The sequence below is a fragment of the Mixophyes fleayi genome, chromosome 10, assembly GCF_038048845.1.
Source record: "Mixophyes fleayi isolate aMixFle1 chromosome 10, aMixFle1.hap1, whole genome shotgun sequence".
NCBI classification, from domain to species: Eukaryota; Metazoa; Chordata; class Amphibia; order Anura; family Limnodynastidae; genus Mixophyes; species Mixophyes fleayi.
The window spans coordinates 67,072,130-67,144,218 of record NC_134411.1 but is presented as its reverse complement, the minus strand read 5'-3'; positions in this window follow the sequence as shown (position 1 = coordinate 67,144,218).

Here is a 72,089-nt window from a genome sequence, read left to right as displayed (position 1 = left end):
GGTCCTGTGCCGTGTCCTGTTCAGTCCAGTGGTGCTGTGTCCTGTGCTCTGTGCTTCTAAGGGCATAGTTTTTTCCCCACTATTCCCAAGTTTTTTAAAAATTAAAAAAAAGTAAAAAAAAATAAAAAATTTTAAAAAAAAAAAATATATAATAATTATAACCAAATTTGCAAAACCAATCCAGCAGTATAAGTCCATTGGTACTGCAATATTACCAAGTTCACACATTCTGCAGTATCTTGTGCTACATATAATGGAGACCAAAAATTTGGAGGATAAAGTAGGGAAAGATCAAGACCCACTTCCTCCTAATGCTGAAGCTGCTGCCACTAGTCATGACATAGACGATGAAATGCCATCAACGTTGTCTTCCAAGCCCGATGCCCAATCTCGTAGTACCGGGCATGTAAAATCCAAAAAGCCCAAGTTAAGAAAAAGTAGCAAAAAGAGAAACTTTAAATCATCTGAGGAGAAACGTAAAGTTGCCAATATGCCATTTACGACACGGAGTGGCAAGGAACGGCTTAGGCCCTGGCCCGTGTTCATGACTAGTGGTTCAGCTTCACCCACGGATCTTAGCCCTCCTCCTCCTCCCCCCCCTACAAAAAATTGAAGAGAGTTATGCTGTCAGCAACAAAACAGCAAACAACTCTGCCTTCTAAAGAGAAATTATCACAAATCCCCAAGGCGAGTCCAAGGGTGTTGGTGGTTGTCAAGCCTGACCTTCCCATCACTGTACGGGAAGAGGTGGCTCGGGAGGAGGCTATTGATGATGTAGCTGGCGCTGTGGAGGAACTTGATGATGAGGATGGTGATGTGGTTATTGTAAATGAGGCACCAGGGGGGGAAAAAGCTGATGTCCATGGGATGAAAAAGCCCATCGTCATGCCTGGTCAGAAGACCAAAAAATGCACCTCTTCGGTCTGGAGTTATTTTTATCCAAATCCAGACAACCAATGTATGGCCATATGTAGCTTATGTAAAGCTCAAATAAGCAGGGGTAAGGATCTTGCCCACCTAGGAACATCCTCCCTTATACGTCACCTGAATAACCTTCATAGTTCAGTGGTTAGTTCAGGAACTGGGGCTAGGACCCTCATCGGTACAGGGACACCTAAATCCCGTGGTCCAGTTGGATACACACCAGCAACACCCTCCTCGTCAACTTCCTCCACAATCTCCATCAGATTCAGTCCTGCAGCCCAAGTCAGCAGCCAGACTGAGTCCTCCTCAATACGGGATTCATCCGAGGAATCCTGCAGCGGTACGCCTACTACTGCCACTGCTGCTGTTGCTGCTGTTAGTCGGTCATCTTCCCAGAGGGGAAGTCGTAAGACCGCTAAGTCTTTCACAAAACAATTGACCGTCCAACAGTCGTTTGCCATGACCACAAAATACGATAGTAGTCACCCTATTGCAAAGCGTATAACTGCGGCTGTAACTGCAATGTTGGTGTTAGACGTGCGCCCGGTGTCCGCCATCAGTGGAGTGGGATTTAGAGGGTTGATGGAGGTATTGTGTCCCCGGTACCAAATCCCCTCGAGATTCCACTTCACTAGGCAGGCGATACCAAAAATGTACAGAGAAGTACGATCAAGTGTCCTCAGTGCTCTTAAAAATGCGGTTGTACCCACTGTCCACTTAACCACGGACATGTGGACAAGTGGTTCTGGGCAAACGAAGGACTATATGACTGTGACAGCCCACTGGGTAGATGCATCCCCTTCCGCAGCAACAGCAACAGCTGCATCAGTAGCAGCATCTACAAAATGTCTGCTCATGCAAAGGCAGGCAACATTGTGCATTACAGGCTTTAATAAGAGGCACAACGCTGACAACATATTAGAGAAAATGAGGGAAATTATCTCCCAGTGGCTTACCCCACTTAGACTCTCATGGGGATTTGTGGTGTCAGACAATGCCAGTAACATTGTGCGGGCATTAAATATGGGCAATTTCCAGCACGTCCCATGTTTTGCCCACACCATTAATTTGGTGGTGCAGCATTACCTCAAGAGTGACAGGGGTGTGCAGGAGATGCTTGCGGTGGCGCGCAGAATTGCTGGACACTTTCGGCATTCAGCCAGTGCCTACCGCAGACTAGAGGCACATCAAAAAAGCATGAACCTGCCCTGCCATCACCTCAAACAAGAGGTTGTGACGCGCTGGAACTCCACCCTCTATATGCTGCAGAGGATGGAGGAGCAGCAAAAGGCCATTCAGGCCTACACAGCCACCTACGACATAGGCAAAGGAGTGGGGATGCGCCTCAGTCAAGCGCAGGGGAGACTGATTTCCGTGTTGTGCAAGGTTCTGCAGCCATTTGAACTTGCCACACGAGAAGTCAGTTCCGACACTGCCAGCTTGAGTCAGGTCATTCCCCTGATCAGGCTGTTGCAGAAGCAGCTGGAGAAAGTGAGGGAGGAGCTGGTAAGCCATTGCGATTACACCAAGCATGTAGCTCTTGTGGATGTAGCCCTTCGTACGCTTTGCCAGGATCCGAGGGTGGTCACTCTTTTAAAGTCAGAGGAATACATTCTGGCCACCGTGCTCGATCCTCGGTTTAAAGCGTATGTTGTGTCTCTGTTTCCGGCGGACACAAGTCTACAGCGGTGCAAAGACCTGCTGGTCAGGAGATTGTCCTCTGAAGAGGACCGTGACATGCCAACAGCTCCACCCTCATTTTCTTCCACATCTATGGCTGCGAGGAAAAAGCTCAGTTTTCCCAAAAGAGGCACTGGCGGGGATGCTGATAACATCTGGTCCGGACTGAAGGACCTGCCAACCATTGCAGACATGTCTACTCTCGCTGCATTGGATGCTGTCACAATAGAAAAAATTGTGGATGATTACTTTGCTGACACCATCCAAGTAGACATGTCAGACAGTCCATATTGTTACTGGCAGGAAAAAAAGGCAGTTTGGAAGCCCCTGTACAAACTGGCTCTATTTTACCTGAGTTGTCCCCCCTCCAGTGTGTACTCGGAAAGAGTTTTTAGTGCAGCGGGGAACCTGGTCAGTGAGCGGCGAAGGAGGTTGCTTCCTCACAACGTTGAAAAAATGATGTTTATAAAAATGAATAATCAATTCCTCAATGAAGTACAGCACTGCCCTCCAGATACTACAGAGGGACCTGTGGTTGTGGAGTCCAGCGGGGACGAATTGATAATGTGTGATGAGGAGGAAGTACACACTGTAGGGGGAGAGGAATCAGAGGTTGAGGATGAGGACGACATCTTGCCTCAGTAGAGCCTGTTTAGTCTGTACAGGGAGAGATGAATAGCTTTTTTGGTGTGGGGGCCCAAACAAACCAATCATTTCAGCCAAAGTTGTTTGGTAGGCCCTGTCGCTGAAATGATTGGTTTGTTAAAGTGTGCATGTCCTATTTCAACAACATAAGGGTGGGTGTGAGGGCCCAAGGACAATTCCATCTTGGAACTTTTTTTTTTGCATTATATGACCAATCAACAGTCGTTTGCCATGTTCAAAAAGTAAAACCAAATTTAAAAAAATTCAAGAAATTAAACCAAAAGTAAAATGCCGTGTCATAATTTAAAACAAGAGGTATTGACGTGCTCTAAAACTACTGTATTGTTGTTTATATTTTATAAACACTACACTTGAAAGTTTGAGTCTTTCAATAAAAAAGTAACTGTCCATTGCACGAATATTTGCAACAGGGACAATTTTAGGGTTAAGAAAGTCAACTAATAACACTTCGACGCTGTCTGTCTTTATAAACACTACACTTGGAAGTTGGAGGAGGTATTGTGGCCCCGGCACCAAATTTACTACCGGGGCCACTCCACTGTGCAGTCCATATTTAGGTGTATCAGATATTAAACAACGGTGACAGTTGATGCCCAATTTTTTAATTATATTGTGGCCTCGGTACCAAATTGTGTACCGGGGCCACCACACTACGCAGTCCAGATACTTGTTTGGTGAAATTCAGACCAGTTGAGGGTTTTATTATTATATTGTGTGGACCACTCTATCTATACCACACTACAACTCTATACCACTCTATTTCATACTTTAATTCTATTTCATACTTTAATTCTATTTAATACTTTAATTCTATTTCATACTTTAATTCTATTTCATACTTTAATTCTATTACTAATTACCATAAAGAGGAACAAAATAAACCAATTTTACCAAAAGTATAATATGACTTAGACTTACAAACACTACACTTGAAAGATCGTGCCTTTAAATGAAAAAGTCAGTCTTCATTGCACGACTATGTGCAACAGGGACAGTTTTTTGGGTTTACAAAGTCAAACAATAACACTTTGACCCTGTCTGTCTGGGATCTCAATGACGAATTGTCTGTACCATGTTTGGAGGAGGTATTGTGGCCCCGGTATAAAATTGGGTACCGGGGCCACCCCACTATGCAGTCCAGATACTTGTTTGGTGGAATTCTGACACGTGGAGGGTTTTTTAATTATATTGTGGCCTCGGTACCAAATTGTGTACCGGGGCCACCACACTACGCAGTCAAGATAGATAGATGCGTATTGCGTATCATAGATAAAGTACATTCAGTGGTGTGGGGCAAATTGAAAAATATTCAAAATGCACTGACATTATCAAAAACAAGAGGTTGTCACACGCTAAAACTCCAACATGTATATGATGGAGAGGATGGAGGAGCAGCCGTATGTGTAGTGTAATGCAGATCTGTTGAAGGTTTTTTATATATTTTATTGTGGTGCCCAGTGCCCACTCCTCTACGCAGTCCAGGTACATTTATTGGTGCGAATCATAAAAGTTCAGGGTTTTTAATATATATTGTGGTGACCCACTCCTCTACGCAGTCCAGGTACAATTATTGGTGCGAATCATAAAAGTTCAGGGTTTTTAATATATTGTGGTGACCCACTCCTCTAGGCAGTCCAGGTACATTTATTGGTGCGAATCATAAAAGTTCAGGGTTTTTAATATATTGTGGTGACCCACTCCTCTACGCAGTCCAGGTACATTTATTGGTGCGAATCATACAAGTTGATGGTTTTCTTATTATATATATTGTGGTGACCCACTCCTCTAGGCAGTCCAGGTACATTTATTGGTGCGAATCATAAAAGTTCAGGGTTTTTAATATATTGTGGTGACCCACTCCTCTACGCAGTCCAGGTACATTTATTGGTGCGAATCATAAAAGTTCAGGGTTTTTAAGATATTGTGGTGACCCACTCCTCTAGGCAGTCCAGGTACATTTATTGGTGCGAATCATAAAAGTTCAGGGTTTTTAAGATATTGTGGTGACCCACTCCTCTAGGCAGTCCAGGTACATTTATTGGTGCGAATCATAAAAGTTCAGGGTTTTTAATATATATTGTGGTGACCCACTCCTCTACGCAGTCCAGGTACAATTATTGGTGCGAATCATAAAAGTTCAGGGTTTTTAATATATTGTGGTGACCCACTCCTCTACGCAGTCCAGGTACAATTATTGGTGCGAATCATAAAAGTTCAGGGTTTTTAATATATTGTGGTGACCCACTCCTCTACGCAGTCCAGGTACAATTATTGGTGCGAATCATAAAAGTTCAGGGTTTTTAATATATATTGTGGTGACCCACTCCTCTACGCAGTCCAGGTACATTTATTGGTGCGATTCATAAAAGTTCAGGGTTTTTAATATATTGTGGTGACCCACTCCTCTACGCAGTCCAGGTACATTTATTGGTGCGAATCATAAAAGTTCAGGGTTTTTAATATATTGTGGTGACCCACTCCTCTACGCAGTCCAGGTACATTTATTGGTGCGAATCATAAAAGTTCAGGGTTTTTAATATATTGTGGTGACCCACTCCTCTACGCAGTCCAGGTACATTTATTGGTGCGAATCATAAAAGTTCAGGGTTTTTAATATATTGTGGTGACCCACTCCTCTACGCAGTCCAGGTACATTTATTGGTGCGAATCATACAAGTTGATGGTTTTCTTATTATATATATTGTGGTGACCCACTCCTCTAGGCAGTCCAGGTACATTTATTGGTGCGAATCATAAAAGTTCAGGGTTTTTACTTTTTAATATATATTGTGGTGACCCACTCCTCTACGCAGTCCAGGTACATTTATTGGTGCGAATCATACAAGTTGATGGTTTTCTTATTATATATATTGTGGTGACCCACTCCTCTAGGCAGTCCAGGTACATTTATTGGTGCGATTCATAAAAGTTCAGGGTTTTTAATATATATTGTGGTGACCCACTCCTCTACGCAGTCCAGGTACATTTATTGGTGCGATTCATAAAAGTTCAGGGTTTTTAATATATATTGTGGTGACCCACTCCTCTACGCAGTCCAGGTACATTTATTGGTGCGAATCATAAAAGTTCAGGGTTTTTAATATATATTGTGGTGACCCACTCCTCTACGCAGTCCAGAAAGATACCTTGTTGCAACGTTTTGGACTAATAACTATATTGTGAATTGTTCAGAATACACTGTAAATTAGTGGAAATGCTTGTTTTTGAATGTTATTGAGGTTAATAATAGCCTAGGAGTGAAAATAAGCCCAAAAACTTGATTTTTAAACTTTTTATGTTTTTTTCAAAAAAAATCCGAATCCAAAACCTTAAATCCGAACCGAGACCTTTCGTCAAGTGTTTTGCGAGACAAATCCGAACCTCAAAAATAACGAAAATCCGGATCCAAAACACAAAACACGAGACCTCAAAAGTCGCCGGTGCACATCCCTAATATATATATATATATATATATATATATAGCCTTAAAGTAAATATACATAAACACCAGAAATGTTTGAGGGATTTTTAAAAAATAGGCTATTGATGCAAACACAATCCAAACCCCATGTGCAATAAATTAAACAAACACAACAATATATATTTTCCTGGGCCTCTTGGCATTTGGTCCTAATGTTGATGTTGCTTTGGGCCATACCTGGTTGCTGGTTTTCTTTTGTAGAGCCATGTAAGGCAGCAATGTGGAAGAACCAGAGGCCAGTAGGACAGCAGAGAGTGGAGGTGCAGCAGATGACAGTTGTGTCACAGAAGTGGCAAGGGTGGCAGAGATGACAGAAGTGGCAAGGGTGTGAAGTTGGCTGAGGTGGTTAGTGGGGCTGTGGTTTGTTAGACAAAAGAAATGCGTTAGTTAAAAGTGAGTTGTTGGGGAAAAAATGGGTTTTGACCCAAATAAGGTTTTTGGGGGAAAAAAAATTTTGTTCGGCCAAAAAAGGGTTTTAGGAAACAGAGTGCATTTAGACTGGAGAGTGTAGTGGGGACACATGTTGATGATGATAAGCCTGGTAAAAGGATTATGTGTCAAACAGTCTTGTGTGGGGAAGTTTTGACAATGGACAGGACTGAGGAATTGTTCTAACGTGGATGGAGAGGATATATGTGAAATTGATGCAGTAGGATTATTAGTGACATATTGCCCAATAAGGTTGGTGAGACAAGTCAGCATAGTTTTCATTATGGTGAAGGAAGTCTCCGGGTGAGTGTAGTGCTAATTTCCTTGGTTGTGTACTTGAGTGGGACTTTGAATTTGTACAGTTTCTACTAAAATTCGCAAAGTATGGCCCAAATATATGAGACTCTCATTGTTTACAGTTAGGACCTCCCTATTAGCAAAAGCACCCTGGAGTGGCGATTGACTTTAACATACATTTGCAAATGTGTGCAACTAAGACTTTTGCATTTTTACTTACAGTAGAAATGGCAGGTCTTTTGCTGGCTATAGCAGTGTTCTGGGGGATTTTTCTGTGTGTTTGTTCCTTTTAGGATAACCCCACCCTTTCAAGCACCTGCTATGAGAATTTAAATTGATTGAGCTACTTCAACTTCTGTATTTGTCTGAGAGGCATGTTGGTGTCAGTAGCTGAAAGGGAGTGCTGGCGCTGGATTGCTGTTTGGAGGCTTCTGCAGTACCTCTTGGTAAGTTAGCTCTCAATTTAAAAACACATATATGTATGGCCCAAATATAGGGGACTCTCATTGTTTAGAGTTAGGACCACCCTATTAGCAAAAGTGCCGTGGAGTGGCGGGTGGCTTTAGCATACATTTGCAAATGTGTGCAACTAAGACTATTGCATTTTCATTTACAGTAGAAATGGCAGGTTGTTTTGCTGGCTATAGCAATGTGCTGGGGGATTTTTCTGTGTGTTTGTTCCTTTTAGGATAACCCCACCCTTTCAAGCACCTGCTATGAGCCTATAAATTGATTGAGCAACTTCCACTTCTGAATAACATTTGCTGACCACTGCTTCCTCTTCCATCTGATCCTCTTCCATATCACGGACCTCCTCCACCAGTTTCTCCTGCGTGACGCCAGTATGTGCATCATGACTTTTCAAAAGTTTACAAATTAAAAAAAAAGGCTACTCATCAAGAACTTCAAGGAGAGAGGTTCAATAGTTGTGAAGAAGGCTTCAGTGCACCCAAGAACGTCCAGCAAGCGCCAGGACCATCTCCTAAAGTTGATTCAGCTGCAGGATCCGGGCAACACTAGTGCATCTGCACGCACAGTGAGGCGAAGACTTTTGGAGGATGGACTGGTGTCAAGAAAGCCAGCAAAGAAGACACTTCTCTCCAGGAAAAACATCAGGCACAGACTGTCATTCTGCAAAAGGTACAGGGATTGGACTGCTGAGGACAGGGGTAAAGTAATTTTCTCTGATGAATCCCCTTTCAGATTATTTGGGACATCTGGAAAAATGCTTGTCCGGAGAAGGAAAGGTGAGTGCTACCATAAGTCCTGTGTCATGCCAACAGCAAAGCATCCTCAGACCATTCATGTGTGGGGTTGCTTCTCATCCAAGGGAGTGGGCTCACTCACAATTTTGCCTAAGAACACAGCCATGAATAAAGAATGCTACCAAAACATCCTTCAAGAGGAACTTCTCCCAGCTCCAATTATAGTTTGGTGACAAGCAATGCCTTTTCCAGCATGATGGAGCACCTTGAAATAAGGTAAAAGTGATAACTAAGTGGCTCGGGGATCAAAACATCGAAATTTTGGGTCCATGGCTAGGAAACTCCCCAGTCCATAATCCCATTGAGAACTTGTGATCAAACCTCAAGAGGCGGGTGAACAAATAAAAACCCACAAATTCTGACAAACTCCAAGCATTGATTGGGCAAGAATGCACGGCCATCAGTCAGTATGTGGCTCAGAAGTTGATTGACAGCATTCCAGGGCGAAATGCAGACGTCTTCAAAAAGAAGGGTCAACACTGCAAATATTGACTCTGCATAAACTTAATGTAATTGTCAATAAAAGCCTTTAACACTCATGAAATGCTGTAATTTTTCTTCAGAGTACCATAGCAACATCTGATAAAAAGGTCTAAAAACACTGAAGCAGCAAACATTGTGAAAACCAATACTTGTGTCATTCTCAAAACTTTTGGCCATGACTGTATGTGATGTGAAATATTTTCTCAATAATTTGTAGAAAGTTTATTTATCACTGTATCAACCAGCAGGTGGGGTACGTTATGATGAAAATATATTCTTACCTTCACAGCGACGGCATTGATTTCCGAAGAGTCTGGTATGCAACGGTTGGTGCGACTTGATCACTTCTAAGTAACTTATGGTATAAATGTACTTAAGGGAAATAGCGCAAGGCGCTTATTTATATAATTGCACATGCACTTATGTTTGATATTGTGTATATTTTGGCATAGGAAATCTTTATTTCAGAGACCAGTGGAGAAAATTCATTTTTTTCTGCATTAACCATGCTAGAGGAAATGCATTATTTCTGTATGTATATACCTGATACAATAAGCCTTTGTTTAGAAAGTCTTTTGTATATCTTGTTGTAAGGAAATGCCTTGTTTGTGGTTTGCAACTTTTCTTGGGGAATTCTTTTCTTTGGAGGAAATGTATATTCTGCAACTCTTGGAAGAAAGCACCCATGCTAATCTCATGTTAATTAGACCTTTTGATGTGAGTGTCCAATGCCCTTTAAGGAAAAGTAAGGGGTAATTAGACTTGCTGTCAGATGTCCTCTGTGTCCAAAATAAGAAGCAGGAAATCACAGCAAGGTTTTAGGATATCACAGATAAGCGTAAATATTGTTAGCTTTGCATTGCATGAAAATCCATGCTTGGGTAAACAAATTGCATCCCGATTCTAAAAATAGCCTGTGAGGCTGTGTCTAAAACTGTATAAAAAGAGAGCCCTTGTACACTGAAATGTATCATTCTGATGTTCCATCTGACCTGACCACTGATACCTTTAATCAGTGGAACTGTCCTTGTCAGGACACTTCAGTGAAATAAACATCACTCTCTGCTTCATGCCCCTGCTTGACAGGGGTGGATCCAGACTTTTGCTATACCCCGGGCGATTTTAGGGGGGGGGGCGAATTAGGCCACGTCCCCTTTCTAATTTCTAAGGCTGCCAGCGGCTGCACAGTATGTGCAGGTCCGCTCGGCAGTGACTGTGTGCTGCCCCGCTGCTCTGATTGTGTTTAAAACACAATCAGAGCAGCCGGGCAGCACACTGTCACTGCTGAACGGACCTGCACAGTGTGCAGCCGCCGGCAGTAAGCCCCTGCCCCGATCGCCCCCCCCCCTGGATCCGCCACTGCTGCTTGACAACTTCTTAAATATTGCTGTAATCCTGTGACCTACAGATTAGACCCTAAATCTAATCCGTCCTCCAGCTGTTCAGAAGTTTGGACCCAGCTCCTAGTACCGCCGCTCTGCCCGCTACCCAGCAGCTCTGGCCAGTGTGATAGGCCAGGGGGGATCCATCTACAGCACCCTGATCCATAGTAAGTGGTCAGAGGTACCAGCCAAATTGTACTAGCACAGGAGTACATTAGCAGCGACAGTTACCCAGAAGGAATGTGGTTCTGGAGGCAATATAGGAGCCCAGTGGTGGAAGCAAGTTTCTCATACTCCAGCAGGAAGGGCGTATTTGGAATAACGAAAGGGGTCAATGGCAAAGTAAGCTTAGTCAGTTCCCAGCAACAACAGACAGGGTAGCATAGGCGGTCAATCGTGTCACAACTGGTAATTCCGAAGATGCTGCATGCCGGCACTGATTTGTGACATCAGGTATGTATTGGACGTTTGCAGGCCACCCTAAATCTAATGGTATGATTAGCATACCTCTTTAAATGTGTTCGGTGATGTCATAGTCCAGTGCCAGCATGCAGCATCTTCGGAATTACCATCCGTCGCATACCAGACTCTTCGGACATCAAAGCCATCGCTGTGAAGGTAAGTGTATATTTTCATCATGTTATTTTTTTAACTATTTGTTTTTTTTGGTAGGAATAGTGGTTGTCGGTATACCAAGAATCGGGATACCGATTAGCACCGCAAAAAGCATATATAATGTGTGATGGGTGGGCTGTTACTATGCATCACTGTTTAATCTTAAATTGTTCTTGGCAGAAAATCATTAATCTTGAACACCATGGTTTGATTTTACACTAGGATGACTATGCTGCAGGATAAGTGCCAATGATTTTTTATTTGTACTACAATTGACAATTGCTAAGTATATGAAGATACTAAATTTTAAACTAAGTCAGCTAATGTGGTGTGTTTTTTTCTAGTTATGTAAAGTCAAAAGATTTAATTTTGGTAATCAATGTATTGTTCTTTCTAATGTGACTCTTGAGGATAGAGGTTCTAATAGGGATGGACTTGCTCTAGTGTCTATTCTGCTCCCCCCTTGCACAATCTATACAGGTCAATTCCGTAGTCTCCATGGAACTGGTGTCTAATTTGGCTGGGGGACCACTGTCAGTCACCTGAGCATGCCTGAGGTGGTCCTTCAAATTGTCCTTTAGGTGACACTCATAGTCTTGCCATCTGTGTAAAATGTTCAGAGATAAGAATGTTACAATTTATGCAATCCTAATAGATTTGAAAATACTTGTGGAGAAAGATATATAGATATATTAATGTCTTGGCCCTACGGGTGGTTTACACAGTGCCTTGCATTGCTTGGCACTAAGGGTTGTTATTATTATATATGTCTGCACTATATGTGTATTATAGTTGATTATAGTTATAGTTGATTTCATGTGCAATTGCTCCCTAGATATTTTTATAGGGTTGTCTTTAATATATCTATGCAGCCCTAATTGTACTCTGATTTAAAACACACTGACGATTGAAATCAAAACTTTTCAATTAGCTGGATGATGTCACGTGATACATACGGACCGGCCTTAAATGACATGTGGACACGCTGGTAACATCATTCCTCTGATGAAACCGTGCTTGTCACGGAGAAACGCATCAGGACAATTCGATTTGGTTTACTATCTACAGCTATTCAGGACACTTTCCTCCTATACCCCGGGGTATTCAGTTGGATCCAAGTAAGTGAAGTAGGCCGAATTTACGTTATATTGCCTCCGCTGTACAACCTGCACCAGCCACGCAAAGTGGAGTGATAACTGGTTTAAGACTCTTTGTCAATATTGCTGCAGTTGTCTGCATGCTAATTCCAACCCACTCGGCTGCTGCTTGTTTGTGAAGATCAGGAGAGCTTTACATTCCTACATTCTAAACTGCATGTTGTCCGTCTACAACTAAGGATTTCCACTGTTCATATGTTGCAGTGAATATCTGCACACTTCAAAATTACAAGAGAACCATTAGCGCTACCATTCAAGATGATATGGACTCTTAGATGACTTCATCAACTAAGTAACGTTTATATATACATTGTTCCATCTGTTTGAATGATCAATTCTAATTATTGAAACATTTATTCCGATTGTATACTTGGATATATTGAATTTCCAGCTGTCTTTAATCTCAGGATTATAAGAGTGTTATATTTGAATTTAGCAATATATGGTACCACTAGGTTTTAATACTGCACGCATGTTGCAGTGATATTTGCTGTGTGATATATGTAATTCTTTCAAATTTTATTTTATGATATATTAAATACGGTGTATACAGCGCCCCTTTTCTATTTTTTGATACTTGTATGTTTCTGACAGGTTGATATCTGTCATAGGGAGCTGCGTTCCATTACCACATGACATTATTTTATGATTCATAGCGCCTGATTTATTTTTTGTATTTATTTGATTATTTGACTGCTATATTAGGATTTCAGCACTCAGAAATTCTGCTCTTTTATAAGGGTGTATATCAGACCCTACACTTTGTAGTGCAAATTAAGAAAAATACAGTGCAATGATTGCTATATGAGAATTTCAGCACTCATAAATTCAGAACTTTTCTAATGGTGTATATCAGACCCTATACTTTGTAGTGCAAATTTAGAAAAATACAGTGCAATGACTGCTATATTAGGATTTCAGCACTCCTACTTCTATTCAATGACTTTGTCTGCTCAATACTCTGACCTAACCCTTCTCTGTCCCTCTCTCAAATGATGCTAGATCACCGTGGAGGCGGGTATTTATTGAATCAAAAACTCGAAAGATCCGAGATCCGACAACATCACAATAACGTTTTGCCTAGTTTTGGAATCCGGATAGGCGCGAGAGTACCGAGCCGACTTGGCTCGGTACTCAGAACCCCAAAGTTCAGGTGGGTTCGATTTTCAGGAAACCGAGCCCACCCATCTCTAGTTTATTTATTCAATGGAGGGCCATGTGTGGTATTAGATATTTCACATTGCAACCTAACATTAGCTGGATGTAAATGTATGTTTGAAACTAAGATAACATTTCCAAAGAATCTAATGGGTCATATTTATTCCAACAGAACACTTCAGCATCCACCGCCACCGACAGGAGGAGAAACCCCAGGATGAAGACCAGGCGGAGCAAGCCCATGAAATTGAAGGGAAGGAGGAGGAGACAGCACATGAAGTTGAGGATCAGGAGGAGGAGCCCCAGCAGGAGGATGAACAAAATGAGGAGCTTTAAATCTTTTCTTTTTCCCCTTTCCTATTTGCTCCACCAAATGAACAGGCAGAGAAGGATACACAAGTGCTTGTGGAAGAAACTAAGGGCTAGATTTACTAAGCTGCGGGTTTGAAAAAGTGGGGATGTTGCCTATAGCAACCAATCAGATTTTAGCTGTCATTTTGTGAAATGTACTAATTAAATGATAGCTAGAATCTAATTGGTTTCTATAGGCAACATCCCCACTTTTTCAAACCCGCAGCTTAGTAAATCTAGCCCTAAGTATCTGGATATTTGAATGTAGTATAACTGGTAAATTTTAGTTAGCCAGCATAAAAGTGTTGTCCTCTGAAATACTTTCTTTCCAAAATGTGATTTACCCTAGACTTGGTCCAAATTTTCCTTTCCTGAGATGTCTGACAGCAGGGGCATAACATTTTTTTTGAGGAAAACAAACTCCCCGTTCACACAATATTTAAGTACACGTACCTCCAAAAACTCATATTGCTCTGGCTACTACTGTGTTTAGCATAGCATGAACCTTTGCCCATATTTTCACTTAAGGTACCACTTGCGAACTCTACTGAGCTTGCAAAATGTGTGAAAGTTCAGCCATAGAGCTAGCATATCTTTTATCAATGTAATAAGAGTGGATTAATTTAAATGTTTTTTTTTTTTATTACCAGAAAACGAAGAGTTGCTCCTGCCTTCTACAAACTGGGCTCCAGTTCAACATCCTCGTTCTGTAAGATCCCCCGCTCCCAATTCAATTTCTCTGCCCACAGTTATACTCCAGCACATTAAAATTGAAGAGCAAAATCTAAAAAATATATCTAAAAAACGAGTTACTTATTAAATGTGTTTAGTTTAAATTATTAATTTATCTGATCTTCAAGATGTTTAAAAGTTAAATAAAAAATGTGTTTATTCTTTTGAAAAATTTGTGTGCGTGTTTGAGCAATGTTGGATGTATGTGCCCCTTTCCCCCCAAACAGGTTAACCAACCCTAGTGTTGCCAGCCTAGGCTGGTACTAGCAAAATCAAGGCCACAAGAAGAATGGGTACTACCCTAATTTTAATATTACCAGCACTAGAATTTGCCAGCCTGGGCTGGTGGGTCTATAGTAGGGAAATCCTAGTATGTGCCTGGATTCCCTAGGGAGATGGTGACCATCAAAACAAAATGCAGATAGCCCCTTCCCTCCCTAGGTGTACCAATCTCCACACCCATGGGTGGTTGTTGTGGGGTAATTTTAGTGTAAAATTGAATTTTGTACCTGGTGCACTACAGGTGTCAGAATGGCCAGACTGCAGTTAGGTGTCTGGGCATGCTAGCACTTATGCACTACAAGCAGCAGAATACCCATGGCTGCTAGTGGATGCTGATAGTTGGGATACCAATGGGATCTGTAGTGCACCAAAGAAAAATGTACAAAAAACATAAACATGAGTTTTACTTCTTTTTTATTTACATAAAAACACCCCTGCACAACCCTCCTTTTCCATCGTTATTGCTACTGACCTACATTAAGGTTATTTCAGCTTTCATAAAAAGATAGGGTGGACGATGCTAAACTAGGTCCAAGAGGTCAGCTGCAAATTGAGCTGAAGCATCAATGGTTCTATTAATAACAGGCTGGCAATGCAAATGCATAGCTCACTCCAACGAAGACCGTAAAATGCACAGTGTGGAAGTTCTTAGTGTTTACCATAATACCATGAGGAAAACCAATAAAGACACGGACACCAAATTAACGTTGGAATAAAATATTATTTATTAAATGGCTAATATTAAAACTAAAGGGGCTGAAAGGCGGACGAGAGCAGGGCAGTTAGCAAACACAAAACCAATAACGGTGGAAAGGTCAGACCATTGTACCACCAACCCAGGATCATACCTTATCTATTGGCCGGTGCGAAATATCTGTCCAACGGCAAGACTACACCCCCCTTATAACCGCCAGTAAAATCTTCAACATACCGGCCCAGAGTCCCATTCACTGGACCCAACATACGTGATGACAACACAATCCAAAAGGGGGAGTAGTGACCTATGACGAGATAACCCAAGCACCATATGCAAACTTACCGACTGCACTGCTCTCCCACCCACGCCGCAGAATAACTATAAATGCGGCCAGCCAACCACAGCCCTAAAAACAACTCTGAGCTTCCAAAATAGCTGATCTATAAAAAAGATGATACCAACATCGGACAAATGTACCCCATAATCTCTAAACAAATGTACAAATTCAGCCTTCAATAATGGATGGGAAATGGAAAAGTCCCCCGACTGGCGGAAAATCTTATTAGTCACCTGATTAACTTTTCTGACTACCGATGCGATCGCCATGGCGGGCAAATCAGACCTCCATCTTCTACGAGGAACAATATAAGACCAGCACAGTTTTATAGCCGGCCATTTAACAGAGACCGACAAAATGTCATCACAAATTTTTATAATAAAGTCCAAGGATTTAACTTGACCAACGTCAATGCCACCCAAGTGGACCACGAAAATATCGGGGACTCAACGTACAGCAATCTCCCCCATAAGAACCGACATGAACTCCATCCATCTCATACCCCGCCGGCCTATCCATATGACCTCCGCTTCCACAGGAAACCACGGACACCTCCGAACAAAAGCATGTCTACTCGCCCCGTAGACATGGGAGTGTCCCAAAAACCACACCGAAATTTTTCTGGTATCCACCCCTAAAAGAAATTAACGAATTGTAACTAACAAAAAGAATCAATTAACACATATTAAACAAACTAAAGCCTAAAAACTAATGAACTTGCTAACCACCAACACAATGGAGAAATACCTGACGTAACTGACATAACGAAGGAGTGAATTTTACTTCCAACATTAAATAGAACGGGAAAAAGAAAGGCAGCGACCCAGGAGAAGGTGGGAAAAAGCCCTTCACGCACCCGCAAAAAGCGGCGAGCAGCTAACCCCTGGGTCTACCACCTACGAAGAGAAAGCAAAGAAAAGGAAGAACTGCGCAAAAAGGAAGCAAAACAAAATTGTTTAAACATCAGGCCTAATGTATCGCTTATAGCTACTGGATTTTCATCTACCTAAAGCCTATATAGCTGAACTTGATGCCCCATCTCCCGCTGCCGCTGTTGCTGCACCAATACAAAAGGAGTGAGTACCAAATTCAGCTGAAGGTAAAACCAAAACCCCCAAAGCTTTGCACATAATGGCATGGAATTGAAATTTAGTAACTGGGGAACTGTCTCTGTGAACCAACCAGGCTTCCGCTTGCTGCGGGCGTGCTTCTGCTAACTCATGGCAAAGCCTGACCGGACAAATCATACCGTCCAGCTGCCTTGCTAGTGTTAACCAATGACCAACTCCCAATTGATCTGTTTTAGACCGGGCAATCTTAATTTGAATAGTATCTGGATTTGAAATGAAATTTTTAGCTAAAATGGCCGACCCTAACTGATTCTTGGACTGCGCAACCGACTCCCCTACTCTCAAAGCCCCGTGAAATGCCATGGAGAACGCCGCACTAAACAGAGAAGCCTCAAAAACATCAACAGTTATATCTGGCAAAACTCTCATCAAGCGGGCCAACAAAAACGTATCGCCTGTGATCTCTGGGTATAGGGTGTAATCTAGACCAACCCTTCAGGGTTTTCCTAACCAGAAATGATTTTGTTGGTTCAGTAAGCCCCTGAACCTTTGCCATAAAAGATATACCTGCTATTGTAGATGACATGGATGCTTTACTAAGGCCTTCCTGATAGCACCCCAACATAAAATCTTCCATGTCCGAACCATCGCCTGTTAACCGCCTGTCCGAAGATAACAAAAAACTCTCCCACGCCAACCGGTAAGCCTTTTATGTAGAGGGAGCTAAGGCAGCTTCAGCCAAAAACCTTATGCCGGACCGATCATCTGCCAAATATAAGATGGACAAGCCATACCTACGGAATTAGCCCCCGAAGCCAATGATCTAAACCACTCCCAATCAAAACGGGAAAGAGAATCCGCAATGCAATTTTCTATCCCCGGGACATGTTTGGCACGAAAATTTATGTCATAGTCCAAGCAACGAAGCACCAGTACACGCAATAAGTTCACCACTGGTCTGGAAGCCGCACTCTGGCGATTGATTGCCTGAACTACTCCCAAATTATCGCACCAAAAGGAAACATTATGACCCTTAAGCTGAGGAACCCACAACTCTAAGGCCACAACAATGGGAAATAACTCTAATACAAGTAAATGTTTTATCAAAACTCCCTCAACCCACTCCTGCGGCCATGGAGATGCGCACCACTCATCCTGAAAGTATGCTCCGAAACCCTTGGACCCTGCTGCGTCTGTGAACAATTCTAAATTCCTTGTGGAAATAGGGGGAGAAAGGCCAAATTCTAACCCCGTTAAATCTCCCCAGGAAATATGTCCACACCATCAAATCCTGTTTGATCTCATCCTTCAGTTTAATCAGCGCATGAGGCCTATTCCTACCCGCTGTGGAAAGCTGTAGCTTTCTACAAAAAATCCTTCCCATCGGAATAACCCTGTATGCAAAATTAAAAAGTCCTAACAGCGCCTGAACTTGTTTCAATTTAAGGGAGGGAGCAGACATAGCATCAGATATCATCACCCCTAGCTTCGCGATTTTATCTGCTGGCAACTGACAGCAACCCGCCACCGTGTCTATCTCTATCCCTAGAAAGGACAAACATGTAGTCGGACCCTCCGTCTTGTCCCGCGCTACCGGAACCCCCATGATCGAAAAAAGAGCCTGCGTGGAAAACAAAGTGTCCGAACACGACGAGGACTCAGCCGGACCCACAAACAAAAAATCATCAAGATAATGAGCGATGCCTTGATGCCCTGTCCCCACTTGAACCGCCCAGTGAAGGAAAGAACTTAAGGATTCGAAGTACGCACAGGACAGAGAGCAACCCATGGGCAGACATCTATCTATGTAATATTCTCCTTTAATTTGGAACCCCATGTACTTGAATGAATCAGGGTGTAGGGGAAGTAATCGAAACGCGGATTCTATATCCAATTTTGCCATGAGGGCACCCGCGCCAAAGTGTCTCACCAACATCAGGGCCTCCTCAAATGACTGATATACTACCGAACTGATGTCCTGATCAATAGCGTCATTGACTGAACTGCCTACAGGGTGCGACAGATGTTGAATTAGACGAAATTTACCGGGGACCTTTTTGGGGACTATCCCCACTGGGGAGATAACTAAATCCGCTCTGGGGGGTGAGCTGAAAGGGCCAATCATGCGCCCTAGGCATATTTATCCACGAATCTTACCGTCAAGGACTTCCGGAAAAATATATGCCGATTTCAAATTTCTAGCAGCCCTGGCGTTAACCGTTGGCCCCAATCAGCAGCCGAAACCCGTGACGAAAAACTTCCCGGAGAAAAGAAGCCTGTTCTGCATCTGGGTATAGTCTAAGCCATCATTCTAAAACATCAATACGAATAGGGGAGTGAGCTATAACCAACATTACCGTCGCCGCCGCGACCTCTGCCAAGACCGGGGGTGCTCCGCGGACACTCTTTGGCAGAATGCGGTCCGTGGCAATACGCACAATTGTGCCTGTAACGACACGCTTCACCCCTTCCGCACGAGGAATTGTTAAACGCGAAGCATCTGTTTTTTACACACTGGGGAGCTCCACTACTCCCCCCTTGCTGAAACCGATTCCCCTGGGCCCCTGAACCGAAAACTAAGCTAGCCCGACTACTGCCTCTACTGGCCCACCCCACCGCTAGCCCCCGGAATGGCACATAGATTGGGCCCAAACAAACCAACACCCCTCCCCCCAGAGCTCATGTTAATCAGCTGATGACCAGGACCTACCTCCGGCACAATAGGATCCCAAATAATAGGCCCCAACCCTCTATACGGGGGTACAACCCTCTGCTCTGTCCCTACTGTTGGAAAACTGCAGGCCTGAGACTCCCAGGCCCTAAAGATGCTCCCACCCTCCGGGACCGAACGAGGGGGATTAGCTGCTGCCAAGAGGGGGGAGAACCTAACCAAGGGCAACCCCGGTACCCCACCGCCCGCCCAACCCCCCATGGCGGCCTCCTTACCAGCCGCTGTCAACGTTACCCCTGCAGCCTTAGCACCCGCAGCGGTGCTCTTACCGCGTCTGTCCCTTGATGCAGCTGAAGCGCAAGGACCCAGGGACAGTGACGCGCTGCGGATTCCCCCAGTGTGCACACCACTGGCATGCGAGGACTGTGCAGGCGCTGAAGTGGGAGAAGAATCAGCCGGACCAGCTAGCCCTTCCACGACCGCCTCCCTGTATCTGGCCGGAGCGCTCCGTACACGGCTAGGCCTTTGACATCCGGCTAGCACAGGTAAGAAATCACCGAGAAAGGATAAAGGAGGGAAAACAGGTGGAAGAGGAAGTAGGGAGGAAGGGGGGGTGGGAAGCACAGAGGTCGCACCGGGAAGGAGAAAAAAGGGGAGGACAAACGGAGCAGGGGAGAGGAGAAAAATGAATGGGAAACACACAAAAAGATAAAGAACGGTAAAACAAACAGAAAAAAGGGGCACACAATATAGCAACACTTTACAGATCACACTGGTATATACTCAGCCTACTCCCAAGGAATCCGGAAGCAGAGAGAGGGGGAAGCTGGAGAACTTCTCCTATATAAAACTAGACCACCCCTCTCCTCTGTCTATTGGTTAACAAATTTAAAGCAGCCCATAGGCTAAACACCTAATCACTCACCCACGTGATTTTACCTTCGTTTAGGCTGATGGCCACACTTCCCTTAACCACAAAAAGCACAAAAACAATACACAAGTTGTGACATGAAATGCCTGCACCCTAATGTGCTGCTAGCACTTACAAGATTATCATGTTATAATGTTCTTATCAAACAGTGAAGCAGAGACATCCACCTGTTTTCTTCCACATGTCCAGCTTTTCACTGACTCTCACCATAATGAAGAAAGAAAACATAGCAGGCATGGCCATTACCCATCACAAAATCACATTTATTTCTCAAAAAAAGGCTACTCACAGAAAATGAATATTATAAAACTCATATACATGTTCCCTCCCATGGTCTGGTAATTGCTCCTACTGGATATCTTCAATGTTTACAGTCAGGGGCGGATCTAGAGAATACTTCTACCCGGGCCAATTTAGGGGGGGGGGGGTGATTTAGGCCCCGCCCCCTTTTTGACATCTGAGGCTGCCGGCGGCTGCACACTATGGACAGGTCCGTTCGGCAGTGACAGGTAGGGACAGTGTGCTGCCCGGATGCTCTGATTGTGTTTAAAACACAATCAGAGCATCCGGGCAGCACACTGTCCCTACCTGTCACTGCCAAACGGACCTGCCCATAGTGTGCAGTCGCCAGCAGCAAGCCCCTGCTAGGGGGGGCAATCACCCCGATCGCCCCCCCCCCCCTGGATCTGCAACTGTTTACAGTGTGGAATAGCGTTCTTAATTTTCAAGGTCTGAGGATTCTTAAACCATTGAAGATCTTTCACCTACATAATTCAGAATATCAACCCATCGATTAATGGATCACCTGCTAATGCATTTCAACCATTGTGCTCTTTATCGAGATTCCTTGTATTGCAATAAACTCTTTGATGGGAGAATAAATGCCACATTACTATTTTACTGTTAGCACTTTTACTGTTTTTCATGTTGCCTACATAACATATCTGTGAATTCCCTTTATTTTTATCTCTTTTTTTACCTCTTTTTGTCTCTTGGTTGGGAACATCTTACAAAGGTTGTCTTTTATATTAGAAGCCTTCCTGTAAATAAACCTTAGGTGTGTCTTGATTACATTGGCCAAAACAAGATCATTAGTCAGAAGTTTCCTGTTTTTCTTAAAGATATTTTCACCTGTTTAAATTTCACACTAAATTTTGTGCTCAATGCCAAATCTTGGTGTTTTTTACTTGCAATATTTTTTTTCTGCTTTGGTGCCTTCGGTTATCTTCAGTATGCATTCTAAATTAAATGGGTATGCTAGCCAGCAGACACCTATCTCCATCTACTTAAGCTAGGTATACACTACAGAATTTTCCACCAACTTTTTATGCCTAGCGATTTTACATGCAATCGATGGTCCGATCACTCGGTCCATGGACTGCATACACACTAGCCTTGTTTAGGACAATAAAGGGAAGAGTGGACATCCCTTTAGCGACTTTTTACAGCCATGTTGTCGTGAGCAATGATTGCAATTTTGTACACACTGAAGCAACATTTGCGGGGCATGTAACGAGATATCAAAGACATTAGCATAAAGGGGCAGAGCTTTTGCTATAGTTAACTCCCAAAACAGCATAAAAACAGAAGGCTACACTGTCTCTTCATTCATTCCTGTTTGTAAACCTACAATGGCTACAGTAGTACAAGAACAAGCAACTGCACTTTTTTTGATTGCTGTGGCAAGAAGACTGCTAGTACGGAATCGAGGAGAAAGAAGGAGAAAGAGTAGATCTTGTTGGAGCAAAGATTGGTTCAAGAGGAGAGACACGTTCTCTCATATGCCCCTGATACAGGAGATACGGGACAACAACCCAGATGACTTTAAGAATTTTCTTCGTATGAATGATTCCACTTTTCAGGAATTGCTTCAACTAGTAACCCCTCTCATCCAGAGGGAGAACACCCATTTAAGGAGACCCATACTGCCAGAGCAAAGACTGGTGGCAACACTAAGATTTTTGGCACAAGGGAGAACACTGGCAGATCTTAAATACAGCACGACTATTTCACCTCAAGCTCTTGGCATGATAATACCTGACACCTGTGATGCTATCATCGAAGTTCTCAGTGATCAGTATATGAAGGTTGGTGAAAAGCAATAGTATTTATTTTAAAAATAGCGGTTTATTAACATAAATATTACCATATATAAAATTGTAAAAATACATTTAACTTGTAACGTGCAATGCATTATTTGGACCAGAGCAACAGTTTATAATTGTTGGTAGTGCAAAATTTCGCTTGTGTCCATTCCAGATGTGTCCCCAGCGTAATGTGGCTTCCTTACTGATGCTATTGGTGTAGATGTCATACAGGGTTGAGACATTACGCTTTGTCCGCCCATGGTAGCATGCTGCAACTGTGCTGTGTGAAATGTGTATGATTGTTTGTGTCTGCGGTTAGATGGGGAAATAACTGTGTCCGGCCACAAATCTTCAGCGGTAGCCCTACACATGAGGTCACACAGCAGCTGCTCCATTTCATCTTGTATGCGCTTGCTACTACTTCTCATTTTGCTAGCTATTGTTGCTCCCAGGAAATCAAATGTGCCGTGTTGTTATTATTATCTTTTATTTGTTAGGCGCCACAAGGTTTCCGCAGCGCCGCACATAGTACAAACAGTAGACTATACAGGGTATAACAGTACAGAACAATAAACAAAAAGTACCAATACTTCAGAAACTCCAGGCAGGCAGATGCAATAGACACGGAGCAGAAGAACGGGTAAGGAGACAGGAGGGAAGAGGGCCCTGCTCATACGAGCTTACATCCTAAGGGAGGGTAAAACAGACCAGACACAAGAGGAGCCAGTTGAGGGAATGGGAGAGAGGGGAGAATGAGCGGAGGAGATGGGGGTTAAGTGGATGGTTGGTAGGCTTTGAGAAAGAGGTGAGTTTTGAGTGCACGTTTGAAGGAGCACAGAGTAGGAAAGAGGCGGATGGAGCGAGGGAGGTCGTTCCAGTGAAGGGGGGCTGCACGAGAAAAGTCCTAAATTCTGGAATGGGAAAAGGTGATCAGAGTGGAGGAGAGGCGGCGGTTATTGGCCGAGCGCAGGGAGCGGGCAGGAGTGTGAATGGAGAGGAGGGTAGAGATATAAGGGGCAGTAGAGTGGGAGAGAGCCTTGTAAGTGGTGGTAAGGAGTTTGAAAAGAATTCTGTAGGGGAAGGGGAGCCAGTGTAGGACAAGGCAGAGAGGGGAGGCAGAGGAGGAGCGGCGTGAGAGGTAGATGAGTCTTGCGGCCGCATTGAGTATAGAGCGGAGGGGAGAGAGACGGGAGTGGGGGAGGCCGGTGAGGAGGAGGTTGCAGTAATCCAGGCGGGAGATGATGAGTGCGTGTATGATGGTTTTGGTGTTCCTTTGTTTTTGTTATCAAAGTGTTAGCGCAATCAAGCATCTTTTCTGTTAGTGCATCAGTTTCTTGTATTTCCTTTATTCTGCGTCTCTTTCGCTTCTGATTGTTTTTTGCTAGTGTACCAGCTTGGGTCATGTCCTGGCTGTCAGCAATTACCTGGCTTTCACGTGCAGTGCTAATAATTGTTGTAGCTTCCTGGCCTTCAACATCCAGCAAGAGCCCATCAGACAGTAGTGCAGGCTGAAAAAGCGCAAACGAATGAGGGAATGCAATTGCATGCATGTTCAAATGTAAACTTTTTACACATCTTTATGTTTCAGTTTCCATCGACAGAGGAAGACTGGAAAGTGATAGCGGAAGACTTTGAGAGACTATGGAATTTCCCAAATTGCGCTAGTGCCATCGATGACAAACATGTCCGAATTATGCCACCATCAAACAGTGGATCTTTCTACTATAATTACAAAGGATTTTTTAGCATTATTTTAATGGCCATATTGGATGCGAACTATGAATTCCTATTTGTGGACATTGGTAAAAATGGAAGAGTCTCAGATGGAGGTTCATTGGAGAATACTACATTCCATAACAAGCTACAAAACAATGACCTTAACCTTCCATCATGGAGTAGCACAAAATATGGACTAAACTTTGTGTTTGTGGCAGATGACGCCTTTGCATTGCACAACAATGTTTTAAAACCATACCCACAAAGAAATCTGAGCATTGAAAGGCGTATATTTAATTACAGACTGTCACGTGCTCGGCGTGTAGTTGAAAATGCCTTTGGGATTCTAAGTAACAGGTTCCGAGTTTTTCATTCTGCAATAAACCTGCGTTTGGACAAAGTCGACAAAGTATTGATGGCCTGTTGTGTTCTGCATAACTTTCTACGGCGTAAAAGCAACAGTGGACTTACCACTCAGGCCAATGTGGAAAGTAATGCCGAGGACATGGAGGTGTGGGCTTGACACCATTAGAGTGTGGACACTCTAAAAATAGTAGTACATTGGCAAAATTAAATCGGGAAGCGTAACTTACGTATCTCAACGGAGATGGTGTCGTGCCATGGCAGAATGATTGCTTATAACAACTGTTTTTATACATGTTATGTATTGTTATTGTGTTGTTGATTCTTTGAACATGAATAAATCAGTTACATGGCAACATCATAATGTACTGTACTTACTTTGCCGCTTACAGGTATATCATATGCTTGCTCTACCTCTGTGGATGAACTGCTGTCTGTGGGCATGCTGCTAGTGGACGTATGTGGTGTTTCTTGGTCCATCACAAAGTGTAACAGATCAAAGTACCATAGCTTTGGCACATACTCGTCTTCAGCTGCAGCTCCTGATTTTTTGGCTGCTTCAACTTTATTTAATTCTTTTTTATACACAGTCCTAAGGTTCTGGATCTTGCTTTTTGCCCATTCAACAGTTGCTCCAGGGTGATATGGCAGACATGCTTTTACAAGCTCTTGCATCGTCATGTTTCGCATCATTCTGTTAGAATAATCTTTGGATTTGGCTTTCCACAAACATGGGTGAGCCCTGTAGGTCTCAATAAAATCCTTCATTAGGTTAGCATTTCTTTCGTAAGCCATTGTGTTCTGTTTGGGTATAATAAAAATAAACATATGTCCCATCATTGCTGTACAATAATGCACCAATCAGAAAGAACTTACCATATATGTGAACGAATGTACAGCTCAGAAAAATCGTAAAATCCCTTCGTATGTAATGGTCATGAACGGGTTAAAGTTATAGAAAAACGAATCCATACACAAGGTTATTATACACAAATAGACATCACCCACAATGCTCCATTCTCTGCGGGCATCATCGCTGATTGGTATACAGCATAAACTAACGCCCATGTCTGAGTGTATAAAATTATAGAGGAGCCTGTCTGCGCCTAGGAACGTGAGAAGATGGCGAGTAAAGAGAAGGTGTTAGTGGGGGTTGAAGCAATGGAGACGGAGACGCAGTCAGAAATAGTGCTGGAACGGCCAACAAATGTTGGAAAAGTTAAGGTGGGGGATGGAGATGTTCAAGAAGAATGTACTGCAGTTAAAAGAGCAAAGTCAATGAGCCCAAGAGAGATGGAGATGATGGTAAAAGTACTGGACCAGTACGACTACGACTGTCAAAATCAAAAGCACAGAAAAGTTAATAATAGAAAGGAATTGATAATGCAAAAACTACTGCCATTACTGAAGGAAAAACTTGGAAAGAAAATAAATAAATTCCAAGTCCAGAAGAGGTGGTCGGACCTTAAAAATAAAGAGGCAAGGAGACTGGAGCGAATCCGTAGAAACATTAAAAAAAGTGAGTAGCACGTGTAATCGTGTAGTGTACCTGTTTGAAGGACTTTATCTATTTCATTCTACTGTCACATGAACCAATGCAAACGCATGATTATTGTTTTGTCAGAAGAATTAACAGTGAGAAGGCCAATGTAGATACCACTCATGTAATAACACCTGTAATCAAAGAAGAAAAAATAAATGTGCCAGAGGGACCACAAGACAAACTGATCTCGAGTAGTGTGCAAGGTGAGCACATTTCAGGTGTTGGATTAAAACTTTTATTAACTTTATTACAGATATAGAAGTGTAATGGTAAACATTTTTTATTTTCTTGCTTCATAGATACCATCGTCATATCCAATGAAAGTTCGGAGGAAGAAAAAAATGTTGCCAAGCGCAACGAATATTTTAAAGAAATGAAAGGAAATATTGCCAACATCAAGAAAAAAATTAAAAACCTAGATAATACTTTTGATGACATGTATATGCTGTTTGCAACTGTTGTGCCACAAACCAGTAGCACCCTTTCAGTGTAATACTATTTTTTTTTCACGTGTCATATTGTACTATACAAATTTTATATATTTTTTTTTTACCTGCAATAAAACTGTTGCATGAACACTGTGTGGTTTATTCAGAGTATTTTACAAATATTAGTTAATAAAGGTTAATATGACTTTATAACTTTAATAGTTTATAAAGTTTATAAAGGTTAAATGTGAATTGATTGCCAACATAGATGCAAAGGGTAATAACACACGTGCTTTATACATGTGTAATGGTCTGCAGCCAGACAGGTGCAATACACATCGATACAAAACACAAGCCTGTGATGTGCGGATACCGCACCACCTGGGACTGGAACAGACATCAAAAATTTACAAACACACGCCCCCCCCAGGTCGAGGAAGTATCGGAGGATTGTCGTGGATCGGTCGGAAGTTTATACACACTACACAATGGAAACGAGATTGGAACGAAAATATTAAACGGTACAACCAACCAAATGAGGCGACAATCGTCCATTTGGGCAGATTTTCAACCATCGTGTCACTACACACACTGACCCGACTTTTGAACGAGCGGTCGTATGTCGGCTGATTGAGACGATTATTGGATGAAAACCCTGTAGTGTGTACCTAGCTTTAGTCTTCTCTTGTTATCCTACACCCTTGGCATTTGCATGTTTGTAAAACCTTTAGAAAGTCAAGTAAAACATGCAGGACTCCTTGTATGCTAAAAACTCACAACTTGGATGCTTTTGGAAATGTTGTGAGAGAATCTATATCCTAGCGAATGAGTTTGGGCAGATTTTTGTGGTGTAAGATTGCCAGCATCATCAGTTTTTGACCCTGGCTCTAGTGCAAATTCAGCTGGCAGGGCTCTTTTGCCAACAAACACTTTATTTTTATTTTAATTTCCATTCATTGATTGTAGGCTTAACAGATAGGATATCACCTCAGGAGCCAATTGCTCAACTGAGATTAGCTATAGAGTAGGTTTAGTCAAGTTTTCCCAGGATCTCCTGCGAGTTTGATAGTAAGACTTATGGAGAACAAAAAATTCATGTAATGATCAGCAGGTTATAGTTGGTCAGTAGCTGAGGGATAATGTAATCCTAGGACAGGGACTAACATAAATGGGCAAGATAGGTAGGTTGGGACAGTATGCAGTGAGGGCATATGATTTATGGATATAGCACAGCAGATATAGTAGCCAAGGAAAGGAGTTACAGCAAAAGAAAATAATTATGCAAGGAGCGGGAGTCTGGAGACAATAACAGGCAGACAATAACCAGAAATGAATGACACAAGGGAAAATATATGGTACCCAACCAATACTGGAGACATGAGTTCCCAATCTCAGTATACTCATGTGCATATAACAGATGACTTTCTCCTCAGTTCCTCTTCCTTCCTATTCCCTATGGTATTTAGATACCTCAAGGACATAGAATAGAATAAGGAACATCATCAGTACAGCGAGTCATTCTGAGGATGACAGTACATGGAGAAAAGGGAAGGTAGTAACCTTAACAGATCAAAGCATGCAAATGCTAAGCTACTGGAAAGATTCTCTAGACATAGACGAATATAAAACTGTAGGCACATGGACACAGGCTAGAACACAAAACAAGGACTGAGGCTAAACCAATGATACAGCATGCTTAGATCCAAAGATAAATAGGACAGGAAACAGGCACAGAGCACAAAATGCTCCTGCAATCTCCAATGTACCAACAGGCTTTACATACTCTTTAAGTTTGATGGAACCCATTATTAGGGCAGAGAAGACAGACACACAATAGAATGACAATGCACAAAACAAAGTACATGGAGAGAGAGATATTACAGCTACAAGTTAAGGGACAGGCACTGAAGTGCAGAGGACCTGGGTTCAAACCACAGCAGACATCAACATCATCTCCCTGCTTTCCATGAACCGAAACATGAATTACAACTTCTTTTTTCAATTATAATGCCTCCTTTTGAAAATGGCTGGATGAGTTGCAGTCACAGATGATCAAAATTGCTGCTGTTATCAACTATAGTATCATAGAAGCATTTTTTAGGTTCTACTGAGGCACACACAGAATGCCAATAGGGTCTTCTGTGATGCCCAGAAGGCCAATGGGCATTACTTATGTACACTGAAGTCCACCATAACCTAGGCTAACTCAGAATACACTAGTATCAAGTAGGGGTGAGCGGGTTCTGATTTTTGAAATCCGAACACCCCCGAACAGTGCCGATCCGAGCCTGGATCCCAGCACTGTTCGGGGATTACCGCCCGATGCAAAACTCAGAACGAGGCAAAACATCATCATCCCGCCGTCGGATCTCGCAAAATCCGGATTCATATTATTCCCCGCTTCCCGCCGCCATCTTCACTTGGGCATTGGAGAGGGAAGAGGGAGGGTGTGTGGTGGTGTCCTCTGTTCTGCTCAGTCCAGTGGTGCTGTCCGGTGCTCTGTCCTGCTCAGTCCAGTGGTGCTGTCCTGCTCAGTCAAGTGGTGCTGTCCTGTGCTCTGTCCTGCTCAGTCCAGTGGTGGTGCTGCCATTATTCCAGTGGTGCTGTCATGTGTTGTCCTGTGCTGCTTAAGTCCAGTCCAGTGGCACTGCCATATAAGTCCAGTCCAGTAGTGCTGTCCTGTGTCCAGTCCAGTGGTACAGCCATTTAAATCCAGTGGTGCTGTCCTGTGCTGCTTAAGTCCAGTCCAGTAATACTGCCATATAAGTCCAGTCCAGTGGTACAGCCATATAAATTTAATGGTGCTGTCCTGTGTGTCACAGCCAAGGATATTATTGGATCCCCAACCTCTACATAGGTGGTAAAGCAGAGGGTGGTGGAGACAGAACACGCTGGGATAAGTTCAGATGAGAGTCACAATGAAGAAATACACAGACGATGGAGTAGTGTTGCAACTTTAGTATATTGTTCAACGGTGCAACAGCAGTAATAAGTATTGTACAACTCAGCTATGCTGAGTACACAGAAACTCATAAATAAAATAATCACAGCAGTACTTCAGGTAGTAACCATAGGCAACAGCATGCAAACAAATAATACAGTTCAACGCTGAGATGATGATGATCCAGAACAATTGACACCTTGTAACACCAATATCAATAGAGAAGAATCACTGACACAGCTTGAAAGTCCGCTGAAGATAGTATAGAGACTTTGCTGATCCAGATGGAATGTGATTCACTTAAGCAGGTAGTTGCAGGTAATATAATGGTTCTTTATCAGCGGAACAACAGATGTATATAGTCCAAGTACTGGAGACATGCAAGGAATGTTGCTAGAAGTACAGCGTGACAATAGGAATCCAATACACGGAGAAACATAGGTTCATCATTTGATAGAATAGCAGCTGATATCGCACAGAACTTGATTAACAGAGCGGCTCCTAGCTCGGCAATAATACTTAATAATAGTCCATCAATACTAACAGCAGAATGACAATAATAGCCGTGTCGGACCAGAACCACAGATGACCACAACTTGATTGTAGTTCAATAAGAATTACAGACTGCCGAGCAGAGAGGTAATAGAGCCAATCAGTATGCACAGATTGTAATAGGCAACTCACAGAACAGTTCAATGTGCAGATAAAGTTCAAGTAATGATTTCAGCTAGAGATGAACAATGGACTGGTATTCAGCGGAGCCAGATAGATATCAGCGCTAACAGGCGATCTCGGCAACCGATAACATCCAGAAGACGCTCAGAGGATAAGGTATACAGCCAGAACCCACGGCAGGGTAAGTAACATGAAGATCAGGCAATGAGTCCCTGATCACAAGAGGTTGAAATAGTCTTCAGTAACCAATAAGCTTCAGAAGGAAGTTCCAATTAGGAAAATAGAAAACAGCCATGAACAGGTAGAGACTCTGAAACAAGAGACAAGCACCAGCATAGTTCCTTAAAGGGCAAGTCACACAGCAGCACCTAGTTATGGGAGCGGTGTGTGACACTGTGTTGCAAAAGTCCAGTGGTGTTGTCCTGTACTGCATAAGTCCAGTGGTTCTGTCCTGTGCGGCTTAAGTCCAGTCCAGTGGTACTGCCGTATAAGTCCAGTGGTACTGCCGTATAAGTCCACTGATCCTGCCGTATAAGTCCAGTGGTACTGCTGTATAAGTCTACTGATCCTGCCGTATAAGTCCAGTGGTACAGCCGTATAACTCCAGTCCAGTAGTACTCTCCTGTGCCGCATATAATTTTTAAAGGCTTTGCCGAGTGTGTGTGGTTTAGGGGTACACTCTCTTGTGCTGCATATAATGGAGAACAAAAATTAGGGAGGATAAAGTAGGGAAAGATCAAGAACCACTTCCTCCTAATGCTGAAGCTGCTGCCACTAGTCATGACATAGACGATGAAATGCCATCAACGTCGTCTGCCAAGGCCGATGCCCAATGTCATAGTAGAGGGCATGTGAAATCCAAAAAGCCAAAGTTCACTAAAATGATCAAAAAAAAAGAAATTAAAATCATCTGAGGAGAAACGTAAACTTGCCAATATGCCATTTACGACACGAAGTGGCAAGGAACGGCTTAGGCCCTGGCCCGTGTTTATGACTAGTGGTTCAGCTTCACACAACGATCTAAGCCCTCCTCATCCCCCCCTCTAGAAAATTTAAGAGAGTTAAGCTTTCATCAAAAACACAGCAAACAACTCTGCCTTCTAAAGACATGGCATCACAAATCCCCAAGGAGAGTCCAAGGGTGCTGGTGGTTGCGATGGCTGACCTTCCCATCACTGTATGGGAAGAGGTGGCTCGTTCCACCATTTGCAGCACGCGCTCTGCATATGCTGGAAGGATCACCCACAGTGCAGTTCCAGTGAAACCATGCCATTAATTAATACTTGGTTGTCAGAGGAAGAAGTCCAAAGGCGACTGAAGAATATTAAGATAAATAAAGCTCCAGGTCCAGATGGTATACACCCAAGGGTCCTTATGGAGTTAAACTCGGAAAAAGCTAGACCGCTATTCTTAATTTTCAGAGATTCAATCTCATCAGGCTCGGTACCAAGGGATTGGCGAATAGCAGATGTGGTGCCGTTGTTTAAAAAGGGGACGAGATCACAACCAGAGAATTATAGACCTGTAAGCCTGACATCAATAGTGGGGAAACTACTGGAAGGTATTTTAAGGGACAGTATTCAGGATTACTTGGTACGCAATAAAATTATTAGTGGGAATCAACATGGATTTGTGAGGGATAGGTCATGTCAAACTAATCTAATTAGTTTCTACGAGGAAGTTAGTGGGAACTTAGACCAGGGCAGGACAGTAGATGTGGTCTACTTAAATTTTGCAAAGGCCTTTGATACAGTGCCACACAAGAGGTTGGTTTACAAAATAAGGGAACTGGGTCTAGGAATCAAAATTTGTACTTGGATCGAAAACTGGTTAGAGAATAGGGAACAGAGAGTTGTGATAAATGGAACATTTTCTAATTGGTCAAAAGTCTTAAGTGGAGTACCTCAAGGTTCCATGCTGAGACCACTCCTTTTTAATATATTTATTAATGACCTTGGTGATGGTTTAGAGAGTAAAGTTTCTATTTTTGCAGATGACACTAAACTCTGTAAGGTAATAAAATCAGAGCAAGATGTAGCTTCTCTACAGAGGGACTTAAATAAACTGGAGGATTGGGCGTCCAAATGGAATATGAGGTTTAACACAGATAAATGTAAGGTTATGCATTCAGGGATCAAAAACAAGAACGCAATCTATAAATTAAATGGAATTAATTTAGGAGAATCTATAATGGAAAAGGATTTGGGAGTACTCGTAAACAGTAGACTTAGCAATAGTGCTCAATGTCAAGCAGCAGCTGCAAGGGCAAACAAAGTATTGGCATGCATAAAAAGGGGCATAGATGCAAGGGAAGACAGTGTAATTTTGCCACTGTATAAATTGTTGGTAAGACCTCATCTTGAATATGCAGTACAGTTCTGGGCACCACTCTATAAAAAAGATAATTTGGAACTAGAGAGGGGCGACAAAATTGATAAAGGGTATGGAGTCATTAAGTTATGAGGAAAGGTTAGCCAGTTTAGGCATGTTTACTTTAGAAAAGAGGCGTCTAAGGGGAGATATGATTACTATGTACAAATACATTAGGTGTCAATACGGAGAGCTTTCATGGGAACTTTTTACCCCAAGGACCATACACAGGACACGTGGTCATCCCCTAAGGTTAGAGGAGAGAAAATTTCACAACCAGCAAAGGAAGGGGTTCTTTACAGTAAGGGCAGTCAAGATATGGAATTCATTGCCAGGGAAGGTTGTGATGGCAGATTCAATAGATATGTTTAAGAAAGGGTTAGACAAATTTTTAGCGGAAAGGTGTATCCAGGGATACGACCGTTAATTTAAAATAAAGGATAGTAGTGGATATAGGGTAAAAATTGGACTGCAATATTGAGTCTGGGGGGATTTTCAAAATTGAAACAGATTGGCGGTTGCTTACTCTGGATTAATTTCAAATATAAGTGCAGGATCGCAGGAGATCCAAAATAGGTTGAACTTGATGGACTGGTGTCTTTTTTCAACCTCATCAACTATGTAAAAAAGCAAAGAGAACCACTGGAGTGGAGGTCTGAACAGCAGACAGAAATTCTGGATAGGAGAGCAGGGTTGCCACTAGAGAGGAGTTATGACTTGAAAATTGGACTTAAAATTCATCCTCAATATCATCACAGCTAAAAAGGAGTCTCACATTTGTCTTAGGCCCTTCAAATGCACACCAAAAATAAAGAAAAACATCTGGATTAGGGAGTGTTTGAATACCTTAACTCTTCTTTCATTGTGATGTTTTTACAAAAAAAAAAATGGTAAGGATTTTTACATAAATCCAACTCAGACTATAACATAAATGAATTTGTTTATGCATTTGTGCAATTGGTTTTTAGACTTATTTTATTGGTAAGTGTTGTGCAGTGGCATGGCCCAATTCCTGTAGACAAATGTGTTTACATATAGAGAAAAGTATGTTGGTGTGCGTCTGCATACATTATCATAATTATTATTATTATTGATTTATAAGATGCCACAATTCTCCGCAGCACTGGACTGTGGGGAAACCAGTACTTACTTAAAAACAGGGAAATACAAGATAATTTCATACATGAAAACAAAGAGAAGGGAGGTTCTTGTTCACGAGAGAGCTTGTATTCTAATTGAAGAGGGCTCATCTGCAATCTGAAGGAATGAATGTGGCTCAGAGTAGAGATTAGGACAGTTGTGACGGTGCTTTAGTGTGGGTAGTACAGGTGAGAGTAGGGTGAGCTCTATTAAAGAGATGGGATTTTTAGAGAGTGTTTAAACATTTGTAGACCGTGGGATAGTCTGATTGGGCCTGGTAGGGAATTCCATAAGTGAATAGCCACACATGAGAAGTCTTGTAGGTGGGTGTAAAAGGTTAGACTAGACGAGGAGCAGGTCAAAGGTATATAAAAGAAGGAGAGAAGGAGAGTATTTTGAGATGAGATTTGTAAGTAAGTAGTTTGAAATGGATTCTGGAGGACATAGGAAGCCAAAGTAAGGATTTGCATAGTGGTGCTGCAGATGTGGAACAGTGAGAGAGGAATATCAGTTTGATGGGTCATTTAAGGTGGATTGGATTACCCTTTCCAATCTATCATACAGGTAGATTGGAGAGGGGAATACCTGATGGGGGGAGATTGCAGTATTTAGGGATGTAGATGATGAGAGAATAAATAAGTTTTCATAGTATCTTGGATATGAAAATGATCTATGTATGCATGTTTGAGAATTTGTCTAAGGTGATGGTTAAAGGGCTGGGAGAAAGACTATATGTGAGGAATAAAGTAGAGGGCAATGTCAAGTGTGACCCCAAGTGTCACACTTGGGACACTGAGAAATTAGTAACCACAAACAACAATAAATGAGGGTCGCGCTGCTATAAGTCAGATTGGTATTTGCTAAATAAAAACCTCAATTAGCGGGAGATCTCCTATCGTGCAGAGTAAGACATTCGACAATATGCCAGATAAGTATCACATTACGTTTAATATATATGTGTCATTGATCCACAGTCAATTGGACTGAAGATAAAGATCCTGGAAAATCCAGGTAAACCCTATATTTGAGTGAACCTAATTTAAAACACTAAATTAAAAAACACACATATAAGTAGAAAACGCACGTATAAAAAAACACAACCGCGGCTGTAGAAAAAAGTGGGTGAACACTGAAAAAACATCCAGATATTTTTATTTAGCAAATACCAATCTGACTTATAGCAGCGCGACCCTCATTTATTGTTGTTTGTGGTTTCTACTATCATTAGTGGGATTGAGCTGCCCACTGTGGTTCTGCAGCAGCAAATAAGTCTGTTTATTGTTAGGTGTCTCCATTTCACATTTCCCTCATATTTACAACGGTTTAACCCCTAATTCTGCTTTAATGTGCGCCCTAACCCTATTGGGAATTTCTGTTACTGAGAAATTAGTGGTGTTATTGTAATGCAACTAACTAGGAGGAAGATATAAGGGAAATTGGAGACTCTGGGAGGAAGGAAAATGATAAACTCTATTTTGGATATGTTAAGCTTTATCTAGCATTGGGACATCCATGTGGAGATAGCATAGAGACAACTGGCTATGCAAGAATAAGACAGAAAGGGACAGGTCAGGTATTAGGAATTCCTTTGGATATGAAGTGATGTTTAGTAAAAATATAATGGAGTTTATTGCAGTTCAGTGCATATCATTATGGTTAGAATACAAGCACACTGGATATTGCAGTGATCTAGATAAGCCAGTTGGAAACACAGACTCTGAGTTAGTGCCGGGATGAATCATGGCCAAAAGACAATGCATGAATGTAACACAATCTTTATGGTAATGCAGGCACATCTCAGTCTTTTTAACAATGCAGACATATCCACAGTCTTTAAGGAAAATATCCAGCAGAGACAGCAATGATAATTACTGCTGTCTGTGCCTGAGGATACTGTGAGGAGCTAATGTATATGAATAGCATTCAGATGCAAAGCCAGCTATCAGGAACCAAGAGGCTGTTAGGATTTAAATCAGCATTCTGTACTCAGATCTGCCATGCACTTCCGCTACACAGGAATGTCTCTCTCTGTAAGAGCTGTTCTCTGCATTTCTGCTACAATTAGTGCTGAGCTGCAGTGTATGTGTGCCTTCCCCCGTGAGTTTATTGAAACACTGCACTATTTAAACCTTCACTTGCCATGAACTGATTACCAGTGATAGTATTTGATAGCTCTTGACACTCATGCTCTTGGTTCCTGTATCCTCACCTATTTGTTCCCGTCCTTGGCATTCTGACCATGCATTGGTTCATGTACAACATTTAACTGTATCCTGGTTTCTTGTACCATACAGTTTTGCTGCAGCTGGTTTTGCTCATTTTGGACAATTGAAACCCAGTTGCTTCATTAGGCTTGTTTCTTTCTGGCATTGCTTCTGTTGTCTCCTGTCTTCAGCTCTGCATCAGCTCAGACATGGACTGCAGTAATTATTCTTTGCTCTCCAGTAGTGTTTTGCAGTTACTATGTAAACATTTGCACTAGCCTTGCAACAAGAGACATTATTTTCTACATTTCATTACCTAAGACTATGTTACTTTCACCAGAAATATCTTCAATGTTCTAGATCATGTTCTGGATTGCCTCAAACTGTCATATTCCTGAGTTACATTTTGCCTATTCATCTTGGCAGCAAAACTTCAGAAACCATGCTCATTTCTATCTACTTGTGAACACTTGAATAAACTCCATATTGTATGTAACTGCAACACAGCTCATTAATCCTCTGATTTACCTAAAAGAAACAATGGATTGCACAGCCAAGTAGCAGGAACCAGGAGATTGCTGAATGCAGATCCAGGAACTGCTTGATGAAAGGTCAGAATCACATAGTATACATATACAAGATGCTATTTTGTGATGCTATCACTGGCAATGAGTGCAGGACAGGCAGAGCCGTAACGAGGGTGGTGCGGCCGGTGCGACCGCCCAGGGCGCAAAGCCAAGGGGGCGCAAAGCCAATGGGGCGCAATGGCCGCCCGCAATTTGCATTGTGCTAGAAATGTTCCCTTAGCAAAATCGCCCCCTCTCCCCCATATCTCTATACAATTGGCCGCATGCTGCCCTTTCCTGCATAGAGGCAGCATGCGACCACTCTGATTATACAGGGGGTGTGGCCTCTTCATGTGCACAATGCACAGGCTCGCCCCCTGTCCTCTCTGCTCCTCATCACATGATGTACAGTTCCTGCTGCCTGCACTGCACAGATTCCCCTGACTTTCTGCTGTCGGTAAGTAAACTTATACCCCTCCCCCCTCACTCCCACCGTGTTTCTGTCTGCCTGTCTCTTCTCCCCTCTTGTGTTATCCTCTATGTCTGATATTTTGTATGTGTGGCTCTGCTTCCCCCCCTCCTTTCTGTGTCTGTGCATCTTTGTGTCTGTCTCTTTTTTACCCCCACTTTGTGACTGTCTTTAATTAATGTTGTTGATCTCTGTGTGTCCCCCACCCTGTCTCTTCTCCCCTCTTGTGTTTTCCTCTATGTTTCCTATTTTGTATGTGTGGTTCTGCTCCCCCCTATCTGTGTCTGTGCATCTCTGTATCAGTCTGTCTCATTTTCACCCCCACTTTGTGTCTGTGTTTAATTTTGTTCAACTCATAAGGAGGAAGGGGGGGGCGCCAGTGCTCTTTTTCGCCCAGGGCACTAAAATTTCTAGTTACGGCTCTGAGGACAGGTGAGAGCTTATAATGTGAAGCCTTCCAAACAACAGTCAGAGGGATACACACCTGATCTACATAGCATATCTGGGTAGCATGCACAAAGCAGAGCAGATGAAAACCTAACATCAGGAGAGGAGAGGTAGTTTTCTGTGTTGTCAGCATAGAGGTGAACAGTAAGCGACTCCCAACAGAGAGAGAAAGTGGAGGGGAGAATGTGCCAAATGTAGAGACACTGAAGGAGCGGTTTGATAGGTAGGAAGTGAACGTGCAAAGAACAATGACACTAAGGTCATACTTGCCAACTCTCCCGGAATATCCGGGAGACTCCCGAAATCTCCCGAAATCTGGGCAATTCTCCCGATTCCTGGGCAGCGGTGGTAAGTGAATGGAGGAGGCGGGGCTTAACGGCATCACGGCCGCATCATTGTGGCCCCGCCCCCTTGTTTTATTGGATGAAAAGGTGGTGACAGCTTTGGGGGCGGGGCTAACGGCGTGATTCTTTGAGCCCCGCCCCCACACACCCATCTGACCCCCGGACCTCCCGGAACTTAACCTGCCAATGTTGGCAACTATGACTAAGGTTAAAGAATGAAAATTCTACATGGTATGAAGAGGACGATCACGGGTGTTGAAAAAAAAGCAGATCCAGGAAGTTGAGTATGGAGTCAAGAATGAGAAGGGAGTGAGAGGAAAAATAGTGAAATAAGCTGCTATACACAAGTCACTCAAGTGGTTTGGAAGCAAAAGGGAGGAGAAAAATATGGTGGTAGTTGGAGAGAAACTGGGTTGGTAGACTTTTTTTCAGGATTGGTGAGATCAGAGCATGTTTAAAGGAGGAGTGATAATTACTAATGGAGAGAGATAGGATCTTTTTGTGCATGCTCACATCTTTATGTGAGCATGCAATGGGTGAGAAGGAGAGGATCATTTTGGAGGAGATAGGGTCAACAGGGCAGGTTATAGGTTGAGCTGATGAGATGAGTGCAGACATCTCTGTATTCAATTACTGTAAAGAATAAACTGAAGGTGGATAGAAGAGTGTAGGAGGTGTTTCTACATCTGTATTTTGTGTTGCCTACTTTTCAAGATACGTCCAGCCTTTATTCTAGTTTCTAGATGTGTGGTAAACGAACATGCAACAGTAATCATCATCAACTCCAAAACATGCAGCTATTTGTGCAAAATTTACGTCTCATATCTAATATATTTCAAGATCCATTTAGCTAAAAATAAAACAAAATCTATATAGGTGTATCCGCGCTGACAGGTTAAAGCAGCCCACCACTAACCCACATACCATCCATCCAAGTATGTAAAAGAATAATGATACGCAATATGGTAAGTAGATATGGCGCTAACTAACTTAAAGATACTGAAAATGAAGGGAGTTCTGGATAGTCCTTATACAATTGAAACAAACATAATAAAATAATATAAGTTCAAAGTCTGTATATCCAGAATGATAGTAAAATTTCAATAATCTTTGACCTTCAAACGGAAAAGCGATGTATCCTCCAAATAGTGAATATGTTCAAAGTAGAAGAGGACACTTTCGAATCAGCGAGGCTCAAAGGGCACAATAAAGAACTTCTCCTGATAAATCGGGTCAGTTTCTGGTTTGAGATCCCATTTAGGATGAAAATAAGCATGTAGAAAAAACCTCTGATCCCTTTCAATAGATTGGGTAGCCAGGCTGGTTAAATCCACAGACTTCTCTAATTGGGACTAGGTCCAAACGATCCGGTGTGTGTGTACCTCCTTGTCACCGCTCCTTGCCGAAGTGTTTCAATTAAAGAAATCTTTATCAAGGCAATCTTGCTAAAGATTTCCTTAATTGAAACACCGGCTACCCGATCTATTGAAAGGGTCATATTCACTATTACGCATTGCTTTTGCGTTTGAAGTTCAAAATTGTTGAAATTTTACTATCATTCTGGCTATACAGACTTTGAACTTATATTATTTTTTTATGTTTGTTTCAATTGTATAAGGACTATCCAGAACTCCCTTCATTTTCAGTATTTGTAAGGAAGTTAGCACCATATCTACTTACCATATTGTGTATCATAAAAATAAGACAAATTTGTCTCGTCTTGCTATGCACACCTGTATACCTCTGATTAAACATTTCCAGCACAAGATACATGCAAATCTAAATACAGATGCAAATGTTGCGCATGCACAATGTATCGGTTTTGCTCCAAGGAGCATATTTACTTTGGGCTTATGTGCATGGAACTAGAGGCACAGAGACTTCACCAGGGATCCCGCAAGGAGGTTTGGATTTGGCTGCGGGGGACACGCAGGTCGCAGTTCTCCATTACAGCTGCCAGCGAGGCAGAAGCAGAATGGTCAAGCAATCCGAGTCAGAATCAGGCAGACAAAGAAGGTACCATATTGTGATCCAAAGAAGATTCAGGAAACAAGACAAGGTCAGAATCTACAAGGAAAGGGCAGGCAGGGATCAAGCAGAGAGGAGTCAGGAACAAATCAATTACCAGGAGTCAATGAGATACACAGAAAACGCTGGAGTAGAGGTGGGATCTGATACTATGGCACCCAAAGGGTGTTAGAGGTCTTATTAAATAGATCTAGCCTGGCCCTAACTACCGGCAGCGGTGATTGCACCAGCTGCCGGATCTAAGATCACGTTACGTTGTCTAGCAATGGGGTGCATGCGCTGTTTTGCCGGCCGAGTGGCCAGAAGCATGGCTGGGCAGGAGGAACTGAGACAGGTAAGCATCCCGGAGCAGACTCGGAGGGCCGGTGCCTGACACAAGGCGTGAAAATTTGATTATTTTGCACATAAAGAAAATACTGGCTTTTTTTTTATCATGTAGCACACACAATACTCAATAACTTTATTTTTACACTGAAATTTAAAGTTGATCTAGAACATGCCCTATCCCAACTGTAAATCTGTCCTCACATTTTAAATTTACCTCCCCCTCCAATACAGCATGGTTTTACCAAGGTGCAAAGTTACTCCTTTTTTTTTTTGCTTTGCTCTCCTTAATAAATCTGGCCCAATGTGTTTCAATTATGGCTAAGCATATTCCTGCTGTTAAAATATTATATAGCAATCTCTAGCATTGGACTGGGCATGAAGGGCGGCGGAGGTCACTCCAGCGCCTTTGTAGCTGTACCACTGACCTGCGCCTGTTGAATCGCAGGTGCTTGTATCTGCGGACCCTTTGATAGGCCCGCAATTTAAGTTCATTTGAGATGTATCTGCTCGAGGGCATGCTGTCCATGCCCTCAGTCAGAACGCGCAGCTCTCTTCTGCTAAACACTGCCAACCTCATTTTACTTCACCTCAATCGCATACTCTGCAATACTCTGTGCTCTGATTGGTTCTCTGAGCAAGTATGGGCGAGCTCACATTGCACGCGTATCTTTCCTACACCTAGGTGTAAAATGGCTGCCTGTCAATCCAAAAATATGGAGAACGGAGCGATGAGACGAGTACTCTGTGCTTTGCAATGAGGATGACACTCATGTACACCTGGCCTAGCAATAAAATCTGCATTTAAATGCATCTGGCCTCTTCCTTTACTGCTACTCATTTCCGATTTTTGGCTGGCAGACTCTGGATGGTAGTAGATAGTTCATGCAATTTTTTGGCGTGATTTCTAAAACATTATTACAGAAAGTACTATTTGATGAGATATGCTTTAATAGATAGAACCTTTTTGCTTCAGAATAGGAGCCAAACTTGTTAGGCATAAAGCACTGTTACTGTGCTGGCAGGCAACTTTCACATAGTGTGGTTTTGCTCTATATGCACAGGAAAAGTGTCAGATTTATAGCAACACTCAGCTAATGGGTTTCCAAAAACAAACACAAGAGTAAGCAGACTATAGCATTGTTGGTCTGATGAATTGAAATGTATATAGCCACTATCTTTGGTGTCCAAAAAGCATGTATGTACAATATTGTCTTCACTCTCAATCATCCTTATGCCTCTCTTTTGCCCTCTCCTTAGATTTCTAACCAATTTGGTTTTTCTACATTAACTCTGCTCAGGAATCTGACGTGGAAATTGGAGAGTTCTCTGTGTTTCAAACACTGCTGATTAGTTAGTGATAAGAATGGAAACTGACCAATTGACCTTCATTTATCTGGGCCTCAGAAGGGGGTTTAGGCCCATTACAATTGTTTGGGAAGTGTCAGCGGATAATGTAAATTACAGACACCTGGATATATAAAGTTTCCAAACTTTATTGTGTGGACTTATTTCCTCTTTTCTGGTGTTGCATTTGACCATTTTTAAAAGTATTTGCTTTCAAAACCTATCGGGGGAATAACAATGTAATAAAGTCATAAATGAGTAGTGGAAGTTGTCAGGTGCCGTCCCCGCACTTACAGGAAGTGCCGGGGACGGCGCTTTCCTCCTCTGCCTCCTTGCATCCCATTGCTAAGCAACGTGCCGCGTCTATGCCCGGAAGGCGCCGGCACATGCGCAGAGCCGCGGTGTCCTCGTTGCTAGGCAATGGGATGTCCGTCTCTGCTTCCTGTCGGCGGTCAGCTGATTCTGACCGCCGACCCCGCTGCCACCAATGAGCCTCCTCTTCCCTCTATTTAAGGGAGACTCTGGCAACTCTAGGATGCCAGAGAATCTTTGTCTCCCTAGTGCATCAGCTCTGTTCCTCCATCCCTGCTGTTTCGGTGGCTTCCTATTGGTTTAGACTCGGCTTTCCTGACATCTCTTCGGCATATCCCTGTGGACCTCTGTGACTTCCTGGTTGACCTCGGCTATCCTGGTTTTGCCACGAAATCCAAACCTCCTTGCGGGGGTCCCTGGTGAAGACCAGGGGTATATTTAGACTCCACGCCTCCTGGAGTAGCTATGCCAATACCAGAAGGTGGTTTCCCTCACGATCAGCGTGACAGTATACTCTGGCCATGTCTACAGACGGTTCCAGAGAACCTTCTGCCTGTGATTTTTTGCTGCACTTGGCCCACAGGGTAGAAAAACAGGAGTCCGAGCAGGCACAGTTATTGGAGTGCATTCAAGGAGTCGCCGCCAGACTGAAATCTTTACAGACCGCGGGGGCGTCCTTTCAAGCAGTAGCAATGACTTCCTCCGGAGTTATCCAGCCTCCACCAGCTCCCGCCATTACTTCAGCAGCCTCCATACATCTCCCAGTTCCTGAAAAGTTCGACGGGGATCCTAAGAGGTGTCGAGGTTTCCTGAACCATTGCCTTATACATTTTGAGTGTAATTCTGGTTCCTTTTCCTCAGTACATGTGTAGATCGCATTTATTATTTTGCTTCTTTCTGGTCAAGCCTTGGCATGGGCATCGCCTCTGTGCAAACATAATGATCCTCTGCTCCTAAACACCTATTCTTTTATTAAAGCTTTTCGCAAAGTGTTTGATGAACCGGGCCGAGTCGCTTCTGCTGCTTCCAGCCTCCTGAATCTACGCAAGGGCCCTCGGACCATGGGCCAGTATGCGGTACAATTCCGTACGCTATCCTCCAAACTAAAGTGGAACAACGAAGCGCTGGTGGCAACTTTCTGGCAAGGCCTGGCGGATCAGGTTAAAAATTAATTGGCTGCTCGCAAAGAGAGGCATTTCAAACAGAGATTGTGCCTCTACTGTGGAGAACCCGGTCATTTGCTTTTCACCTGCACGAAGAGACCCGGAAAATCTCCTAACCGGTGTCAGGGAGGCCGGTTTAGGAGTGAACCTTACTATTTCATACATCTCTTCTACTCCAGACTTCCTGATGCCCATCTCGTTAGACACTCCAGCTGGCCATCATGTAACTGCTGCCTTTGTGGACTGTGGCTCCGCCGGTAATTTCATCTCCGCCACCTTGGCTTCACAACTCCGTATCTCCACTCGAGAATTGCCTCAGCCACTCTTCCTCACTGCCGTGGATGGGAGTAGTGTTTCCAAAGGTTCGATTTCCCGGATTACTTCCCCGGTTCGGCTGACGGTAGGGGTGCTCCATATGGAGACTATTGAACTTATGGTCCTTCCTCAGTCCATTAATTCTATCATTCTGGGTCTACCGTGGCTCAGACTTCATGCACCCCAATTCGACTGGAGTCGGGCTCAAGTTACGTCTTGGGGTCTCAGTGTTTCAGAAAGTGTCTGTCTAGAGTCAGGCCTATTGACTCCGTTCCCTGTTGTATTCTCTCTCCCCAGTCTGAGCTTCCTCCTGCCTTTGCTCCATATCGGGACGTCTTCTGCAAGGTGTCATCGGAGACTCTTCCTCCCCATCGCCCTTGGGATTGCTCTATCGAGTTGGTACCTGATAAACCCAACCCTAAACGAAGAATCTTTCCTCTTTCTTTGCCGGAAAACCTAGCTATGTCACCATACATCACTGAAAATCTAAAACGTGGCTTTATCAGGAAGTCTTCCTCTCCGGCTGAAGCTGGGTTCTTTTTTGTCAAGAAAAAGGATGGGACTCTGCGCCCCTGCATCTACTATCGGCAGTTGAATGCCATAACCATTAAGAATAGATACCCCCTTCCACTTATCTCCGAGCTGTTTGACCGGATCAGTGGTGCTAAGATTTTCTCCAATTTGGACCTCAGAGTGGCCTATAACCTTATTCGCATTCACAAGGGCAACAAATGGAAAACGGCTTTTAGTACTCGTGAGGCACATTTCGAGTACCTTGTCATGCCCTTCCGGCTTTGCAACGCCCTGCAGTCTTTCAGTCCTTCATCAATGAAGTTTTCAAAGATCATCTGTACACCTCTGTCATGGTATACTTGGACCACATCTTAATTTTCTCACCGTATATCTGTTCTCATCGCATTCATGTCAAGGAGGTCCTTGCCCGTCTTCAAGCAAACCGTCTGTTCTGCAAACTTGAGAAGTGTGTGTTCAAGGTCTCACAGATTCCATTCTTGGGATACATTGTCTCCGGCTCTGGCTTGCAGATGGATCAGGAGAAATTCTCTGCGATCCTCAACTGGCCTAGACCTGTAGGCCTGAAGGCGGTCCAACGCTTCATCAGTTTCACCAACTATTATAGACAATTTATTAGACAATTTTCCTCTCTGATCTCCCCCATCACCACCCTGACTCAAAAGTCGGCTAATCCCAAGGTTTGGACTCCTATCCCCCTGACTATCCCCCTGGCCCTTCGTCACGCCGTCAGTCACAACCTGCTGACCAAGAGAGTTTGGATGCTTGCTCTGAACCCTCCACATCATGGCTTACTCGAAGCCAGGCAGGCCATGTGGGAAAAAAAGAAAAAAAAAATAATGTTGTTTTTTCTAATTTATTTTTATCATTTGTCAGTTTGTTACATTGTTAAATCCAATGTGTAATGAAAAATAAATTACACTGGAGTTTATAACTGTTTGGCTGCTGGTTATTGTAGATATATTAGTCTTTCTGGACAAATTTATACATATTCGTGCTTGTCAGTACATTGTTACATCAGTACACTGAGTCTACATCACTGAAAGCACTCATTTCCAAGTGTCTTACTATACATTTCAGTTCAAAATGGTCCTGCAAAGTGTTTGCAAACTCTAATCCTATGTCTTATATGGGCAAAGTTTGGGGGAGTGAAATATTCCACATACCCAAGCATTCACCCACAACAAGACAATACCCCCAAACTCCAAGGTACATAGTAAACTACTAGGCATACTTCAGGACACTCAAATAGTTTGTTCCACAGGGACAAGTGTTCAATGTCAGAGTACACTACAACATTTAAAAGTGAGTATCATGGATGCTTAATTGACAAATTTCTGACCAATCTCAAAACATTTAGGGCTAGATTTACTAAGAATCGTGTTTGGTGGCGGTTTGAAACCGCCACTCATCGCCGGCGGTTTAGTGGTTCAAACCGCCGCATTTACTATAGGGCGACTTGAGGCTTCAATTTAAAATGACTGGCGATGTGTGGCGGATTGAAAAAGCTAAACCGCCGGTGGTTTGGATGAAACCGCCACAAAACCGCCACAAAACCACCAGCCAAAAGACAGGACAGGACAGTTTTAATACCTTCTTCAGAATGGCTTGATAGCTTAAATATGCTGTTTAAACTATTTTGCCATTCAGAACATTAGAGAAAGTACCATTGACATTTAAATTATGTTGGCAATCATTATTTATTGATTAAGGGGCAAAATGAATAAAATATTATCTTATGAGGGAATAAAAAATTTTCGATATATAAAGGGGATAAAATTATTTAATTATTACATTATTTGGACAATATGTTATGACAAATTGTGCAACATAAATAATTATATCCACCATTAACAATCAGTTAATAATATTATATATTCACATTTTCTACAAAATATAATGTTATAACAGTGTCCCTTTAAAAAAATATATAAAAAAAAATTCTTTCATAAATTATTATTACATTTATTTTGTCCCTTTAGCAATAAATAATGATTTTCCAAATGATTAAAATATCAAAGGTGCTTTCTCTTATGTTCTGATTGACCTAATATCTGAAACAGCACACTGTTTGAACAATCTCGCTGCTCACAAGCAGCGCTTTCATTTTGGTCTATTGAATGGCGGTTTTCCGGCGGCTTTATAAACCCCCTAATAGTAAATCCAGCTGTTTGTATGTTGAACCTTGTTGAAACCGTCATGGCGCTTTATACAGAGGCGGGTTTGAAAACATCATTTCTGGCCGTTTGGACGGCGGGTTTAGCCTTAGTAAATCCGGCGATGGCTAAACCGCCGCCAAACCCGCCGAAAGTCGGCGGGTTTACAAACACGCCTGTTAGTAAATCTAGCCCTTAGTGTTGTCTGTTAATTATTGCGTTGTCCAGAGATGTGTGTAGTACTTAAATCTAGTGCAAGCTAAGGTTTTATTGTACTATGGCCTGTGTTGCATGTACATGATTAGTTTCGGCCCTTAGATCCATAATTTGAGAATTAGAAAATAAATCCAGTAGGTACTTAGGCCTAAAAATTTGGCCTTGTATTGTGCTTTGGTTGTAAATTGTGTGTTGTGAAGGCCTGAGACATTTAGTGGATTGTGGTTAAACTGTCATACTGTAACTTAGCTTCTAAATAGAGACATAATTTGCAGCAGCTGCAGTGTCTCATGGTTTGTGTAAGGGAACGGTGTTTACCAAAGTGTTCCTAGGTACATGTGGAAATACTTCCACCAAGGCAGACATCCTACTTAACCAATGGTATCATTAATTAATGGTAAACCAACAACATGCACAAAAACAGCATATGGTTCAGGAATATCAATTCCAGGTATGCACAATGGACACGAGAGTCGTACCTAGAATACAATACTGGTCCTATTATGGGTATCTTTGAAAATCCAACAAACGGCTTACGCTTTCTTAGTAGTGTGAAGACCAGGTGCATGCCAGCAGTTTACTGTTCCGCTTTCACTGTCACCATGCTTTGGCAAGCGCACAATCACCAGACATGGGGTAACTTTAGCTATCCGAATAGGAACAAGGGTCATCGCAGTCCTTCTTCCAATCTCCATCCTCCGTCAGCTGGCCAAAATCATTACCTCCTACAGCAGCCAGATATTTCTGAGAAGAGCCTCAGGCTGTAGGGGTGTGTGGACTGTCTGCTGTGTCTCAGGATATTAAGGCCTAGGAATACAATACATATTTCATAATTAAGATGATTACATCAGGCACAGAACAACACTCTGTTGTGCTTGTAAATACACTATTAAACATTATCTAGTTAGCCTAGTGATGTATGTCCAAGCACAATATTCTCATAGTGCTATTATGTCTAACACTCTGAAAGTACTTGTGATACGTTACATTTAGACACATGTTGAAGCAGGCATTGATCTTACTATTGCAAAAAGTTTCCCAACATATTAATTACACACACACTTACAGATCCTACTTGCAGATATTTCCATCCTGATTCTGAATTAAGTCTGTTTGTTTCTTTCCGGGACCATTCGCAATGTGAATGCTATTGCAAATCAATGTAAAAATCTGACACCCAGATCCGATATGAACATTCGAGTTTAGATCAATACTGCTTCTCTCCCAGATTTAGTCTTGAAAATAAAAATTACTTATATGATAGGTGTTTGCAGGATCACAATCTGTGTCTTCACCCACAATTTAGAATGTTTAGAAGTGTATATGTGTGTGGCTGCAAAGGAACTTTGAATGCATGAAGCAAAAACAATATAGTTGAAGTGTAGCATGTCAAAAATAGTTTAGGAACCCGGTCAAGAGTGAAATGGGTGGATAGTGTCATTGTTTAACTGCTGAACAAAATCCCTTTTCAAGGTATTGTTGATAAGGACTCCAACATATGCACGACTTGCATATGACACAAAGGCATTGGACTTGATTGTGTGGACATGTTTTGCATTTGCCTATGGCCACAAATCCAAGCAAAGTGGTGATTGTGTCTGGAGTCTATTTTTTGCCTTTTGGGTTTGAACATGTCCTAACCTAAGAAGTGTTGGGGGCAACGATTCTAACATTTAAGGACCCTACTTTGACAACATTTACAGAGGCTACTAAAAAATATATAGGATTAAGTTCACATAACATGTTGAACTTGCCCAATACAAAAGCCTAACACGTGGACCAAGAAAAGGGAGCATACATACTAAACACATAAATTTACCTAGGGGTAAATGTATCAAGCTGAGAGTTTTTCGGCAAGTTTAAAAAGTTGAGATGTTGCCTATAGCAACCAATCAGATTCTAGCTATCATTTTGTAGAATGCACTAACTAAATGATAGCTAGACTCTAATTGGTTTTTTAAACCCACCGCAAAATTCTCATCTTGATACATTTACCCCCTAATCTTATAAGGTTCAAAACCACAAAATAGAGAGTGCGTTAAGGGGAAGGGCTGTATGTGGCTAATGTCAAAATAAGCAAGGATGGCTACAATAGATAGTACAAGTATACATGTCCCTAAATGGGCCCCAAAGGACTATGGAGAGATTGCTGTGTATGACAAGAGGAAGAACAGCAGTGTAGTAAGCACCAGATACTTCTTTGTGACTGATTGCTGACACTATCGCAGGGTCAGATTTATTATTAACAGACATTATTAAATATTTGCAGCACAATACATATCAAGTGAGACAGTGGTCTTTGAGAGAAAGTTCCTTGGATGAAGAGCAAACAATCAGGGCCATTTGAAGAAACACATAGCAGGGTTGTAGCATTGGATAAATACTTCAACGTGTAAGAAGACGCGCAATTCAGAACTATAAAATGCATGTCGTCTTTGCCTGTTGAGGGTACAGGAAAAAATGAATACACCAATATTAGCTCACATCTAACTTTAATGCATGTACTTAGTTTCTGCCTTGGTGCAAATGAAGGTGGCCACTGTAACCTAACATGCAAAGTGTCTTGTAAGGCTCAACACAGTACTCTCTGTAATAGTGGCTTGTGGGTTTAAGCTATATCTTGGTTTTGAAGTGTGGTTTGGAAGTATCTAAAAAAACATCAGCTATTAAAAATGTGGATTGCCTAATGTAGCCATAGGTTTTTTGCAGCAATATTGTATGCAGCACCCACACTTTATAATAATATTAAATATTATTTATCAGAACACTATAGATACTTATATTTTTCAACTGGCTACGGCACGATAGGCACCTCCGACAACTCCAAAGGTAAGTGCTGTGGGCCCTTAGCCCTGCCAGCACCTAGATAGTGTGGCATGTTGGTGAAACAACCTGTGGTTACAAAGGAAATATATTAATTATTGTACAAATGTGTCATTTTCTTCAGTCTAATGCCTACAAATTAGATTATATACTTTAGACTCCTTAATGAACACTAATAACCTTGATTATTACTAACAATGTTAGTCAATAATATTTGAAAGGTAACTGCCATTGCCTTACCAAACCATTATATCATTTAATGATTGATATTATTCAAACAGCATATGGGTCATGTTAGGACAGTTGAAAGTTAAGTCAGAAATTCAAAGTCAGAAAGCTAAGACAGGGGGTTGATGTTTGCACATTATCCAGTAGTTTTTGACTGCAAAACATTTTGGTTGTTGGAGGACAAATGATTGTAAAAAAAAACCCACAAATTTAAGACGAATTCCTAAAGCATTTTCAAGTACCCTTAGAGGTTAGCATAGTTTTTCGGAGTATGGCAAATGGAACCAATTTCATTAGGACAACACCACATGTATGTTTGGCAACCCATTTCTTTGTTTCTAATGTAAATTTGCATATATTTTTCATTTGATCATTATTCAATCATATAGCATTGGTGTCTTTGACATTTGACCTTTAAAGCAAACTGTACTAATAAATGTGATTTACCTCAAAAATAAGTATCAAGGACATACTGCCTGAAGTTGGCCCCTTGGTCTGATTCCCGCGGTGTGGTTTCAGGATCCCCCACCTCGTCCATCCCAGCAACCTCGTCCATCACCCCTGGAGCCCCACTCTGGATGGCAATATTGTGAAACACCACACACAGAGCTATGATATCACATACTTTACTTGGCCAATACATCAGTGCTCCACCAGACCGGTCAAGGCATCTAAAGCGATGCCTTTAAGATGCCAAAGGCCCTTTCAATTACCGATCTGATGGCTGTATGAGCCGAGTTATATGCAACATCACACTCTGTGTGTGGGCTCAACATGGGAGTGAGGAACCAGGGGCATAAGGGATAAGCATTATCTCCTATGTAGGATGAGAGGAAAGACATAAGAAACAAACATTAATACACTTTAACACAAACAAATGACCACCCTCCAAATGCTACCATTCACAAGTATGTCAAGTACATTATTGCAAAGGCAAATTGACAGCTAAGTGAGGATTAGTACCTTAAATAAACAAAACATTGTAAACTAAACACATTTTGGAAAACAAACCATAGGAGGCTGAAAGATTTTTACAATGTGTCTTCTACGTTCTTTCTGAGGGATACCATGACCAATATCTAGCTTACATGTAGTGAATACTTATAAACTAACTACCTCTTTAACAATTTAAGAAAAACAAATATAAAATACCTTTGTGAAAATACACATTTCAAAAAAACTTTTTTCTTAGGCATATGGCCTTGAAGAGTTTACTAACACTTTCAAAACTTCATGTTAGATGTTATGTCTATTTATGAAAGCTGGCTACATTACCGGGAGCATTTTTAAACGTGGACATTTTCAAAATCCACAGTTTTGTAACAACTTTAAAGAACGGGCACATGCACTATATGACACAATGTAGAAACATAACATCTAAGGACAAAGATCACATTCAGAGTACAGTAACTTTGAAGTAGATTAATGTAGAAACAAGCATATAAATAAATTGAGTAAATACATTATTCTAATTACCAAGAAGCCAGGCATCTCCATGTGGCCTTGCACCCCTTTGCCTCTGTTGCAATCTGTGCCACATCCCCGATTGCCTAAGGAGTAATGGGTACTCCCCCCATTTCCCCATTTGGCAACCAGGTTTCGAATCTGAAGAGACGGGTCACAAATAGCCTGTACAGTTATCGAGTGGAAGTGCTTCCAGTTCAAATACACAGAAGCATCCCCACTCGACAATACAAAGGCCACATGTGTCCCATCTACTGCCCCTATGACGTGCGGAAAGCCAGCAATTATGGCAAACTGCTGCACAAGGGACTCCTCATCGAGTGGCAGATGTATAAACTGGGAGAGCCGCGACAGGAATGCCCACAACCTTCAGCACACGACTGAAGTGGCCTGGGACATACCTGCCATGACCCCCATTGTCTGGAATGACCCAGACACACAGAAGTGCAGTACCACCTACAGTTTGGTCAAAGGCGGTACTGCTGTCGGGATGTGGCGCATTGGCTCAAGGTCACTCTGCACAATGTGCAGGGTGTCCAAGATGACATGAGGAGTAGGCCGATAGCAATGGACAACCTCAGCATCTGACATCCCAAAGAGGCTGACATGTGGCCTGAAGACATGCTCCCTAGGACGGAGATGTTGTACCAGTTGCTGGTTTGGACGTTGTGGAAGATCAGCCTCCTCGAGTACCACTCTCTCGTCTAACTCCAGAATCGCCTGTATGTGTGACAAAAGCCTGAGTTTACAAAACAACAAAATCATTAGGTGAGGCCTTTAGAGCTTGCCATTTTCACTGTAGACTCCAATCTTGAAACTTATACTTACAACAAAATCACGAATCATCTTCTATTTTGGGTTTGGCAAGTACAGTCAGTAATTATTGAGAAAAAAAAAAATTGCGTCAATAGTGAAACCCTAGTGAATGAGCAAAGACACCACATCAGGGACCACCTCACCAGAAAGATACAGAAATAGAAAACCAACAGACATGAGCGGGTTCCACTGTATACTTACCACACACCAAAACACAAAAGATACCTTGTGCAAATTCAAAACACTTCCCTAAAGTTTGTATCAGTTAATCTTTTAGGGAGGGGGAGCAGGTAATAAAGAGGATACAAGAAAAGGAAAGAATACAATACTCAAGCCATAGTGAAAGAGCAAAGACACCACATCAGACACCACCTCACCAGAAAGATACAGAAAGATAAAACCAACAGACATGAGTGGGTGATTTACCACACACAAATTAAGCCAAGGCACCTTAGTCCAAAAGAATTTTCTACACTTTCTCTCATATAATCTGTTAGGGAGGGGAGCAGGTAACAAATATAGACAAGAAAAGGGGACACAAAATTAAACAAACTATAAATAATTCTGTCAAGATGCAGTCCCTATTCAAAGTGACAATACACAGTGCAAGAAGTTCGACCATATAATTTTTTTTTTATATACTTTACTCCTATCATCAAAATTCAAATCTATACAATCAAATGTAAACCCCTTACTTCACAAATTCGAGAACCTTATAGTTAAATTAGCATAGGTGTATCAAACAATAAAACACATCACAATGCCATTTTAACTCTTAAAACATACTTTAATTTGTGAAAGGTACTGCTCCAAATACCTCTGAACTGCACTTTTTCGTCTGTGTTACTCACCAAAATCCACTGAACTCCCAACCAAAAAACAGTGCAGCAAAAGCGATTTTAAAGGGAAGGATAATTAATGAACTATCTGCAGGTGCATACGCTGACGCTGGTCAGATGACGATAAACACAGGTGCGTTTAGAGAGCAAGTGTGTTTGTTTTTGCCTAAAAAAAAACAGGCATATTTTTGCATTTGATTCAAAAAAATTATGTAAGTGTATGTGGTCCGTTTGATTACATTGTTTGCTAATATACTTAGGTGTTCCTTCTGTCTAAAGAATCATGTTTCACAATTACAGATATGTTGCATGATCTATTATTTTAGTATAGACTATAAACATATATACTTTTTAGTCTGGATGTTAGTGTGGTGGTTAGCCATTCCATCTGACAACAACACGTTCATGAGTTCAAACCCAGAATTATGCCTATATCTGTGCTAACTTTGTATCTTCCCATGCTTCTATGGATGTTTACCGCTATGTAAATTATAGAAGAGTACGCTAGTGTATTGATTTGCTGTGTAATATGGCTAGTGTGCAGATATATGATTGCGAATTGTTAGCTGTTACATTCACATCCACGTTTATTAATTTTACTATGACACATTTTTCGCTATGTAGAACAAGATAATGTGTGTGTGTACTACTTTAGTGTTTCTCCTTCAACATTCATGTTGGCAGTAATGCATGTGTTGTGTTGTGAATTTCCTTATCCAACAATGGAAACTGTGCATGTACCAAGCACTGAGGGCTCGAATATTTCATTGTAGATTGGATAATAAGCATCTAATAGATTGATTATTACATGAAACAAAATTATTGGCGTTAAACTGTTTGTTAGGAGATACTGTGATGTTAAGCTTTTCCTTCTAGTCAATTTCATGCACATACAGTTTCCACTAGCATGTTAGTGTAGTAATTAAACTTTCCCCTTTGCATCAATGGGTTCATGAGTTTGATTCCTGCTAAATTTTGGGTAATATGACTAAATGGCATGTTGAAAAATGTGTTCAACTACAACCCAGAGAATCAGCAGTTAAAAAAGACTGGATTGCGAAGACATACGACCTATCCGCAGATGAAAGCCCAAAAAACCTAAGTGTCCAAAAAACCAAACAAACTAAAATAAAAAATTAAAGTCCAACTATTATTATTATAATTTGTATTATTTTAATTATTATACATGACTGATTTTCCTTATCCAAAAATGTAAACTGTGCATGTACCAATGATTTCTGTCTATAATATTTCAATGTATTGACATTAATTAAAATTTAATCATGAAAAAAACTTGTTATGACAGAAGTTGCTGCTCAGCTTTTCAGCCTATTCTATTTCATTTGCATATTGTATTCACCACTTGCACATTGGCGTAGCGGGCAGACAATCCACCATGTAACAGTGCAAACCTGAGTTCAAATAATCATGAACGCTCTTGTCTCTGTGGGATCAATAAATATCCTTCTCGTATTTGTGTGGCTGTTCATGGTGTAAGACTGTGCTTGGTTTGAGTTTGCACAAATCATCCGTTTAATTCTCATAACTTAATGTTTTTGCATATTATTACTAACGTATTGTAAGATGTTTTGTTACAAACACTAGCAACGAACTGTTGACATATCAGCCACTTTACACTGCGATTTATTACAATTGTGGTTGTAATTAAAAAGAGGTTGCTTGTTTTTAAAAATACACAATGTTTAATATTACAGCTACATATAAAATACTTTTACATTTTATTCCGGCTGCTGGAATGGGTCTGGCAGTACCTTGCCATCCATTTCGGCTGCCGGAATGGATTGCTGAGTGCATTCACCATACATTCTGGCTGCTGGAATGGACGGTTAGGGTACTCTTAGCCCCATTCCGGCAGCCGGAATGGATGGGGAATGTACTTAGCGATCCATTTCGACATACATTAAGGCAGGAAGAACTGATATAGTTGTTCCACATATTCCAGAGAACATATCTGTGTAGCAGAACAAAATGCACTATACAGGCATAGAAAACACAGCACAAGCTTTACTCAAGACACCAAGCAGCAGAGGGCGCTATAGTAAGCTGACTCATTCTGGCGTTCCGGCGTTCCGGCATTCCAGCATTTCCGGGTTTATCCTAATCCCCAAATATCATCAGCACCTAACTGTTGACACATCAACCACTTTACATTGCAATTTTTAACAATGGTGGTTGTAATTAAAAAGAGTTTGCTTTAAAAAAATGTACGCAATGTTTAATGTTTGATATAAATCTAAAAAAAAATCCCCCCCCCAAATTTTTTTTTTTTTATGTGAAGTGTATTAAGATGTATGTTGTGCATATTTAGTTGTGAGTGTTTTAAACAAACGATGCTTTTCAAACAGTTTATTATTGCTATTTAGCTAGCTGCTTTGGATTTAAACATGACCCTGAGCTTCCTTAAGTTTCAGCAATGATTTGAGATAAAATTCAACTTAACTATCCGACACGGATGGAGGTAACTCCTACTCTTCTCAAGTCAGTACAAATAACGCCTAATTTTCTCAACTTATTTAAAGTCTCCGCCATTCCCCTCCCATTCCCCACCCTTTTTTTTCAAGTGGTCAGAAAACTTTGTAAATGCAGTTGTGATGGAATTTCACTTAAATTTAAGAGACTCTTATCTTACGCAAGGAATTATGTCAGCTTGCGCAACAGTTTGTAATGGATTTCCCTTCTTATCTCCCATTTCTGGGCATACGCAGTGGCGAATCGTGTATCATTAGCAAAAATCGGCAGATCCATTCCTTGATGAATCAGGCCTTTTATCTTTTAGTAAACTGCCATGTATTTTTGCCGTTACTCTGTCACTAATTTTAGCTAGCCAGCTTGCTGCAGACTTTGGCCAAAGTTTGTGAAAGTTTGGACAGTTTTGAAGAGATCATTAGAAACTAGACTTTAAATGATTGTTGATGCTCTATAAATCGTAATATAGGACCAAAAACAGCTGAAACTCAAAACATTTTACCCATATACCACACCTTATATACTGTATTTTTATGTATATATATATATATATATATATATATATATATATATATATATATATATATATATATATGCATACTTTTTGTTTTAATATTGTACTGAGAAACAAAGATATTCTTAAAGCTACAATGACAATGCTTAGAATTTACAGATTTGCTTGGATTTGTGCAGTGTCATGTACTGTGTGTTCACATTAAATACAAGTCATTTCTGAGACTGGACTTTGATCATATCTGTAAACACTAATCTTGAGGAGGTGTATCAATGGGACAGATGCTCTACATGGTGAGATAACATCAGAAGGATTAACTAGAAGGTACTAAAATCTGTATTCCTCCACTGCAGTAAATTCAAACCTCAGCAGGCTTATTCTATAAAGTGCTCCCTACATGCTTAAGCATTAATCCTTCAGAATCTTATGATTCTCTTTGTATGGATAGTTCATGTAAGGACATGAAGAAGTACATTAATAGCATTGATCAAAATAGCTAGGGACACAATAGATCAGACTATACACAGAGAAGGAAAAAAAACTTGTCGGTTGGTTTTCATATTTATTGTATAATATTATGGCTGCGCTATACTGGAAAGACAGAGATCCAAATGAAGACATATGGGAGAGATCCTCTTTTATATGTTTAAATTGCCTTCTTTCAAAGGTGTCTGCAGTTTATTTACTGGTATCTCACCACCCTGTATATTTACAGGTATGTGACATTTAGCTGTAACAACACTTTTCTCTGGGTTGAATATCAATGAACATTTACCTAAACAGTTCACAAATCCCTTTTCAGTATTTCTTTGTGAAGCTATACAATATATACTCCTTATTTGAGAGGCCAATTATGACTGAATAGGTAATTGAGCTATATAACACTGCAGTTAGCACTAGCATGACATAAATTAAGGCTATTTTTGTGAGAACTTTGAATAAAACTAGAATCATCAGCCATTTATAAGAGTCAAGATCAAGTAATAATTCAAATATTGTTTTTACTTCAAAATGTATGTTAGAATGACAGAATTCTATAAACTAATACAAAAAAGGGAAATTAACCTTCAATTGAAAACTGTGTCTAATTAAGGCTGGCTGAAGTTAAATGGAACATTGCTTTATGTAGACATTGCAAAAACAGAGTTTCTACTTCATTTTGAATGACGCCTTATATCAATACAGTGACCTGCCTTCTTGTGTCTGACTTACAGATCACAGCATTTTCTCTTAGAAATTATGATGTTCTAAATTAGACTGTTCCTCTTGGCAATTTATATTTAGCTTTAATTTAAAAGAGCAAGAACAGGTAATAGAGAATGCACAATCTGTCTAAATTTGAATGCTGGCTAATTATCCTGAATATACATATTCAAGAGTATTCCTATATGCTTATATTGGGGGGGCGCTGTGGCGGTAATAGCCTAGGGCGGCTGGAACCCTTAATCGGGCCCTGTGTGTGTGTGAGAGTGAGGGACCATAGTATTTTATGTGTGAGTGAGGGGCCAGTGCATTGTGTGTGTGAGTGGGGGGCCAGTGTATTGTGTGTGTGTGTGTGTGTGTGCGAGTGAGGGGCCAGTGCATTGTGTGTGTGTGTGTGTGAGTGAGGGGCCAATGTATTGTGTGTGTGTGCGTGTGTGTGTGTGTGAGGTAGGGGCCAGTGTATTTTGTGTGTGTGTGTGTGTGTGTGAGGGAGGGGCCAGTGTATTGTGTGTGTGTATTGCTATTTTATTTGTGTTGTGATGATTGGGCAATTTAATTTAATAGTGAGGCCTATGAAGTTAAGATGGGGTGATTGGGCCTTTAATTTAATGCTGGGGTGGTTTGGGATCTATTAATTGAATGTGGCTCTGTTGGCATAAATGAGGTCTATTTATTAAAAGTGATTATGAATTATTTAATGCCTGGGATGGTTGTGGGAAATGGTTATATTTGTTAAACGTAAATGCTATTTAATTTATTGCTGGGGTTGTTTGGCGGGAGGGAAATAGGTTTATTTATTAAATGGGAATACCAATAATTTAATGTCAGGGTTAGTTGAAGGGAAATAGGTCTATTTATCAAATGTGAATGCTATTATTGGTTAGTTTTCTAAATTTCATGTACCCATTTTTTTCTCCAAACAGGGCCTCCAATATTCCAGGATCCAGACAAGCGGCAAATGAGCTAAAGAAACCAGCAGTCACAAGTGGTGACAGTGACAAGAACAGGTAGGAGAGAGCAGGACAGTCTGCCAACTGTCCTAAATCTGGTGGGGCAGTCCTGAATTTGGGTTACTGTCTCGCTTAGGACAGCTGGGAGGTATGTCCTGCTTCACCATGTACTGCTCGTGAAGGCAGAACTGTGTGCACCTAACAGTAGTGCACACAGTATTACTTGTGTATTTGTCTAAAATGATAACCATGCTACATCATAGGATGTTACCCAGTCTAATGTGCCCAGGCCTCCCAGAACCTTAATCCAGCTGTGGTCCTGGGCATAAATATATATATATTTATTAAGCCACACTAAAATAGCCTCTTTTTATATAGATAAATATATATTGTACCAAAAACCACCTTTTAAGGATGGACCACTACTTATGGGCCAGTGCTGTGTGCTTGCCGCCTGGGCTAAAGTCTGCCAGCCCTTTACTGTATACACCTGAGTGTTCCGAGTTAAATGATTTACAGTCATGTCAAATCAGGCACATCTTCAAATATATGCAATCTTTATCCTTTTGTAATATCCTGGGCTGCAAAACAATTTTGTTGAATGTTACATCATCCTCATAATTAAATATATAATATTACAAATTTATAATGAAGCCAAGACTTCTCAGGTCCAACTAGGTCCATTCACCAATAATGAGCTAATATTTATAATGTAATATTAGTCACTCTTATGATTACTTTAAGACACAAATGAGACTAACCCAAAGCAGTGTTTTAGGAGAAACAATTTAAAGTTTAAATGAATGTAGGCTGGACTAAAAGTGGTAGTCTGAACAAAATAAAATAAGTGGTGATAGGCTAGTCTAAAAACTGTTGTTTTTACTGTTTCCAACATAAACATTTCGCGTCATTTTGGCGGGACCAAAATGACATGTTTGGCCTCATCCCGCCCCCTCCCGCCCTCCAGTCACGCCCCCTCTCCCGGAAACTTGTTTCCGAGAGTTGGCAAGTATGAGCTAACCGATATCAGTTGGTTAACTGATTTTAAACAGGTCTACTATTGGACACACGTAGAGTCCCCTTTAGTATCAAGTTATGGGTTCATTTTCACACATAGGAAAATATATCTGATTAAGAAAAAGGTATTTCTTTAAAAACACAAATCACCAGAATGGCTGTAACACTTTTTTTAATAACTTTTTATTGATAGTATCAAAGTGAAAAACAAATACAAACAGTCGATAAAAAAAGATGGAAAAGTATAAATGAAACAAAAGAAACAATCTGTAGCAAGGAAGTGAGCAGTATGATGTTTAGGTTTTAGTTTGATACAGTGTGGGGGAGGGGGGAGGGGAGAGGGAGGGGAGGGGATGGGGAACCACTTTGACAGAACAAAGACTAAAAGGAATTCTAGGGATTCCTGCAGCAGAGGATAGTGAAATTAAAATCATGAGAGGAGCATTATTGAATTAGGTCCAAGGAATCCAGGTTTTATAGAATGAGATAGATGAGTTTCTTAATATGTTTGTAAATAATTTCATCTCAAAGTCATGCCAAATCTTTCTCCGGAACTCCACAATAGTCGACCCGGTTGTGCTTTTCCAGGAGCTGGCAATGAGGGGAGCAGCAGCACTCAGGACATGCCTTGAAAGCCTATTCTGATATCATGGAAGATCTGGAAAATGGTAGGGAAAGAAAAACATATATAGAGTTGGAGGGGGGTATTTGTGTCGGTGGGGGATGAGAATGATCCCGGACACCAGATCAGAATATACGAAGGACTGGGCAGGACCACCATATGTGGATGAAAGGGCCAGCAGAAGGGGGAAGCATTGGGGAGGGGAAGAGTTTGTGTAATTATTTGGGGACTAGGTACCATCAGTACAGAATCTTTGAAGCATTCTCCTTGATTCATATATTTATGGAGGCTTTCACCACTCCAGACCAAATAAGACCAGTCCTCTGCATCATGTTCCTCACCAAGGTCCCTTTCCCCGGAGTATTCATGGTGATTTATCAAATTTAGTGGAAGATAACATTGTATGGTAAAGGAAGGAGATAACGCCTCCAGTAGAGGGGCTGACAGTGGTTTCAAATGCTGTAAATGGTCTAACAGGGATTCTGGTAATGAAGGATTTGTAGGTGCTGGTGAAAGGTGTGGGTTGAGAGACTATATTTTTATGATAGGCATGTGAAAGTGGGGAAAGAGCCACATTTTTCAATGTTGTTAAGGAGTTTAATGTGAAAAGCTAGTCAATGGAGACAGCAGGGGAGAGACCTGGGTGAAAATCTGGATTGAACCAGAAGGGTATGAGGGGCGATGGAAACAGAGAGACAGAGACAGAGAGTTAGGTATGCTGAACTGGGACCATCTTGTAGGGGACGGAGAGATAACTGGATGGGAGCAAGTCTCTGGGGGCCAATTGCCCCAGGGGGACCAAAGAATAGCAGAGGTCGAGGTAGAGATAGAGATAGTTGGAAGATCAGCAGATTCAATATCCAACGAAACCCGAGACCCAAAGGGTGAGTGCCACTAAATACAATGTGCAAGTTCACTGGCATAGAAGTACCTTTAAATATTAGGTACATCCAAACCATCAGACATCCTGAACTCTGGAGAATATTTAATTGCTTTCTTGTCAATCCATGAAGGATGAGATTAGTTTTTTAAGAAGAGTCCCAAAGGGATTTTCATAGGGAGAGCCTGGAAGAGGTACAATAATCTGGGGAGTATGTTCATTTTGACGAACTTAATTTGGTCTATACAGGAGATATATGATCCATCCCAGGCAGAGATTTCAGATTTGAAGGCAGTTATGAGGGGGAGATAATTAGCTTTACATAGGGAATCAACTTTTTTAATGATAAAAATACATAAATGTTTGAATTTGTTCATTTAAAATTGAAATTGACTTCTGAGGGCTTGACTCATCAAGTAACGTATCTGCCGATTTTGTGCAAATTGTACGCAGAACTAGTCTGCGCATGCCCAGAAACGTGACATACTCCCGTGAACGCAACAACGTCCAATTCATCTTCGAGTGCAAATGACACTTACAATAGCCTACAATTTTCGGGAGGGAATATGGGGAAAAAGGGACGGATGCACGAAGGCAATGGACAGTAAAGGCGTTCCCCTGCGCATATGTCTGATTCCAACTCCTGAGCATGCTGGAATGCTCAGTTTATCAGACGGAAAGCCTGCACTTGCTAGGGCGCTAGTCTATGTCACCGCTGATAACCGTGGACAAATAGACCTTCAGATTCACATCATCTATTGGAAGTTTGAACCATCCTCCAGCATACACCTGCATACACTCCTCACATTATACACCACTGTTTAATACCCAAATGGAATTTGCTGATAATGGGATATTGCTATTTGTTTGCTTATTGTATATAACAACCTTATTCTACTAACAAGCTTTGTTTTTATAAAAAAAAGATGCACTGCATACAAATTGCACAAATGGTTTTATTTTTAATTTTGTTAAATTTGTCTTTGCACATTTGTATCATAGTAATGTGTCGCATTCCAGTGCTTGCCTATTTTAAATTTTATGTGCCTGTTGAATAGTTTATCACCAGCTCGCATACACTAGCATTGTTTGTAAGTTTTTGAGTTTTGTCTATGTATTTTTCTATATGGGCCTGATTCATCATGACACGCATACTGAGTGTAACCTGCATTTGGTATTAAACACACATATTTTGGCTTTGCACACTCCCGAATTCATCAAGGCATGGATCTCAAGATATTTTGGTAGATTAGTTCAGTGTCAGCGACATTTACATGCTGTAAAAGCTGCATCTGTAAGTGTAAGTGTTTGGTCCGTCAGGTACTTCATGGACACATGTACGTTTGCGTACGCTATGCATTTGTATTTCCAGCCTGTTATAAATAGATCCATTGATGCTTGAGCTCACTTTGCAGTGGAGCTCTAAGGAGCTGATTTTGCATCATCTACCAGGATTTTTCAAAGAATCCTGGAATGTATAACAGATGAAAGACCCTTGATGTAGGTGTGTAATAAATATTGTAAATGTGAGTTGTGTAGGGGTGTGCATGATTCTTTTGGGCACTACAGCTTCCAGCATGGCCTGGCAGCTATGGGTATGCTTGTGCTTGTAGTGCTACAAGTGTCAGCATGCCTAGACACGTAATGGCATCCTGGCCATGTTGGGACCTGTAGTTCACCAGAAACAAAATACTTTTATGCATAATACTGGTAATATTACCCCACAACCACCGCCCAGGGGTGTAGAAAGGGCCATAGTGTTTTCAGCACAAGTCTGGGTTCCCCTAGGGGGTTGTTTGGTTTTGGAGGACCACATCACTCTAGGAAATTAAGTCCGGTACTGACCATCCTGGGGTTGGTCGTCATTATGGCAGCGGGAACACATGCTGCAGGATTCCCTGCTATAGTGCCACCAGCCAAGGCAGGCAAAGCCTACACTGGTAATAGTGAAATCGGGGTGAACCAATGCTGTGTGCCCCCCTGATTTTACTAGTACAAGCCTAGACTGGCAGTTGGTTAAGCTGTTTTGGCCCACCATTTTTTTTTAAATTATTTGTTTAATTTACTTTATTGTTTGCATAGATTAGTGATTTATGGAAACCTTTTTGCTGTATCCAAATTGACGATAGTGGCATAATGTCTTTGTGCCCATAATAGTGTGTTCATTACATTAATAGAGGATGATTTCATATAATTTTTATTCCTGGTACCCTCATCACACACTTCATTATGTTTAAAATGTTTTGTAGTTACTATCCAGTATAAAGGGACAAATGTATATCACAAATGTATATTACATATTCGTTTATGTTCAAAATGCCCCCAGAAATGTACATGACTGCACACTTTCCTTTATACCAAAAAGCATACACTCCAATTGTTTTGAATAAACTAACATTTTTATATAGCAAAACTGAAAACATGACAAACAAAATAACATCATTAAAATAATATTTTTGGAACTTGTCAACATTTATTTGATATATTTTATTATTATGCACTAGAACATGTGCAGGGAGAATGGAAAGTAGTGCTGGGAGAGTGCAAACTGGGTGAGGGGTGCTGGAAACTGGATGAGGTTGGCTGGAAACCCGGTGAGGGGGGCCTGGAAATCGAGGTTGAGGTGTGGGGAAAATGGATGTCTTCTTGAGCTGTAAAAAAACCCCCAACATATATTAGTTCTGCGGGTGTTTATACATTTGTCGGGCTCAGCAGAGTTCTGATCCGTTTCAGTAATTGAACCTCTCTGCAAAGGTTCATGTTATGCTAAACACAATATGACCATTATATCAGATACCTGTGGAATGGCAAAATTGCCTAGGTCTAGAGTAAATCCCTTGTGTGAAATCAAGGCTTTCCGATAACCGTAATGCTGTCCCCCAACCCAAACAAATGCTACATTATTACATCAAGATAATTACATTCTTCAATAGCCCTCCTGGCCCTGTTCCAAAGCAACAGCCTCCTGGTCCTCCTTCAAGTCAATGACCTCCTGGCCCTCCTCCATATCAACGGTCTCCTCTGCCTCCTGTTTTTAGCTGCTTTTAGCTTGTTTCTAAAGGTTATCTCTGTCTCACACTTACACAGAGACAGCCAGATAATGTTAGGTTGCATTGTGAAATATTCAATACCCCACAGAAAATGAGTGGACAAATAAACACACCTATACACCACTTACAGGTGGACTTGACCTGGGCGCTTTATATTAATCACATAGTGAATCAGAAACAACGCTATTACATAGCAGGCCATGTACTTTGTTAAATGACGGTTATTACCAGCCATATTGCATTGCAATGGGCCATATCTAACAGTTAATTAATTTGTTAAATATAAACAATTGCGATTAATAGAGAACTTACATCTATGAATCTCTGTCCTCATATCTGGAGCTGTACAACAGTGTACCTATGGTCAAACAGTAACCATAGGGACCTGCGGATGCCAATGTGTGCTCATAATTTATCCTCATCGGTAATGTACCAAGCTCTAGTTCAATTTAATTTTTTTGCATTTTCAAAACAGGACCCCAACTTTCCAGAAGCCAGCAAGACAATAAAGCTGCAAGAACAAGCAAGAGAAAAGAGCAAGAACAGGTGAGTGACAACAGTACAATCTGTCTAAATTTGAATGCTGGAGAATACTCCGGAACATTCAGATTCAGGAGTATTCCCATCTGCCAATACATTGGGGAGAGGGGAGGAGGGGGGGGCGCTACAGGTATATTAGCCTAGGGTGGCCAGAACCCTTAATCAGGCCCTGGGGGTGACCACAGTCCAGCCTCTATGGAGGAAGAGTATAAGTAACTTGCAATATGTAGCATATAACACTCTTATAAACAGTAAATGAACATTTATACCATTAACTGTTAAGTCGGCTCCCTATAAGGTGGAAACTCATTTTTAAACAAGATCACAAGGTAGCAGCAGTTACATTTTCTAATATTGAAAACTCTTTACAAACTTAGTTAAGCTAAAGTGGGGAAGGGAATAAAAATTTGCAACCAACATGAGCATTTAACGTTGTCTAGGAATAAGCAAAGGGTCCTAAAGACAAAATTTTTGTAAAAACACAACCTATGGGCAAAGTAACATTTTGTAGTTTAAGCAAAGCACTTAGGCCTCGATTTACTAAAGGACGGTTTGCTCAAACCGACGCTTTTCGGCTATTTTTTCAGCGGTTTTGAAACCGCTGGATTTACTAAAGCCCAAACCGCCGTCAAAATAGCCAGAAATCACATTTTTCAAAACCAACAATCCTGATTTTAACAATGATGAACATACAAACAGCCGGACTTACTAAGCTGGGGTTTTCAAAACCGCCGCAAAACAGCCATCCAAATGGGCACAATAAAAGAGGTGGTTGTGAATGGCGAGATTGCTGAAACTGCTGCTGTTTGATCTATTTTGCCATTCAGAGCATAAGAGAAAGCACCATTGACATGTAAAATATTTGGAAAATCACTATTTATTGATAAAGGGACAAAGTTAATTTAATATTAACTTATGGTGAATTTTTTTTTTTATATATATTTTTTTAAAGGGACACTACATTATATTATGTGGGAAATGTGAATATATAATATTATTAACTGATTGTTAATGGTGGATATAATTATTTATATTGCACAATTTGTCATTACATATTGTCAGAATAATATAATAATTAAATAATGTTATCCCCTTAATATAAAAAAAAAAATTTCCCCTCAGTTATTATTTAATCAATTTTGTCCCTTAATCAATAAATAATGATAGCCAACATAATTTAAATGTCAATGGTGCTTCTCTTATGTTAAATGGAAAAATAGCTCAAACAGCATGTTTAAGCTATCTAGCCATTCTGAAGCAGGTATTAAAACTGTCTTGTGCTGTCTTTTGGATGGCGGTTTTGATGGTGGTTCAGCTTTTTCAATCCGTCACACATCGCCAGTCATTTTAAATTGAAGCCTCAGGCCGCCCTATAGAAAATGCGGCCGTTTGGACCTCTAAACCTCCAACGATGGGTGGCGGTTTGGTTTCCAACAAACTTGATTCTTAGTAAATCTAGCCCTTAGTCTTTAAATTACTGTAACCAATCTGCTGTAGTAGAATGTGTGAGTTAGCAACTCTGGCTCAATATATAAAGTAAAACTTTCTGCCATTCAGGAGAAGTATATAGTCTCTTATCATGGGAAGGTAATGTTGAATGAAGTTATGACGTAGGAGTGTTTCTGATGCCCAGTTTCTCCAAAATCAGAAGTCAAGCACCAGCAATATATGGATGTAATTGCTCAGTTTGCAAACTTAGCGTTTTACTCAGAATGATACTGTTATCAGCTGTCCATATTCTACGATGTATGATTCAACTTGAGGTCTGCTTGTTGAATGTGGGGTCTCCATGCTGTAAATCCGAGGAATTACGTGTGTGCCTAACAACCTATCGAAGCTAAGTATTTTAATTGTCATATTAATTATTAAATCTTTTTTCTTATACATAGTTTGTGAGTGTATCATTCTTTGTTTGTGCTAGCATTTCATGATTGTAATCTTGCAATCTGATACAAATGACGTAGTCGGCAGGATTACTTTTGTGAAATCTGCGCAGAGAGGCAATGTTCAATAACTGTGTATTGTGTTTGTCTGAATAATGGTGATTTGTAGCATTGTTATGAATTGTGTTGCTTACATTATTGCACATATAAAGGGACTCTTTAACTTTGTTGTGAGAAAACATTTATTGCTAAAATGTATTGATTTTGTTCTTTAACTATAGAAGTGTAGTATATAGTTAAAGAATATGTTTGTTTGTTTTTCAGCATATAATTTGTTTTTGTGACTTTTTGTTCTTTTACTATTGAAGTGTTGTGCATAGTTAAAGAATATGTATGTTTTTTATTGATTTTGTCCTTTAACTACTAAAGTGTTGTACATATTTAAAGAATATGTGTTTCTAGAAAATGTTTGAAAAGCTTAGAAACAGGTTGTTAGGGGAGAAGGAGGAGCTTGACAGACCAATGCTGTTAAAGGACCTGTGGTAGCGCCTTACCTGCGCACGCTATCCTCTTATTCTGTTCTTTTATACACTCACTATAAAACTCGCACTTTTATGCACTTTTCCTTACACAGTGTTGCCTTACTCAATATTTTGACCACACTAAATAACACAAGTTTTACAGAACTATTTATCCAATAATCACTGTATCTGAGCAGTACTTCACAGTATATATTCGTTATAAATAATCAATACTCACAACATATGTATGTATTTAAATCAAAGTATCTTACTGTTAACACAGAAAAGCTTGTATTCACAATTCACACATATATCATAACATTGTTCAACATAACATATTATATAAATATAACATTAACCCTAGGTTCACCACCGTTATTCCTTACACTATCCTTGCTTCACATATGTATCCTTAATAAGAATCAGTATTTATAATATTGATTTAACTATCACAGATATCAGACAATATAGCTACACAGTTATAGGTATATTAATAGTTAAATCTACATTACAAATACACATATAGCTCTATGGATATATATATTAATGATACTTATCAAGTCCTTGTATCCTCGATCCGATTCTTTATCTGCAATGTAGGGAACGTTCCTGTAGCATAGAATCCTTTCTTGTAGCTTAGTGTAGGTTTTCTTTGGTATAATGTATATATAGTTTCTGTAATGTAATGTATCTTTTCTGTAGTGTAATAGTATAGTGTAATATATATCTTTTCTGTAGTGTAGTGTGTCCCTATTAGTGAGTGTTCCTTGTGTATTTTCTGTAGTGTAATGTGTTGTTCCAGGGCAGCAGCAGGCAGCAAGAGTGAGAGGGGGGGGTCCCGGGTCTGGACTTTTATAGTCCAGACTTGAAAACTCCCAGCTTCCCAAGTAACAGCGTGTGTGTGGTGATTCACCACACACACATGGAGCTTCTTGGGTCGGTTCTCCCCACTATGTATGTTTCCAACAGTAAAAAGCAAGTGACCCTCCCAGTGTCCCAACACCCTCCTTTGTCTCAGATTTTAAAACTGTTATCTGAAACTGATCAGAGTTGTGTGTGGGGTTTTACAAACACATGCAAAATAGCTGTGTTGCCATGTGGCTGGGACGATGGGAGATACTTTTGAACAATGCATGAAATGGCTTGAGAATCATATCATAGGAGAAGGTTCTTCAACAAATGCCTACTTGGATTAGAGCTAGCCCATGATCCAGTACTGCGCAAGAGTTGTTGAAGTATCAAACCGAGATACTATTATCTAATGTCCTAAAGCAAGCACAGGACTTAGATTTGAGCATGTATAAACAAATGGAGCAGAAGGCCACAGCATCAGTGGCGTGGGTGTTTCTGGAGGCGCTTAATGAGGTTAAACAGCAACAGGAGGCAGTTGAAACTGAGCTGAGTGCAGCGCAGGATCAACTAGTTATGTTAAAAGCATGTTTAAGATCAGCAGAGTGTAGAGAAGAAAAAGTAAAGCAATCATATACAAAATATGCACTTGATGTTGTAAACATGCACAGAAAGCAAATAGAATGAAATGAATTGCAAACAGCACAGGTTAGAACAGTTATGCATCAACAATATTGGGATGCTGAGGTCATATATAACCTGTATACAGAAGGTTCAGAAGTAGAGATGGACCTAGATGAAAATCACCCACCTATCGTTTCCCCAGCAGCATGTACAATGATTAACAGACATGCTAGTGAGAAAGTAGAAGAAATAACACAGACTAGCAGGAGGGAAGGTTTACATGTATTATCAGACTGTGATGCCAATTCAAGGAGCACTAGACATGCACAATCACCGTCACACCAAATGATAAAAGATACACAAAATTACAAAACAGGAGAGATGAGCAACCTGTTGGCAAAATTCAAGCAAAAGCAAGGAGATAATTTGTTATCATAGTTATTACATATCTGGGATTTAGGAGGGGATAGAGTTGTGTTGTCAGCACAAGAAGCACTTTGCTTAGATAATATTACAACAGATCGTAGGGTATGACAAAAATGAGCAAAATGCAAAGGGATTATAATTTGCTAGACATAGTGCCACTGTGTATTGCTAAAGTGTACTCCAATCCCACTGATATTAATTATTAAATCTTTTTCTTATACATAGTTTGTGAGTGTATCATTCTTTCTTTGTGCTAGTATTTCATGATTGTAATCTTGCAACCTGATACAGTAACTTCACAAAGAATCACTGAGAAATATGCTAGATTAAATATGTTTAATCTGAAAAAAAATTCCAGGCTTATTTAGAAAAGATAATAAACAGACATACGATAGGTTGCCTATAAGTTTCAAAAAATAAAATAGGAAATGAAATCAGAGTACTACTTACAAGATAGTCTTGCTGTGTGTGAGGGAACACAAAGAAAAGGATGGGACATTTCAGTTTTGATAGACCCCTCATGAAATGTACACCTTATTGACTAAGACAGAAGATTTGCGAGACTTTTGAATTACCCCTAGCTGCAGCATCTCATCTATCTCCCTTTTAATATCTTGAAGCACTTCTAGGGAAGTACGATATGCTGGATGTCAGAGGGGGTCTGGTTGCCTGTGTCTACATGATGTGTGACTAAGTGTGTTTTTCCAGGTTTCCCTGTGAAATGAGACTGATAAGGCCTTAGTGCAGTGGTTCCCAAACTGTGTGCCACGGCTCCCTGGGGTGCCACCGCGATCTTACAGTGGTGCAACGGCCAGGGTCGGTGGTAAGCAAGGCCGGGGACTACTTGGTAATTATTTTGGCTTAGGGGTGCCTTGAAAAAATTATTGAGACCCTAGGGGTGCCTCGGACTGAGAAAGTTTGGGATCCACTGCCTAAGTGTGTCCGCGAGCTGCTCTGATTGATCGTCAGACAGCTTTACACTGCAGTGAGCATCTGCTAGGGACCCTGCCTCTTTAGCAAAGGCTGCTAAATCTACCAAGGGGTCAGATTCCTGATCACTCTCATGCAGGCTACACACAGCTAATACACAAGCTTCCCTTATCTCAGGACAGGGGGGCTGTAAAGGGGGGTTAGATTACATACAACATACAACAACATAATTTACCATATTGTCATCAGACACCTCTATCATCTGGAGGAAGGAGCTAGAGGAAGGGGGGTTAGAGAGACTGATTCAGGGTCAGTTTTACCTTCTGGCATCCCCCTTCCCTCCCCCTCAGGGTTTAACTCTGAGGACTTGGCCTGCACTGCTAGTTTGCATGTGAACACTGCCGCTTCAGACATTTTACACGTCTCAGGTATACTAAGATCTACATCCTCCTTATCACATCCTTGCTTACACATGTCATGCAGATTGGAACCTACATTTTCCCTGTCATATCCTGGTAGCTGGTAACAAACAGGGGTACTCTCAACAGATTCTAACACAGTAGCATGTGTGACATTCACACCATTACACATTTCACTATTGTTAGGGGTTTCCAAATTATCCCTAATTACATCTGGATCTTTGCATAAATCCACATAATCACAAGAGTAAACACTGGCACTTATCTGCTTCTCACTCTCACATACTTTATCACATTACAGGATGCAAAATGATCGCAGAGCATTTCAGGTTCTTCACACAGAATTACATTTTTCTCTCGTACAAAAGACCATATTCCCCAAAAATTCTATCGTACTTACCTTCCAAACAGTCCTGACTGACACTCCCCCTTATTGTAGATAAACTGGGATCAGTCTTTTGTTCTGATTTGAAAGTGTCAATTCTGAGCTCAGTGTTGCACACAGCAAGAGGCAGCTCATTCAAATCACTGCCTGAATCTGCAGCTACTACAGTGAGGGAGGGGATATTAGTTTCTAGTGAACTTCCCTCCACACTTTTCGGGGTTAATGCACAGCTCCTCTGTGCTGCTCTCTGGGTCACTACTGCTAATATATTTGATACATTTTCACACATTGGGACACCTTTAGAATTGGGTACCTGAAAATCTGAATTAGTATTCTCAGTAGCACATGAAGTTTCATTAAATATTTTTCCACTTATTCTATGCGGGTCAGCAGAGTTCACCTGAGGAAGAATAGAGTTAGTTTGCACCAGTGAATCAGAAATTACATCACTTTCATTTATATAAGCAGCGTGCATCCTTCCCAATCAGTCCCCCACAATACAGTGGCAGGCAGATTATCTAGTACCCCAACGTCTCGTATTCCTCTGCCAGATCCCCAATCTAGATACACTTTGGCAAGGATTATTGCAGAACGTAGGCCCCCCACTTCTTGCACAGCAATAGTCTTCCCGGGAACAGTGCTCTATGGGCTCACTAGAGCTGGATGTACAAGTCAGGTCTGCTGCACAGTCTAAAAATCCAAATGCGACTTGGTGTCCTACCTTAACCGCTTGCAGATTGCCTCTGGGCATTCTTGGGGTTCTCCTGCACACAGGACGGCCGACACTGGCTTTCCTGCCAGGCCTCCCACAGGAGAAGGATTGGTTTTCTTCTTTTTGGGGAAATTGACACTGATGTGCCCCACTTCATCACATGTAAAACACCTGCGGACAGTTGCCAAAGCAGGTTTTCCCCCTGCCTTCCCCCAAAAGGTGCAGCAACAGCTGGTTTGGTTGATGGGGAACTCAGGGGTGATCTTCCAGGTTGCCTCTCTATCCACGTAGTTTGCCCTGGCGCTCCCCAACTCTTCTTCATTACCAGAGCCCTGGTAACTGTTTACTTGTCGGCCAGGCTTGCAGCGTCTTACACTGTCTTAGGGTCACGATCCACAACCCATTCTCTCAGCTCAGCTGGGCACAGTGTGAGGAGCTGCTCCTGGAGATAAAGATCCTTTAGCTTATTATAGTTCAGCACCTACAATCCCTCAATCCATTGATGCATCATGGATAACAATTGCGCTATCAGTCCGTCATAGGTATCAGAGGGAATGCGCCTTGAGTCTTTGAATTTCTGTCTGTAAACCTCAGGAGTTATGAAGTAATAAGGCTTTCTTAATTGCAACATAATCGCCATCCAGGTCCTTTGGAAGGTCTGCAAACGCTTCCAAAGCTTTCCCTCTCAGTCCGCGGTTAAGTAGCTGGCCCACTCACTGGAGTCCAGTTCAAACTGTCATCAATTCCTTTCAAATCTCCTTAGGAACGAATCAAGGTCGCTGTCTTTTTCCAACACCGGGAATTGATCGTGTCTGGGTTTTTTCTTACCCGAACCTCAGTCTGTCAACTGGCTGTTGAGCCTGGCTAGATCCAGCTGTGGTTCGCGTTCAGCTTGAAGCTCTGCAGTGGCAGCCTCCCTGTCTGCTGCAGCACGGTGTACTGCAGCTTCCCTGTCAGCTCAGCGTTCAACAGCCTCTGTGTCTGCAGCGGCACAGCGTTCAGCAGCCTCCCTGTCTGTAGCGGCACAGCATTCAGCAGCTTCTTGGAGTTGCTGGATCAGCTGCAGCGATGTTACAGAATTGGTATCCTTCAGCTGTTTGAGGGCAGCATGCATGTAACTGTCCAGGGTAATTTCCTCACTTGGTTCAACAGAGGTATTTGTGGTAATGTCCAGTGTTAACTGCTCTCCTGCAGAGATGCTTTCTCCCTGGCCTCTCCTGGCACTTAGCTTCTGATCAGCATCCACAAGTGCTTGAATCATTTGCTCTCGGTTCCTATCAGGGACGACAATAAGTCCTCTTTCGGCACACAAAGCCAAAAGCTCTTTTTCATTTTCTTATAGTCAGTGGCCATCCTGGACCTCACACTTCCACCAAATAAAAGATAGAAAAGAAAAACAAGTAAAAAATGGGGTGGGGGTGGGGGGCGACATAAACTATATGTTCAATATGTCCTTTAAAATTTTGTAAGTGTTGAGCGTAATCTCCGGATGTTGACTCTTTTTAGAATCACACACCACTAATTCACTTAAGTTCTCATGATAAAAATTAAAATATTTTCAAACCCACCAGGCTGCTAACCAGTTTGTCACGAACGCCCAGCCTGTCCCAGATA